At 46.8% G+C, this 72,089-nt stretch overlaps 1 protein-coding gene across 1 annotated transcript; it reads left to right on the top strand.

The window, feature by feature from the left end:
• The first annotated feature begins 27,457 nt into the window (after positions 1–27,457).
• LOC149358261 (uncharacterized) lies at positions 27,458–39,245 on the top strand. The gene is made up of 4 exons (XM_089568805.1): positions 27,458–27,620; positions 28,090–28,484; positions 30,933–31,256; positions 39,150–39,245. The coding sequence occupies exons 1-4, from the start codon at positions 27,458–27,460 to the stop codon at positions 39,243–39,245; spliced, it is 978 nt and encodes a 325-aa protein (XP_089424931.1).
• The last annotated feature ends 32,844 nt before the right edge of the window (positions 39,246–72,089 follow it).

The raw sequence follows: 72,089 nt of genomic DNA, 5'->3' as shown, positions 1-72,089 counted from the left end.
TTGCGAAACAACGATCGCGCTACTGTTGTGCGGGGAGAATTATCTTTCAGCGTACGCTTGTGTTCCGTGCGATCCGCAGTTAAATGCTGATTCTACTATGTGCTCATGAGCGCTAACGACACTGCGGTATTTTTCCAGTCATTACAAAGGTCAGTTTCTTTCTCAGGCTACATTCGTTATTGATACGTCGCAAGGAGTGTCACTACCGCATTATTCCCTACAATCGCCATTTCTTGGTCTTATTACTGTAATTTGTTCTTCCTACCGCAGGTCAATATTAAGGTGCGTGAGTACCAGGAGAAATAAATACCAATAAGTAAACGAAATTCAATGAAAGGCTGTCTTCTTTTCTGCCACCATTGCCTTTGTTGAAAGATTTTACGACCAATTTTGATTCCCGGCTCCACGACGAGCTAATTTTTGTGGGAAGGTGAACGAAAATGTATTTTCCTGCGGAATTTTCTTTTTGCGGCCTGACCATTTATATTCCTTGGTCCTGACACGATCACGCTTCAGTAGCTAGCTGGGTTCACCTGAAGGACGCATTGGATGCCAGAAGCCTATATTTGTTATGCGTGTTTTGCACTGCTTTGTAAAAATAACCGCTCAGCTTCTTGTTCTCATGAGTCAGACTTTTATTACGACAATTTGCACGACTTCAACTGCCTTTCTCGGGCCCAGATTTTCCTGACTTCTCTACTGCGTGCCCCAAAGCGGTTTGCAGTAAACTAATTAAGAATAAAACAATCCTCATTCATTCGCAGACGCACTCGGCCTCGTCAAACACAACGAAAAGAAGCCAGGCGGCGGAGTCATGGAGAGTGACAGCATGAACGAGACCCAGCGTAATAATGCATTTGGCATCGACGAAGCGCCAACCCAAGCCCCCTTTTTCGACATCGCCGAAACTTTCGGCGAAATCGGCATCGATGACGAATTGCGCGATGGAGAATTCGCTGCCATAGTGACAAAGCCTACGTATCTCGGCTCAATTATTGATTGGCTCTTAAAAGCTGGCCTCAACCCAAGGGCGGAACATGAAGGTACAACGATAACAACGACTCCATTTGCCCTGCCCTATTGGAAGAAGCGATTGCTGAATCGAGAAAGCCATAACATCGCTAAATACCGTTCTGCTTCAAAGGCGGGAAGACCGCCTCACGGATTTATCCTTCCAGTTGGCGACAACAGCGACGCCTACATGAACGCGGCCGATGGAAGCGAGCAAAATACTGAAACCACAAATAAAAGCAACGCGCATAACGTCACATCAACAGCGGTAAAGATGACTGGAGCGGAACAAACTTGGATGCACACGACAATCATCGAGCCGTCGACCAGAGACATCGAAGTGAGCACCAAGTCCCCGATCAGGGAATTGATCGACAGTCTTCTTAGGAGGAGATCTCACACCTCCACAGCGGCCACGACACTGTGGCCTCTCCAAGACAGACTTCAATACCTTCCAAAGACTGTTTACTTCGAGTGGTTCCCCACGCAGACCCGGCCGACAGTGACCGCCCGTCGTCGTAGGACTCGGCGTCGTGGAAAAGGAATCACCCTCAGCTTCCTGTTGCCCGAAGTGCCGACCCGGGATATTGGAAAAATGGTATTCTACAAGGTTTTCCGCGATTTTGGCTACGAGGAGACCACGCACCCGTAAAGAGCAACAGACAAGAAGGATACGAATATTTTTCTTCAGACCGTGTTTTGTTCCTGCAAGTTCCTTACGTCACAGTGCGTTATTTTTGAGCTCTGTGGAGGCGATATCAGTTCTCGCGAGCCCATGTGCAGAAGAAATACTGCGGGTGAACTTAAGGTAGTTAAGTGCGGTTAATTCGAAAACATTTTTCTACTAATCAAGTGCCGATTAATTATTTATTAGATTTAACTAACCTTATGATGTAGATTTTGAAGTTGTTGATGCCTATTACTATTAATCAATTTCCTAATTAGTCCTTACTTTCTGCTAATTGTTGTTAAGTCTGACTGCCATGTATCATCTCTTGATTGCACTTAACTGTCTCTATCTATTGGCTGATCCTATGATGTCAAGAGGTTTTTTTTTTTTCGCAACTTTTCGTGCACATGCCGCGTGCGCGGCTGAGCGGAACTTGTAATGTTTTTGCATTAGTTAGCAACTGCTAATTGCACGTTAACTCCCGTCATTAGGCTCCCATTAGACTCCTCGCACTGCCTTGATGTGTTATCGTATTTTTTTATTGGCATGGAGCTTGAACATTTAATAGCTGTGCATCAAAAACAGTGAGAAAGGTTTAGTTTGACGTGGCTTCATCTTTCGGATATGTGGATAGTTTGCAACACAATGGAAGCAGTTTAGAAGTCCACCCAAGCCACAAGTATTAAGAGTGCCTGATGGTATGGCAGTGAACTCTTATTCAGCCACTGAACCCAGAGAAAGCAGAAGGCAATCTCCGTTTTCACTATATGCTCGGGGACTGCATTCTGTGGATACGTAGGGGAAGCTACGAACCCGCGCCGCCAGTTTAAACGCCTAACTCTCTCCCTCGTGAGCATGTCATAAGAGCGCACTTGTGGAAGCCTCGCGCCTAATCCTCGTAGTTTCCACTGCATAGCCACAGAAAGCTGTCCCCGAATGTAATGACAACATGCGTCAAACTTGCGGCTCTTGCTTAAGTGGTAAGCATATGACCTTCTATGGCAGACGAACGAGTAGGTGAATTTTTCTTATTTGAAATATAAGAGTTGCTGTGGTACCTCAGTGGTTTGTTGCTCTGCTGCTGACCCGAAAGACGTGGGTTCGATCACGGCCTCGGCGGTCGAATTTCGATAGAGGCGAAATGCTAGAGAACCGTTTATTGTGCAATACCACTGCCCGTTAACGATCCCCAGGAAGATGCAATTTTCCGGATAACTCCACCATGGCGTTCCTCGTAGCCTTAATCACTTTGGCACGTTGGACCCGATTCACTAAACCATTTTAAATTTACCACCTAAGCAAGCAATAATGACACCTGGAAACTAACTCTCCATTCAAACCACTTTACCCGGGCTCCCTCTCGTACGCATATATGCCCGCTATATATGATAACGAGGGATTCAAGGGTAACTCTGGCAGAAGAGCGTCATGGCACAAGGTTTTTTTTAGTTTTTACTCAAGGTGGCATCAAGGACCCATTTCTCAAGCATTTCACCGTAAAGAAGCCGCGCACCAGGCAGGCGACAGCTTGTACCCATTCTATCACCGTTGGGTACCCGGCGGCACTGGGGATCGAACCCCGCACCTCCCGCATGTCAAGCGGATGCTCAAAAAAATTAGACCACCGCCGCTGTAATACTCCCGCTATATATAGCCCAATATTTATGTATTCTTTATACATTCCTCTCCACGAAGCGGTACCTACAGGTCCGTGCTGATTCGATGGCTTTCGCTGAAACATCCGACGTAACTACTTCAAGTATGGTAACCACGCGCTACACCAGAACACTCTCCATTAGGCTACAGTAACGCTGCCATTATACAATATGGCACTCTTCTGATACATGTAGCCGGATGCCAAAGATGTTATCATCATGATCAACCTGACTAAACCGATTGAAGGGCGAAGGCCTCTTCCATGTCTCCCCAATTAACCCCGTCCTTTGCTAGCTGCAGCCACCGTATCTCCGCAAACTTCTAAACCTTATCTGCCAACCTAACTTTCTGCCACTCCCTGCTACGCTTGCCGTCTCTTGGAATCCACTCCGTTACCCTTAAGGACGAGAGGTTATCTTGCCTTCGCATTACATATGTCTTGTCCAAGCCAATTTATTCCTCTTGATTTTGACTAGGGTATCATTGACCTGTGTTTGATGCCTCGCCCACTCTGCCCGCTTCCGGTCTCTTAACATTACACCTATCATTTTTCTTTCAATAGGCTCTGCGTTGTCCTCAACTTAAGCTGAACCCTCTTTGTCAGGCTCTACGTTTCTGCCCCGTTGGTGAGTACCGGTAAAATGCAGCAGTAAGATGTGAGATGTAGTAACTGATGAACTGTGGTTGCCTGCACTTTCATAAAGGTCGGATAAGGACGATCGTATCAAATACCGCCCCTTTTCGTCCCTCAAAAATTGTTTTTCATCGCTACGACTATTATACGTTACAGCATTGTGCTTCTTTATGCACCAGTGTTGCACGACTTTTGCCATTGTTGTCTGCGGCATCTAAAGTGCAAGCGCGTCTTTCCCATGCTGTGGCCTATAGCTTGCCGATAAGAAGATGAAAAATCGAGCGCTCTCTAATTCAGTCACTGAAGAAAGACGAAGGAGTAGACGGCAACATGTCCGTGCCATCATAAACAGGTGAAAAAGAAGAAGAACAACAACATGTCCGCAATGTTTCCTCTTCACCTTGTCCTCGCAACCTTCGGCGTCGTTCTTATGACGCCGGTCGGGGTAGCCCTGCCATACCTTCCCATCGTTCGGTAAGGACTCAATGTTCCCTCGACGCAGCCACTCTTGTAAAAATGTTTTATGGGGAACGCCACCCATTTTCAACGAGATGTACGGCCGCTCGACGGCCGTACCAGAGCTGTTTTTGTTGAATCTGTTTAATAGTGAGCCCACCAGATAGCTTCAAAGGATGTCATTATGTAAGTTACCGGTTACCGATGTTGCATGACAGTGTCAAGTGCCTTTGAGATCTGAGACGCAGATTTGTCCGACGCCAGTGGTCTCAGTTAAAAAGCTCAACTGGCAAGACTGCGTTTGACTGACCCACCGTTATCTGCCGAGTCGACAACATTTTCCACTGTTTGACAGCGCGAAAGGTTGTTCCCCTAGCTGGTTGTAGTCCAAATCCAAATTGTTCACCATTTGAATGCATTCAAACACCTGAAACGGCATAAAAAAAAATGTGGCGAAGCGTTGTAGCCGATGGTTCTTCCATTAAATTGTCTTGGCTATACTATGTGATGTTTACCTGTGGCGTCCGCAAAGGCCAAATCTTGTGCAGAAATAAGTTCCATATAAGTTCGGTGAAATAAAGCATGGAATCGCTGTTTCCAGCTTAAAATACCGAAACAAGCATTTCCGTTGTGCATAAATTTCCCGAGCGTGGCGTGATGACGTGACCCAGGGTTTGCACTGTGTTCCGATGAACGTGCCTTCGAACCACCGCCGACTGCCGTTCAGTTCAGCATCTGTGTAAAGTCGAACTGCTGCTCAACTGATCGGAAGTTCAAACTGCCCTTACGAAAGAGATTTCAAGCATAGGCGAAAAATATAGTGGTGCACACTGGCATAGAGATCTCACACGTAAATTTTTCAGGTGAAATAAATGCATGTATAAATGTCGTTTAAACAGGAGGATATGCCAAGCCGAAGGAAATTTTCTGCCACGCCTGTTTGCTTCTATACGCGTTTATCTTCGCGTCGCCGTAGAAATATTACGAGTGCAGCGCAAACAATTAAATACGAGGCACTGAAAGCTTATGCTTCGCTCTGGTGAAGCTTTTTCGAAAAAAGCTACCTTTTCCGCCCCCACACCGAAGCCGTACCAATAAAAAAAAATGAAAAATTAGAAACGTGGTTTTCGTGACTGACTTCCCGGCTCGTTGCCTTTTCCGATTGAGCTACGCTCTTGTTAATTGGTACTATTTACCAGAGCTTGTTGGGGGTTCAATTATGCGCGGTAAAGTGGTCAAAAGTTTTGTGAATGCAGATTTTACAAGGACGTTAATGTATCGGAGATAATGACGACCAAAATCCGAAAGTTTGCAATTGCTTTCACTCCAGTATTGGACAAAAGGGTAATAGCAGGTATGTTTCGATGCGACTCCACACAGATAAGTCACTTTTTTACACTGATGTGCGTCGTATCCCCTGCGTCTCGTTTGTTTCCTTGCAGACGGGCGGAAGCGTCGCAGCAAGTCGCATCGACTCTTTCTGATGCTGTTTCCTTGCCTGAGGGAGAAGACGTCGCAGAGCACGAAAACGAGCTCATTTCCAGCGATGGTATGCCAGCTGGTTCCCACTTGAAAAGCGGAGAGTCTCAAAACAGCATCTCGCAGTTTCTTAGCCCTGAAGTGGAAATGAAGGCTGCGCCTAGTGGTTCATGGTACGAAATATGAAAGTGCCCTCGATATAAGGAAGTTTCAGGACTGAGCCACGCCAGTGGCTTTGGGAATCGCTCTAGCGTGGCAACCGTGGCGCCGGAAATCCTATCAAATGAGGTGCAGTTCGAATACGCAGGCAGCGTCGGAAATTAGACATCTGATGTGCAAGCACCAGCTGGGGCTTCCACTTTTATGACAGGAAGATAGGCATAAAATTGAGTAACGTGGGCATAAAACCCGCACAAAACGGGACTGTGTGGTCGAAGAGCTGTTCTTCACTTTTTATAGTTGTCGCTGAAGATTTAAAAAGTCAACGAAAGCTCACTTGATAAAAATGAATGTCAAAAAGTCGTTTTGAGGCAAAGAAAATTCGCAGCTGTTGCCTAGCGGCTGGGATGCGGCGGCACAGCAGACCAACCTTTTGCTTGTTATTTTTCCATCAGAGCGGAGGAGAAACCGAAAATGAATAGCGGCAGCAATAGGTAATGATTAAAAATTAATAGTAAATGAATAGGTAGGAAATGACACCTGAACGCCTAGGATTTTACATGCCAGATTTCTCTTTCAGGCATACCTGCTACATATCCTCCAACTAAATTCCGCAATACCTTTCTTAGTTTCCTGATAGCTCAATAAATGCTGAAAGGTTGAATAACCTCACTGATCAGCATAGCTAGCAGGAGCTGTGTCATGTAAGACAAGCGTTGAAACTATTCACAGGTGAATCTCACCGACGCCATACAACGCAGTCAAGTTGTAGCACTAAAGTATTATCAAACAAAGAGTATTCTAGTGAGTCAAGCAGAATCTAAAAGATGCAGTGATTGTGCCATGGGTGTGCAGGCCTTCTCTCAGAGACGCCTTTATCCGGCCCGGGTTCGCCGTGCAACCAGAGCTCCGACTGCGTGGCTGTCCTGATCTGCACACTTTCCGGAACCTGCACATGCCCGGAATCCACTCCCGTGTTGCTGCGTGACCGGAACAGCTTTGCCTGTGTCATATGTGCGTGCACTGGTGAAACTACGATGGTTTATGGTTTGTGGGGGTTTAACTTCCCAAAGTGACTTGGGCTATGTGGTTCTACGTAGTGAAGGGCTCCGGAAATTTCGACCACCTGGGGTTCTTTAACGTGCACTGACATCGCACAGTACACGGGCCTCTAGAATTTCGCCTCCATCGAAATTCGACCGCCGCGGCCGGCATCGAACCCGCGTCTTTTGGTTCACGTTTGCGTCGCTTATAATAGTATAGCAGGGGTAAGCAGTGATAGCGCACCAACCTCACAGGTGATGAACTAGACAAACCAGCCGTAATTTTTTGTTGTTATATTTTAGTTTATTTTGAGAAACTGCTGTTTCTCTCTTTCTCAGTTCCAGTATTAGTTATTACTTGCAATGGGCCATATTAAATTGGCTAAGATGTTGTCGAAAATTCGATACAAATACTCTATTAGAGGTCTCGATATTCGATGAGCACGTGTTACCATATTTAGTCCACGGGTCGACATAAGTTCGAGCTGGGTTAATTTACGGTATGCAGAAATCGTTTGCACGAAGCTGAACAATGTCCTGTCTAAGGTAGTATTTTATTTGCTTTTAGAGCTAAAGTATAACGGATGCGTAACTTGCGTCTTTCTCTAGTGCCACGTGAACATTGAATGGTATAAATTTTTCTAATCAGCTGTTGCCAATTGTCCATTAGATGACATAGCGTAAAAGTGTCCAGAAATCTAAGCCTTCATAAAAAACGCTAAAACAAGGACACCCAGACCTCGCGCACTTCTTACCGTTTCTTTTTATTGGGTGGTACAAGTTTACAGTGTTGGACGATGCCGATAGTGTTCATGCTTCCTCTACAGCATTATCATATTGAGAACAATGGTATGGTTATCTTTACTTCGGAATAAATTATAGCTGCACGCTGAGTTCGCTTTTCGTACACAACGTTGGACTCACAGTTGTTCTCAAAGTGCACATCAACGTGCAGTTAACATGTTCCTTGCAGCTAACCTGCATTGTCATTTTTCATGTCCACAGTGACTCTATGTTACCTTGTCAGGGCGTCTTGTGCAGAGACCTTTGAGACATTATAAGCACTTGTTCAAACATCTAGCAAGTGCTATTTCCCGTTTATTGGTTCGTTTACAAGCCTAAAGCTACATTCTAGTTTTTGTTTTATCTTTCTATAAGTTATCAATATTGTTTTTCACAAAAGAATTACGCTTCTTATGCCATCTGCCTTACACAGCAAATATCCAAGTACACGTGTGTGTGGCAAGGCGCCCCACAGAGACATTATTTCTCTATAGCGAGCACTTCGTTGTAGTGAGAGAAATGAAACCACAGGTCCCATTAGTCCCGACGCACAGACACACTGACTTTGCTTCAAGCGAAGCTAAAGCAGCGTAAATGTCAGCCTTCCGAACAAACAGACGGGTGCTAATGTGATGTTACTGCGGTACAAGGTATTTGTTACATTTGGGGAATTATATTTATCTGAACTGGATTTTAAAGGCTTCCCAATAGTCGCCTCAATGTGAAAAGGTGTTCCTGTTCCAGCTCGAGCCTCAGTGAGTCGTGCTTGAGCCACGCCGAGTGTAGCTACGGCAACGAACACGCTCGGTGCCTGGACTCGATGTGCCTCTGCCAGCACCGCTTCGTCGCTGCCACAGACGGAGCCGTCTGTCTGCCGGGTGGGTAGTCCCGGAAGAACTTTCGCTTGCTAGACAGATAAATTGAACACGACAAACAGGAGACCATGAATCATTGCTGTGCATGTGAAGACCGTGCTTACTCGAAAAGTTGTGTGTTCTGGATACGATAACTTTAAAAGTTTTTGCTACTTGCACTAGAGTCAGCTTTTTACACCCCTGCACTTTTCAACAAGCGTGTGAATGTAGCATTTCATTGAAGGCATTGCTTGTCCCTTAGCTGCATATAGCACTAGGTATGAAACGGTTGTAATTACAATCATTCCCGTTAATGACAATATCAGAATTAGTTGCAAATGCTCACCATAGGGCATCAGCATCCAAGGCACCTATGACTTGCGCCTTCATCGCCATCAAAGTCGTATTTAAGTCCGCAATGCCAAAAAATTTTCCTCCTCTTCGACATGTGTCAAACTCTGCGGCAATGTCATTGGCTAGTCCAAACGAATGCTGGCTGGGACGAGCTGGTCGCCGTCATATAGCGCTCCAGTCTCCGGAATCTCGAGACACTAACCAAGCTATGCGTGGTTTTCATTGCTTCTTTGTTTTATCGTGGGTAACAAATTATATTTCGGTGACAATGTACGAGACTGTGATAGAGCGAAATGTTTTTCAGGACCTCATTGACAGCAGCGATCGGCATTTTAAAATTGCAAGGTTTTAGGTAGAAATGACATTCGTAATTTTTTTTTTTGCTCAAATAATTGCTTGCCTTTCCAGCTGCGTCTCCCGAATAAAATTTGGTGCAAGTACGTTGTGGATTTTCGAGTTTCCTACTTCCTTTCTAACATCTTCAACTAGATGGTACTTGTTAAATCTTCCGGCTGCTTTATTTGCTTACTTATATGTGTATTTATTTTGTACTCACGAAATATATACATGCAACTATGCCCATTGGCATGCAATTATTCCATTAACCTATACAATATCAAGAATCTTTTGACACTTATTAAATTAACAAGTATATCAACACGACAAGCCCGGCTCAATTAATATTGCCCCTTTCATTCATATGTTCAGTGTAAATTTAGAAATGCAAAAAAAAGATGAAAAGACTAGTATTTCTTTTTCTTATCATGAATCCGGACTTAAGTACCCGTATACTGCTTCATGGGAAGTGCCATTTCTTCCAGGAACTGACAGCATGTAATGTCAGGTGTAATGTTAAACCTGGAAAGCGCATAAAAACAACGGACAACAGAAAGAGACAGACAGAAAGAGACAGACTGTTGTCCGTTGTTTTTATGCGCTTTCCAGGTTTAACATGTCTAACCAACTCGCCCAAACGCAGCCATTATTGGTCAGGTGTAAGACGAACCATTACTGTACCACTGTTCTATCACTTAAGGTGCCTATGAAACTGCACTTAGCTTTTATCTGTGTGTTTTTGTTTTGTTTTCTGTCACTGCGCAGAGTCCGTGGTGGGGCGGCCTATGATGACGACCTTGTTTCCCGCATTGCTGCTCATTCTGGCATTCTTCATCCTCGCAGTTTACGGATACTACAGGTGCGATAGAGTATTTACCTGCGCACGATATTTCACAACAGTTCGAATGAAAATCTTCTATATGCACATGCTTTATTTAGTCTCAATTTACGGATTGACGACCGCCTATTTAGCGCGTTAGCTGTGCTCGGGCTGAAGTTTAAATGTCTAGACGTTTGTTTCAGTAATTCGGAAAGTTTGCAAATCACTTGGTGGAGAGGGATAAATACGACACGGGAGGTCGCCTGACTAAGCCTTCGGCACTATGCTCTCCACTTAAGCAGCGTCAAATGGCACACAAAGCAAATTAGAGTGTGCACAAAATAAAGAGAAAAAGAAAAAAGAATGGATTATACAGCCACGGTTTCCATGTGACAAGAACGACTGGTGCAAAGACGCAGATTCCCGATACAGTAAATAACTATCATGATAATAACCACTCCATACAAATAGGTTCATTCTGGCGCTTTTTGGCCTTAGATGCCCTTGCGCCAAAAAAAAAAGCTAGCATCATCATCATTATCAAATGGGTTCACTTGACAGCTGAACCTATACAATTGCTGATTGCTTGGAAAACAGATGCTGCTGAGACCGCTAAACTTGTAGCGTTCGTGCTCAATTTGAACAAAACTGCCCTTATAAAAATGGTCTACAGACAGTCTATAGACTTCTTATTGACTCTTTTGACTTCCTATAGATATTGCTTGTTGTTTATTCATAGTCTATAGATTGTCTATAGACAAAAGTCTACTAGAAGTGCATGGACATAAATCTATAGATTGTCTGTAGACTGTCCATGACATTTGTATTGCCTATAGACTGTTCTCTAGGATTTGTCTATAGACAGTCTATAGACTTTATAGACAGAAGTCTATAGACACTCTATAGACTGTCTAAAACTTTTTTTGTAAGGGCAAGCGTCGTCAGTTCTTGAGTGTAGGTCCAGGGGTAGGACATCGAGCGTAAGGCCTGAGTGTTTCATGTTCCACACGGTGCATTTCAAGATGCAAATGGGCAACGTCGGTGCTGATCGCAGAGGCAAATTCATTGTGGATTCGAGCAACCTAGAACATCGTAACATTCTAAATATCGAAGAATGCAGGCTCGTAGATGGAAAGAGCAAATTCTGAGAAAAGCACACTGCCAGCGCGCCACATGTATCACGTCCGTCGTGAAGCGGACGGAACTAAAGGGGAAGATATGATACAAGTAGCAATCATTTCATTACCTATGATACAGATCAGTTATTACGTCAGAATAAATGCCGCCGCGGTGGCCGGGATCGAAAGACGCGGGTTGTATCCCGGCCGCAGCGGTCGAATTTCGATGGAGGCGAAATTCTAGAGGCCGGTGTACTGCGCGATGTCAGTGCACGTTAAAGAACCCCAGGTGGTCGAAATTTCCGGAGCCCTCCATTACGGCGTCCCCCATTGCCTGAGTCGCTTTGGAACGTTAAACACCAATAATCCAACGTAAGAATAAACCGCAGATCAGTTCAAACTCACACCAGCATGTGTCCGTACTGCACTTTTCTGGAGCTACAATATACATTTGTTTCACAAAGGCAACTTTCAATGGGACTTATTCAGAATTTGTCCAAGGTCGTTACAGCCCTTGGAGGAAGAGGACATGTCCAAGAAGGTACAGAGACTCTGGCCAGTGCAACACCATAGTAAAGTACTTAAGCAACACTACATATATTAAAAATTCTGGCTTTGTACTAACATTAGGTGCGAAATAAATGAAAAAATACTGGAATGAAGAGAATAATCATGGAATGGTAACGATCTTGGCACTTAATTCCAAAGGAACGAGTTTTAATAGCCCTAAAGGCGGTTTAGCATTATTATTTTTTTTCCTTGGCTCATGAGCAACTTGATATCCGTCGCAGCAGGCTGTCTAATTTGACAGTATAAAGGTGTTTCACCTAAGGCTTTTCACAATATTTAAAGGTAGGCTTTATTAGTTAGAAGATTGCTTTTTTCGGCATAGCATTGTCAGGAGTGTAATACATTAGAATACAGCTAAAATGCGCTAACTATCAGGCTGGTTAACCAATATTGCATAGTTAAATTTTTAACTATTACTGTTAGGCCCCTTATTTACTGCGAAGCGTGTAGCCCACCGTAAGTAATACCCATATCAGTGTTTAGAATTTTGAAAATGCGGTTACGCTAGCCTCTGTGGCCGTAAACATTTTGGCTGTTAAGATCAGTTACGTGCACTGGTTAGTTTGCTTTGCCTGCAAGCTTCGCGAAAGCGCCTGTATATTGGCGCAATGTAGCCAAAATTTGTTGGGTCACAGCGCCGAGGGAAACGGTGTTTTCAAAATTACAAAAAGTGATATGGATATTAACTACTATTGGCTAAACGCCTGCCAATAATTAAGGAGCCCAAGAGTAATAGGTAAAAAATTAACTATATAGTATTAGTTAACCAACCTGTTAATCCGCACGTCTTAGCTGCATGTTGATGTACTATACCGCTGACAGTGGTATGCCGAAAAAAGCGCTCTTCTAACTCCAAAGTCCTATTTTTAAAAAGTGCATAAAGTCTTAGGTGAAACTCCCTGTATAGCAGAGCTGCATGAAAAGTTTTACCGCATACGTCGCCGGGATTCATGACAATCTTCAGCCAGCAGCCCGGCTTTTGTGCTAGCGCGCTCTTCTCCCGAAAAGTCCGAAAGCTACACGAAGAAAAAAAGATTCCCCTTTCTTTCTCCTCCTCTCCATTGCATGACTGCTTCATTTCATGACCGTATTCAGCGACTGACGTTTGAAACGTTAGATCTTCTTGCGTACAGCCCCCTATTTCCTTAGTGTGGTGCTCCTATGTCTCCAGCAGCCAATAAACGTTCGAACAGACTGAAATTTTGATCGCTAACTGCACAAAAGTAGCGTATTTGGGTGTCAGAGGAAGATAGTGCAGGTGTTTTTCTTTCGTGAGACTTCGTGTTGGGACAGTGGCTTTAATATTACACCACAAAAAAAATATATTTCCAGAGAGGAAAAATTGACCGCTTGCAGATTTGCTTGACTTGAGTAATATGACTCAATCCAAACAGCTATTTCATCATGAAACGCTCATACCCAAATATCTTTTTGCACTCACACCGGTGCCCATTAATATTCGTAGTGCTCGCTTCAGTCTTCGCGCGTGTGTGTCTTGGCTTTCTCACACCCTGTCTTTGAACCCCAAAAAGACATCGTTAGGTGAACACTTCAAAACTTATATTGCGACTTCAATACCAACAGTGACGTCGACGGCTGTTCTGCTTACTACACACAACGTACCATACATAAAGGTACTGATGTAAAACTGTTTTCTGTAGCATTATTCCCAGATTGCCAGCTACGTCTTGTCGTGGGACATTTTTTAATAAACATATTCTGCTCCGCGCAGGCTCACAACATCTGGTGACAGCAAACCAGATAGGTTCCAGGACCTTGTAACCACGCTGGTCAGCCACGGTTCCAGTGGCATGCAGTACATAAGCAAGTGGTTCGAGGAGTTGCGCTTCAAGCGTCTTTTCGTCGGGACTACCAGCTGGAACCAAAGTCAAAATCGCTTTCGCGACTTCGTTAGTGGCGCCATTCACGTGCCGAAGTTTTCTATCGCTCGTTGGCAGTGGCCTAAATATTACCGATTCGGGCAAGAAACTGATCACGCAGAAGGTGGTAAGATAGAGCTCGCACCGATAACCGCAGCTGCTAGTCGTAGTCTCGATAATGAGAGCTTCTCGACTCCGACAACGCACGAAGTCTCGAGCGCCATATCCGGCGCCATTGATACGTTGTCCTCCCGTACAAAATCCCTGCAGCTGTGTATAGCTACGACGAAAGACGACCACTTCCCTAGCCAAAACACATCTGCACCCATGTCTAATGACTGGATTCCGATTCCCAAACGAAGAACAAAGATAGCGACACTCTCAACGTACACGATGATGCCTTGTCGCGCAAAGCGAGGAAGAAATTTAATTATGTCTTCAACCTCGCCGCCAGCCGAGACGCCCATTGCTAGTGGTTTGTCTCGCTGTAGAAACGGTGCCCATAACGGTACGCGCGAAACGGCAAGGCGGGAACGTGCCCAGTATACCGATCTCCCTCAATTCCAAACAGAGCAAATGCCGTCATTTTACATAACAGAAAGCGACCTTCCTCCATGGCCCTTGAAGAAACTTAATGATGAAGTGGCCCAAAAGCCATGCCGCGGAGAACTCCGTCAAACAGCGTCTGAACACTGCTATCCTGTACCAGCTACAGCGAAGAAAGGAAAGGCGGATCTGCCGCTTAATTATAGTTCATCGATGGTGCTTCGCACCCCATCGTCGGAATCATCAACGTGGACCACCGAGTCGTACATAGAACTGACCGAAGACACAACCAATGAGAGTTGTGAAGACCTGCGACAACTAACGCCCAGTCTGCCGACTTGGACTCACGGGCACGCCACTGCGTTGCAACGCGTTGATCGCAGGTTGAGGGCATGCAAAACGTACACCGTGCACAACGTATCCGGGCCTCAAAACGGGAAGGCCTCTCAGCTGGATCCAATAAGAAATGCTGCTAGACATGGCCCTTGGTTGCCTCCCTATATTCTCAGCCGATGGCCACCAATTACAGAAGAGACCCGCTGGCGTCGGGGTCCTTTGACCTACGCCATGGCGCCTCCGGCTTCGGCTTCTGCAGGGGCACAAGCCTTGACTGGCTTAGCAGCGTCTGGAAGCCGCGTGCATTGTAGTGGCGAAGCTGCGAGAGGCCCTAGGCCAGCCTTTCGACAGGAATTGGCGGCAGCCAGTCCCATTGGTCACGTGGCTCCCCACGCTACCCGGATCACCAACCAGCCTCCGTTCGACCGCAGGACCGTCTCGTTGGATTCTGCCCTTTTAGCTGCAATGATACGTGCGGAACGCCGTTCCAAAGGCAGCTACTTCTAGTTGCAATTTTTGCACTGCGGTTGTTTAATGAACAGCGCCTAGGTCGAGCGAGTTTTTGACCCAGCTGCCTTTGCGATGACTCAGTGAACTGCACGTGCCACGAATAAATCAAGAACCGCCTTAAAAACTTCCCTAGGAGACTTTCATGATTCGCTCTTAGCTTTCAGTAGTAACTGCTTAGCGAATGAACCCATTGTGCATAACGCACGGTGATCAAGTACGTTGTACCGCCATGCACCATGCTTAAAAGAAAGTGGTATGTCCCGAGAATTTTGAAGAAGCAATAAAGTAGCCAGCAGGACTATGAAGGTTTGCTAGTGAATCTTTCCTGCAGTCTAATGTAGAGAAATCTTAGAAATAAATAGGTCAGTACTTCGTTTGCATTACTATCCGTCTACTCCTTGGTAAAAAAGTAACGTCATCAGCTTGTACGACACTTTTTTTGCGCGGCAATACAGTTGGTGTAATCAAATAATCCTGTAATTGCAATCATTGCTATTACTAAAAAGGCCCATTAAAACATGGTGGTCGTGAAGAGCGTGTTATCGGCTGTCTCTTAGGGCTAGGGAGCGACTTAACTGTACCGATGCTCACACTTGCAAGAACGACCCCCAGGTCCGCCTTCTCGAATTGGTATCCTTCGGAACGAGAGTTATAGATCTTGACTGTAGCCGGCAGTGAGAAGTCGGATGTGGAACAAGCTTTTTTTTTTGGAGATGCTTCTGATTAGCTGTTCCCGGCACCCAGTCGCAGAGCTAGACAATCGAACATCGTGCGAATGGCCGCTTTTCGACCAATGCGACCATTTGCGACTGTCGTTGTTCGGCCAGGACTACGACTCGCAAATTATCTTGATTTTTTCATGCTGCATTGTTATGACTATTAGATTAGAAAAAGGTACTTGCTTTATGTACGTTTCTTTTTATAACATTATTTGTGTACCTTGTAATGGAGGCGTGCAAATTGTTTTCTGTATTTTCAAATTATCCCATATCTGCGTTTTACTCCTCCCGGGTATACATGACCTTGTTACAATGAATTTTTCACTTGTTCACATATGTGCTATGAATTGATGTATTTTGTTATTATACTCTATATTTTTTAATCACTAGTATGGCATGCCCTACCTTTTGTGAATTGGGCCCTGGCCTTGTCAAGCTGACATGACAGCATTTAGCCCAGGTAACCCATCAGAAGTTTCTGAAAAAATAAGAACAGAAAAAAGCGCCTATCCGACCATCTGCCCCCGAAATCGGAATGCTGGCATCCTTATTATTACTCTTCCGTACTCATCCAGTACCTCTTCTGTATGCAGTGAACTTTTTCTGATACCAGAGTCAGTATAGCTTGCCAGCTGTCTTCGTGGTAGATGAAAGTGATGAGGCAACAAAAGTAGGCACCAGTGGGCTCAAAACTTTGTTTATTGCTCGTGACATTAACAATTTCAATTTCTCAATATCAAGCATATATCAGTCCAATACGGCGACGAGATGACAGATAAAAGGCACATAATGCGCAAGGAGGCATGTTCTCCGCGCTGTGTAGAGGTGATTCTTGCTTTTGCTGCTTAAGTGTTCGCTATAAGGCAATCTTCTTCCTCTGCCAACCAAAAGAAGCATGGAACTCTTGGAAGGTTTCGTAACTCTTTTCAAATAGTTTTCGGCCATTTACCAGCGAAGGCAGAAGCAGCCGAGGCCTGAGAGTGAACGTTATGCAAGCGCTTTGTAATCAGTGATATGACCAAGCCTTTCCTAGAACGTGGGAAAGATTCGCCAATCCCTGCTTCTACTGCATCGCGACGCTGCGCTTTCAAGCGTACTGCTCTACTTAGAAAAGTGGACGAACGAAATAAGGCTAAACGTACGTCTAGCGGCGGTTTGTGACCCTAGTTTTGATGCAGCCGGAGATGTAGGCGTTCTTAGCCTTTCTTTACCCAGCCGTAAGCCATGTATTACGCAGAACAATTGTTATGCATTGGTCAGCCATTCCTTTTGACCCGCTGGTGAATAGAAATAAAGGCAGAACAAATTCATTAGCACTTGTTTGCAAAAATACATTGTAGATGCTTAATCGGGTACATGTTTCTTGAAGATGTGACAAGAGCTGAGATACAGCGTATCTAGCGCAAACTTTTTGCGGTGTTGAAGGGAAGAGTAGGAGGCCTTCAGGCCGAATTCTTCCTTTCTCATAACAAACCTCTAGGCCTCTCTTTCGAGTGCAGTGAATGCTAAGCACAGCGTAGCCGTCCCTGACAGTAGAGTTCAGAAATACAAGTGTACTTCTAGTAGGAAGCTTGTATTTCAAGAATTATTTCTTGTAGTTGTAGGCCTTTAGTACCGACTGTCCACGGCACGTCTCGACGGCTTGGCGACATTATCGACAACGTATAAAATTAACTGACATAATTATCACTGCTCTGTGTCTAAAGTCACGTGAGCTCTCAGTGCGACCACTGCACATGACACTCAAATGAAGCGACAGGTAGGTGCTAGGCGGAACACGTGAGAGGGATCAAGCAAAGAGCGATGCCTCTGGGCGCCCGTTCCCCATGCGCAACAGCGGTTTTTCTTGAGGACGAGACGCCAATGCAGCCGTGCAAACCGCGTGTGGGGCGCTAAGGTAGGCGCGATACACGGGCGACCTTCCGCTGGCAGCAGGCCTCCTGGACAGCGGCCCTCCACTGTGAGAAGCGGGCGCCGAAGGCCACCGAGCGGACATTCGGCACTGATGCACGCGTAGTGTCGGACTCCGTTGCACTCGACGCCATAGTGCTAGTCAGGTCATGGCGATGCTGTGAAGAGAGGTCTTCGCTAGCTGGTCTGTGCGTCCTGTTTTCCAACGCCATGCGGGGCAGTCGCCGAACCGCCATGATTTTCATGTTGGGCCTCTTCGCTTGCTTGTGTGGTCGCGTTTTAACGTGTTGGACAGTAAACGCTTCGCACGTCCTGGCCATGTGGTTGGGGCTCTTCGATACGACGCGGTCACATGCCAACGTTGGCTGGCTGCAGGTAAGGAGAGGCTTTTATCTGTCGTTGTCGAATTCTTCGCCAGGGAACAGCTTCATACAAGACTCGGTGTGCCATTGGAAAGTACTCATCGAATCGTCGGAGGCTGTGTCGAAGTGTACATTGGGACAGCCAGCACAGCAATATTTGGTCATCGTCCGACTGCCCCTCCTGGACTGCTGCCAACGGGTCGTGCAGGTCGTACACAGCGCGCCGGGTCTTCTTGGGAGTTGTGGCGCCCAGGTTTTCGGACTTCAATTTCTTGGGAGCCGCAGATCGAAGCTCGCTCCCGGTGAACTTAGCAAGCTTAGGCAGGCTCGTTAGAGCCGTTGAAGAACTTTCAGGCTCCTCACTATTCACTTCCGTGTCCGTCTCAGGAAGACTGGGCGGATCACTCCCCAAGAAGCCCCGCCGGTTTCTGTTCGTGACCGGGGTAGCCGTCGACGACTCAGAAGAACTAAAATTGTTTCGTCCATCGGCGCCTCGAGACGGCGTAAGCATGCTGGTTGACAGAGTCGATATTCTTGTTCTTTGCTTGGGAGCAGAGCCTTCGCTCTCCGCCGCCGTTGAGGTTGGTGATGGTGAGTAAGTTGTCGTGCTTTGTGCACTTCCGAGCGGGGATGATATGGGTGAGGAAAGCCCATTGGAGGTGACGTAAGACTTCGAAAAATTTCTGCCGCTTGTTTGGCGCCTTATGCCCGTGTGCTTGGAGAAAAGGGGAGTACATTCGGCCAGTTGTCCTTGGTGGACCATTGTGCAAGAACCGTTCGAATCGGAGATCGGCCGCTGGCAACGGGGGCTAGCGCCCCCCAGACCCAAGGTCTCATTCATAGCGAAAGAGAACTGTGGGCTCCAGTCGGACACCCTCTCATGGGATAAATTAGCGGTGCTGTCCCGAGACCTGGCGCTGACGCGGCAGCTTGTGTCGCCCAACCAGAGAGGCAGACCCTCCGCCGCTCGCTCTTTGTCGTCAGACGACTTGTATTGCCTGCAGTGTTAGTAAAAAGAGAAGTTTTTCTGAAATTAAAGCACGCGTGCAGTTTTGTGTTAGAGGGCCAGAACACTGTCCCAGCTTAATAAGCAGGTATTGTAGCCCAGTGCCCTGGTGTTATAATTAAATTCAGTCTAGAAAAGCCACATCTTGACGTGGGGGTCCGCGCGGGCGCAGTAAAAGGCAGGAGCGCGTTTTTTGCTGCTATGATGTTCCCTCAGAATGGCTACATCTCCTCAAATAGCATAATGCAGTAAAGAATGCGAAACTGAACAGAAATTTTTCTGCGCAGCGGTGGCATCTTTTAGATATTTCATATGTTCTGTATGCCTATGTTAGGATCAAAATGCCAGACACAGCATGACTAGATCATAAAGAGAACAAGCATCATCATCTACTAAGAGCCAGTTCTTCCTGCTTCACTTATTTTTCAGCAGAAAAAAAAAATGCTGATTCTTATAACATTCCACATGCGTGCCTGCTCAGGTGTGCGGAACGTCTATTCAATTAAGTCGAATTGGAATGTTCGGTAATTGAAATTTATCCAAGTTATTTTAGCGCAACTACCTCTTTCGTCGTTTCTGTCGGGCTGTTGACTGCCATTGAAACACAAACGAGATGTCGAGTCAGTCATGGAACAATAAAGCATCCTGTTCCAGCACTGTAAACGGGGAAAAAACCAGTCACACAAGACGACGGACAAGAAGAGTGTACACACCACAACGACTGGTGGTGTGTACACTCTCTTCTCTTCTACACTCTCTTCTTCTCCGTCGTCTTGTGTGACTGGTTTTTTCCCCGTTTACAATGTACCAACTGGCCCGCATTTCAACCCTTCTGTTCCAGCACCTTGGGGGCATATAGTTCCATATAATTCATGTTCAAATAAACTTCAAACGTCAGCATTTCAAGTTCCTCTGCTTTTTCAAGGCACGGAGCTTCCAGGACGAAAAGTGTGTGGTGAATGCTATCCTGCATGGCCGCTACCATAGGTGGAGCCTTCGATCACGAAAGGGCGCAAGAGCTCGCAGATTCACAGCTCTTGATTAGACTTTCTGTTGCTTTAACGATACGGAGAACAAGGAGTTCAGTGGCCTGGAGGAGTGATTATTTCGTTCTGGTCTTCAACATATTACGGCCTTTTTCAACATATCACGGCCTTTTTGTTCAAGCACAAATACGAACTTAAAGGGTGCATTTCTCACAGAAAATCAGACTGTGAAGACAGCTCAGGGTCATGGCATTAATCAGCTTTGTTCCGAACATTCGCTTGCGCTGCGCGCTCCGTCTCGCTGCAGTTATCAAAAACAACTAAGAATAAGTTCGCATATGGCAACAATTTTATAACTTTAGGAACTTTCAAACACAGAAATGTTCAGAAAGCAACCGTGCGGTGAGATTACGGCATACCTTCAATAGCTGAGTACTCCGAGGCCAGCAACCGCCGGGATGAGCCGCAATGCCGGCAAGATGGCCGTGGAAACTAGGTTCAACATCACGGATTCTGCAGAGGCGAAAGTCAAAGGAGTGTAGTTGTCCCTGCATTTTACTCGGGCATATTTGGACCGCGTTTTCGCTTTTATAGTACACTGTGCACATGGGCTGTGATGAAACAGCCTGGAGGTGTTAGCAATGTTCTCATTGTTATAGAAACTACCAGTGACCGCTCTTCACAGATTGTGCGGCGCGCATTAGACGAGAAAAAAATTGTTCCTTAGCTGTTCAGGCTAAGCCCGCGGATGCATAGCCAATGCTTGTCTGTCACAGCTTGGTTGCCTTGTTTGCTGCCGTCAAACTTCAGGATAAGGCTGTATTGTTTGGAGCGATTTTTCATCTCTGCAACCGGGACCTGTAAAGTCGCCGATAGACTGAAAGTTAACCGGGTCACTCTTGCCGCTATTCTCCAAACTACTAGGATGATGGGGACACTTTAGCACACAACTCAAGGAGATTGATTAGGTTTCAGTGAACCAGGGATTCACTTGATTATTACCAGCATAATTTAAGCAAACACACTAGTGTCTAGGAAGCGGATGTTGTCTCCCGTTTCGTGTAGCTTTAAAATGGCTTTTTTGTTTGAAGAAGACCAATACGGCTTTCCAGTGATTAAGAATTGCAGCCCGCTTACACGAAATAGCATTGAACTAACTGGAGAAAGGTGAACACATAGAGAAAAATGCTGATCATGCAGACCATTTCGAAAAGCTAACGATGGCGACTGAGGGCTCATACGGAATGCAGGAGACATAAGAACGAGAAAAAATCACCAGCTTACGCGTGAAGGAAACGAAGCGCGAAGCCCGACACAGGGAACTCGAAATTGGGCAAAGCCTTGATTGGTGCGCAATCACAGGTTGTTATTTTTTTAAATGTTTTAAAGTACGAGGTAGGTATGGACGGAGATTATTAAACGTGGCGACTTGGTAACGTCACGTATGATCTAACAAGACACGTAATTGACGAGAGCAACACGCAATTATCGTCTATAGCGTAGTGTAACTTCTACTGCGTTGGCACTGATGTGGAAGCGGCTGATGGGGTCAGCAAATCGAGCCTCAAATTAAAAAAGCTGCACGTGCTCAAGAATGCTTTGTGGCTAGTTCAGGCGCCGATTTCTGGACACAATCATTTGCACGACGGACAAAGGCCAAGCGGCCGGCTAATCACAGGCCGTTGTAACGGTCTAACAGCACAGAGAATTAAGACGCTGTTTTTTTTTAAGGTCATTTATAACTTCCGCGTTCATCCTGCGTGTGTTGTTCACTTCGTCATCCGTCTATCTTTTAATGCACTGATAATATATGCTCAAGTTACAACTTCTCTTTTATTGTCAGCATATTGTGGCGCAGTGCACCGCATAACCTCTAAGTCAAAATTCCATAGTGTGGCTGAGAATCAATGCACAGTCCATTAGTAATTGCATGCTAGGATAGTCACACAGACGCTTACCGTAGATTTTTAAGGATAAACGCCGAGATTGTGCATACTATTAACCTCTCTTTCATTACAGGGCTTCAAGTTTTACGTAACAGCGGTCATTTACTGTTAAGCTGTGTGATTGAGGCGGATGTGACGTAATAAACTGGATACAACGCATCGCGAACGAACTAGGTCGGGCTGGATACAGTTCAAGCCATTTTCTTTGAACAAAACACGCGATACCGATGTGGCAGGCCAGACATGCGTGGAATTGTTTAGGTGCGATTGTCAGCCCAAATTTTCATGAATTGCAGCCGGAGCTATGCCCGACGAGATTTTATGTCACGTTAAGAAGTCTTCCATGCCTCCCAAGTGGTAAGGTGCTCCAGGCCGGGCAGAGGAAACGCATATGGTCGAGAGTGGCTTTGGGGTGGTGTCAGAAGGTACAGGAGGGGTTTGTGTGGAATTGGTGATAGCGGAGTCGTCCTAGTTTTAGTTAGTCGTCATACGGAGTCGTCGCATAGTTTTCAAGCGACATCGAAAGAGAACCGAAAGCCTTGAATTTAAGCCTGGTCAGCGAAAATTAAAAACAAAAACCTTATGAGGAAGTAGTACACTTAGGCGGTGATGTTTTTCTTCTACAAGTGCACGCTTTCCCAGTAATGATGCGCCGCAATTTTCGAAGTTCGTTGTTCTAAACTTTCAGCGATAAACGCCTTTGAGGGCCGCTTCATACGCCTTTCCTTTGGACAAGGACCAAACATTCGAGGGAACCATTAGAATATTACAGAGCGGACAGCGACGCTGGCGAAGTGATGTTGGTATCTCTTATCTAGGCCATTGCTGATGGTTACATTTTCCTGCGCAAGCGTAGAAGTTTCGGCAGCGGACTCTAGGAGCAGTTTAATTTTGTCCATCATCTCGCTGTTTGCGAGACGCTCAGGAATTCTGGTCTGTTGGCATACATAACACCGCCCTCATGGGGTTAGGCGGGTTCCTGAGCGCTCTACTATATAACGAGAACACAAAAATATCTGGTGCGAAAAACATCCGTCGGGAAAGGAATGTAAGTCTCTGCTTTACGAGCCGTTGTATTTAAAAAAATTGCGAACTTTTGCATGCGGCGCTTAGAACTCATTATAAGTATGCAAAGTTTGATTTCAAGGCTGAGCGCCTGTAGAGAGAAAAAGAACAGAGGCGCTGCGGTGACAAACGGAATGACTAACTCCAGACGTCTACGTATGGTCAAACTGGCCAAAGCAAGAGTTGCTACGAGCTGTGCTAAATTCAAGTAAGAAGCACAGCCTTCGCCAAGAGTTTAGAACCCAAAAGGTTTGCTTCCAAGGCATCCAGCCCAGCTCTTTTAAGTACCCGAAGTACCAAGCTTCGGAGGAGCGATGACAAGAGTTCCTCTCCCATTCAAGAAGTATGGTGCGACGTAAACGCATAACGAGCTACGCAGCATGGCACAGACCGCACCTTCCCTTGGCGTGTTACTTTCGACAAAAGGTGTACGCGCCTTGGTTGTACAGCATGGCAGAGACGAACGCGTTCTTTATTCTGAGGACAGAGCACGCAGAGAGGAAGGAAAGGGGACATGGAACTTACGGTGTGGTACCCCATCAAGAAAACACATTTGAAGAGTAAAGACCATATACCATAAGCTATTTTCCGTTGCCCATTTTGCGTCCATTTGGCGCTCTGCCATTGGTCACTCACATATAACCGCGTATATGTGAGTCCGTGGGAAGCGAAGTGGCCATTGGTTGGTTGGCGACCAGGCCTCTCACCATTGGCTGCTATTGGCTGTGATATGCAGCCAATCCTCCAAAGAAATTCAATCCCGGCCGCGGCGGTTGAATTTCTTTGGAGGAGAAATTCGAGGCCCGTGTACTGTGCGATGTCAGTCCACGTTAAAGAACCCCAGGTGGTCGAAATTTCCGGAGCCCTCCACTACGGCGTCTCTCATAGCCTTAGTCGCTTTGGGACGTTAAACCCCAGAAACCAAACCAAACCAAACCAATGGTGAGACCCGATCACCAACCACCCAATGGCTGCTTCGCTTCCCAAATACACTTGAAAGTCGCTTGTATATCTGAGTAACCAATCACAGGGGACAAAATAGACGCAATATGAACAACGAAAAATGGACAGCTTATAGAATACGGCCCCAGGCCAGGTTCGTAAACGGATGATTTAAAATGTTTCCACTTTCGCCGTGTTTGTCAGAGATTCTCCCTGGATAACCTGCAGCTCGTATTCCACAGCGCTTTTAGCACAACATGCAAAAGCATTCTGGGAGTTACCTGCTTACAGTACTTCCCACCAGTCGTCAGACTAAACATCCATCTACCTCTCACATGAAAAGAAAAGATTTCTGAAAGTCATCCCTAAAGTAAACAGACGCTAGTCACTATGACGTGGTATATCAACCAATTACCAATTCAGAGTTTTAGCATTCCCCCATTGAAAGCCCACGCTGCAAAGAGAGCTTCTAGCGCTTCCAGTCAACACATTGGCTCCATGAAATGTTATGGAAAGCAACAGCCACCACGTTCATGACCTCGACCCTCCTGTGCAGCTCCAGTTTCGTATGGTCTGTCCCTCTCTGAAGCAACACTTTTATGGCTCTCCTGGTTGGGAGTGACGCTTACAAATGCCTATTATTAGTTAAGTGGGCTGGCTGATTGTTGACCGTGCGGCCAGTGCAAGTGCGGGCAAGTAATTTAAAACCAAGCTTACCACTGTCTCCGCTTCGACACTAATATCCCTCTGTAAATCACTGCGCCGACGGGATTTCCAACTCGTTCAGAAGGCCATGATTGTACCTCTGTGGCCACAGCTTATAATTCAATACTAGACGGCAAAATTCTTTATTCGAAAGCCACAGACCAGCGCCTTGATACCGGACTATGGGCGCATTTTATTCTACTGTTTTTGCTATCATAGCTTCGTTCTTCTGTTTCGCGTAGTAGGTGTCGTCAGTGTCGTCACGCGTCTAGCACTACTTTCTTCATCGTCGGATGACGATGACGAAAGTAGTTCTAGACGCGCTATTTTGCTAGAGTGCTAGAGGGAGAGTGCTAACGCACTCGCCCACCATCACGTGACCACTCAGTGGACGCAGCACATACCGCGCATCTCGTGTTAACTTCGCCGTCACTAATTGGAGACATCTGTCAGAACAACATACCGAATTTTCGAGCCCCCTTCGCCGGTTTTTATCACATTTATCTCAAATGTACTTGCTTGCGATTGGCGGCAGTCGTTGTTTACGTCGCATTACGGCACTTCACTCTACAGATCTAACAACTTCAGTCGACAACATCCCGAAACACCTATATTGATCTGGAGTTCAGCAGACGATGCAGCGTGCAAGCGATAACACCTATGTGCACACATTTCCCTCACCACAAAGTAGACACCAGGATGTAAAGAAATAGAAATACCGCACAACTAATGAACGCTGTGGCTGAACGGAATTATATGCATCCTCATCATTTAGTGGTTAACTGACAGTAGACCCCCACCATTACAGCTACCAGCATCAAACGCATTTTTGACTGCGTCATCATTTCTTCAATCATTTCAAAAAGCAGCTCGAGCCGATCGGTTGCCGTAGGGGCTTTTTATCGCCCCTGACAGACTGATCACCATGCTCACGTCCCACTGGCACGGCGGCCTTAACCTTTGTTTTACGTGCCTTCTCTTTAAGTCCTTTTCTCTCTATCTTCAAGTATAGAGAGCATTTCTCGTTATCCATCGTGCCTTTCTTTTCCTTTTGATTCTCTTTCCTACCAGGAATGTGGGTTGGCTTGGGCCAAACTAGCGCCGGATGGGGAGTTATGCGTTTCATTTTTCCGTTCCGTTTCTCCTGAGTCTATTCGCCTTTCAGCAATCCGCCCAGCAGCACCGTAATCATCATCATCGACCAAGATATATACTCTGCGGGACAAAGGCTCCTCCGATTGTTCTCCAGTTTATTCTGGATACTCCATTAAAATAAATCATTTAAGTTGATTACAGCTTTAAAGAAGGTGGCGCTTCCAACTGCTTACTTTCCCCGAAGACTATTTTTCAGGGGTCGCACAGCACCGTTCCGTCTGCCTTATCGCCTGGCGCGTCAATATTGGACGCATTCGACATCATCCACCTCCTCGAGGAATACCCTACATTGACTGCCATGATGTTTTGCCATCTGTGGCCATCAATATCAGTTTTACTGATCCTGACTGCAAGTCTTGGATTAGCACTTCTTGCCGTTCAGACCTTCCAAACTCCGTCCCTGATACGCTGGCATGTGAATTCTCATGGCATGAATTCTCTATCTGTTTGCTAGTTATCGTTTTTAGCCTCTTTAGAGTGGCTTTGTAAGCGATATTTCATTGCTTGCTATGCAAGTCATCACTTTATACTTTTTCTTCCTTTCATCTTTAAATTAACCTTTTTCGAACATCATATAACAAGTGAAGAAAAAAAATCAATCATAAGCGCACACTGTTTTTGATATCACAGAGCTTCTGTAGAACCCCTGACTGTACTAATAATCAGATGTCCCAGGTAAGACAGAACAGTGTCAACAGGAGTCAACCCTCTGCTTCGAATGGAGTGCAGTGATGCATATTAATGACTAATAATAACAGCTCCAACTATGACTACACAGTTACTATAGGAATTACGACTCTTTATTTCCTTTAGGAAACAATAAATGGATCATGTCGGAATAATGATGCGGACGACACTACTATGCATCAATCACCATGTGGTACTCGCCTACCACTGCGAAATAATATATAATCAAATTTTTCTGTCATGCTGTTTCGGTTTCAATTGCCCAACTATGGCTGTGATGTAAAAGACAGGCTATAGGTCACGTGAGGCATGGAAAAACTGCGATATAATCGCTGCTTCATCGTTCTAAATCACTACGGAGCTGAAACCAGCCTTCCTCAAGAGCCTGAATGACAACTTACGTAGAAGCACCGATTATCTCGAAGTTTTTCATTCCTCACGTGACCTATAACCTCTATTTGACGTCACAGCCATCGTTCAGTTGTTGAAACCGAAACCGAAACAGCCCACGAAAGAACTTCGATTATAAATTAATTGGCAGTCGTAGGAGGATACCACGTGATAATCGGTGTATAGTAATGCCTTATGCCTTATTACAAAGAAGAAAACACGCACCAAAAGGATAGGTGTCTACACTCCTCTAGCCAGTGCTTGGCGGTCGTCGCGTGCAGGGCGACAGAGAAGATGAAGAGCCTTGGCCTGCGGCCTTCGCCACGAGAGCATTATCTTTCAGCGGGTCTCAGCGGGCGCACACTACGATGGCTCGACCACCGCAGATGCCTTTCTTCCCGCCGTCGCCGCACGCGGGTCTCTACAGGGGAGGCCCCCAGTTTCCGACCCCGGGACGACGGCACTCACCCCTGGCGACGGCCCCTTTCGCTCTGGCCGGTCCCAGCAGAAATGAGTTCCCCGGCGGAGGTGGTTAGTTTAGTTCCATTTATCCTGAGGAACGTCTCTTTACATGTGGTAGTGTGAACAGCTGGAAAGAAACCGGGGAAGAGAAGAGACAGGAGACAGGTTTTAGTATGTACAAGCTCTTCGCCCATTCGATTCAATTCACGTCTAGAATAATCTATTCCTTGATAGTTCTTGTTTTTAGCTCTTCTAACGCCACTTCCAATTCGACGTCGTGAAAAGTGATGACAAGCACGGTTTTCTCCAGTAGATATCCCTAGGCTCATAGAAAACTTACTGGAGCCAATCTCAAAGCTGTTTGATTTATTTTAAACGCGAATGCATATTTTCAATACTGGCGGAAGACTTCCATGCATCTATCAAAAGACCCAGGTCCGAGCAAGTCCCGACAGTCCAATTAGCGAGCATCTATGTCCCAGCGCTGTTATTTACAAACATGACGGAAGCGTGACTGGATTTTTGTCGATAAATGCAGGTCCGACCGTCTTCCTGCCCAACCTGCCATCTTTTCTACCGCTCGGCTCACGGCCATTCCCTACGGGCGCCATCATTCGCGTTCCTGGAATGCCGCCAATGGTGGCTGGTGAGCCGATCCCGCTGGCCCCTGGCGAACCCCTGCCTCCTATAGCTCCCCCGACGCTGACTGGGCAGCCGGCGCCTTATCCTGACCAGGAGTCGTACCCTCCAACGTCTTCGCAGCCTCGCTCACCGCCGCGGCAAACAGAGACGCGTTCGCCAGCGCCGCTGATCATCATCCCCACTGCGTCAGGCTCTGGGGGCTCGTCGGCCCCTACCATCTTGCCAATACCCATACCGATGCCCATGCCGATGCCGGTACCGTCTTCAGGGTCTGGTTCAGGCACGTCTCAGGTAAGAAATTGCGGCTGTGTAGTCAATATTCTAGAATGTGGACGCTGGGATACTTGAAACTCGCTTGTCACTCACTGAAAGATGGCTTGTAATAGAGGAAAGTAGGCGGAAATCATCGCAGCCGTCTCTACTTCGCACAAACCCAAAGCTAATCCCTTTGTTCCCGCTTGTACAGCAGGACGTCTGTTGACTGCTTCTTTAATCATCCGTATCTTCCATGTTTTGTTTTCATGAAGATTTCATTATATCATAGTATATGCCTTAGAGGAAATTTATGACATTAGTCCGATTCCTCTCGTTACGCCGATCTTGATTGTTTGCTAAAGCCGGCAAGTAACTTAATGGAACAAATTTCGGCGAATCCTTCCTCTCCCTCTGTCATTTGCGCTGCGTTATCACATGTAAGAGCTTTATAGAGCCTGCTGCAGCCCTCTCCACGAGAAGATTCTTCATGCGAAAAACTGCCATGAATTCAACTTCATTGAGCAGAGCATGTTGGCAACGAAACTTTATTTATTTATTTATTCATTTAAGCATACTGCCACCCCTAGTGGGGCTCTTGTGGAGTTGGGTTTTTAAAAAGCAGCAAACAAACACAACACACATTAATGTGGCAGAGTACAATAAAAGGAAGCGATGAAAGTTTGGGCATTAACACAAATGCAAGGCCTTGTTAAGCTACTCAGCTAACACTGAGATTTGCAAAAGCGTTGTTTTTCCTTCGCGCTCACTTTCATCCCTTCCCTTGCGTTTACTTTGTAGGGCCCACCACAAGAGAGACAGATGCCGCCCCTTCTACTGCGTTAGTTATGTCTATAACTTTTCCCGAATGTCACCCCTTGGATGTCCGCACCACGCACGACCATCCCCTGCACGCAGCCGCGAAAGGAAAATCAGCTGGCCAGAATTCGAAGCTGGAACCTTCTCATCCGTAGTTAGACGCCTATTCGTTGTTCCACTGGCAGAGAGGGTCACCGCTAGGCTGCACCGCCGTGCTACGTAATGCGAACTCTGAGACCTTAGTATCGCTTACGCCCGCTGGTAATCCTTCATTCGTAGCACAGCTCCAGGCATGACCATCCTCGCTCTCACAAAGCCATAGTGTGCGCATCTGCGTAGGTATTATAAGCAGTGATGAGGAAAGGCGTGCTAGCAAGCTTCTAGTGGATGGACACTTAGACCTTACCACAAAGGAATCTATTAAAGCAGAGATTTACAAAAAGAAGTGGAACTTACTCTCGCGCTTGCTGAATTTCGTCATTTGCGCAACAAACGTACACTTAGTAATTTTTTACTCTCCTAACCTTATATTTTATCCTCATATCCTCAATAAACTACCAAAGGGTACAATAGTTTCATCACAATCTAAGATAACTTTTTCTACTTCTTCAATGTAAGCAATATTGCCAATTGCTTGTGCACCAAAATTACCTGTTCAGTCTAAGCATTACCAAAGAATAGATTTAGTATTTCAATCGAACTGTAATGCTAGCTTTTGATAATTTTGTATGCGTGCCAGACTTTAATTAGAGCCGCCAAGAACAAAAACGCTTGGTGTGGAGCAGTTTCCGACACGCAGCCATCAGTATGATTTTTACACGTTCTACACACAGTGCACTCACAAGCATTTTTACACGCTACTCTGCGGGCGAAGATGCTTCTTTCAACAGCATAAAGCGTGAACATTACATGTTACCAGATAAGGTCCGCATTTCTGCGTTCAAATTCAGCGAGAAAGAACTGCGACTGGTATTTGCACGTAAACACTACTTCGCAGTTAGTTTTCGTGAGTTGTTTACGAACTGACATAGGGATGTATACTCGAGGTCAAATGCTTATCAGTGTTCATGTACCGTCTTTGCCAAAAGCAAACAAGCATCCGCGCCGGTGGCCGGAGCAGGCTTGTGGACGATCGACGGCGCTGCTGTCTTCAGCGCTGGCCGCTGCTCCCCGGCTGCGAGTGTAAGCTGGCGGACCTCAGCCTGCGCACTGGCTCAGTATGAAAGCACTGAAAGGGCGCGAAATAGCTCGCCGCACATTCTACCTCCTTATGATCCAATGGAGGAGGGCGACAGCGCGCGCTTACGTCACCCAGTTCACTCGGGAATCGTAGCGATGCCACTAGGCTGAGAGCCCGTTGCCGTCGTGGCCCCTCGGTTACTTTTGGCAAAGTATCTGGCAAAGTTACTTTTGTCCCCTCGGTTACTTTTGACTACTGCGGTGCCGCAGTACATAACCTACACTGGTTTCTCAAGTGTAACTTCTCTCCTCTGTCCCAGACGTTAACGAGAATAGCGAAGTTCTGGAGTCGACATGATGGCGGGGGCTTCTTTAGACTTTAGTCTCCGGCAGCTCCTGCTTCATTGCGTGATCCCGGTCGCCAGTAATTAAAACACCGTGCTCATAAGCCAAGAACGGTTAATAGCGCCGCACTTTTCTGTTACTCAGGGCCCCATCGTCATCGCACCGCAACCACCTTATTACCCTCCTCCACCCCCTCCACCTCCTCCACCACCTCCGCCGCCATCGCAGCCGTCATCAAGCATCCAGGAAGTGATGGCCATGATGGCGATGATGCAGCAATTCAGCGCAATGAACGACGTGTACGATGATGAGGACAGCGAGGAAGACTCGAAGGCTGTGGCCAAAGAAAAGAAAAAGAAGAAAAAAGAGAAGAAGAAGAGAAAGAAGGAGCGCGAGAAGGAGCGGGCTAGGAGGCAAAGAGCCCGTCAGGAGGCCGAGCAGCAACGCCTGCAACTGCAAGGACAACAGGTAAGACCTCACCGTAGTCTGGTTGAATGAATCAATTGTTTGCTTAATGTTTACTTGCTGACACGCATCGTTCCCACTCAGGACTAAAGGCGCTTTCATACCTGCGACTCGCAGACGACATTGGACTGGTTTTGATCGATTTTTTTACGCTCCCTTTTCTCTTTCCTAGTGCTCCGAAACCGCAAAGTCTGGGTCACATGCAAGCGACTGAGCGAATTGAGTGGTTTAACAGCGGGTCACGGCGAAATTTTTCGGACTTGTTAATTGGAGCCCCTGTCGTTCTGGTGGCTTGCACCGCCGCGATGGCTCGAAACCGGTTTTTGCTGCGCTGCGGCAGGAGTCGCGCGACACCTGTGACTAGCAAGTACGAATTTCTATGAAAGAACAAGCTAACCTAAATTTGTAGTGGCATCTGCTGCAATTATTTTGTGATTTTGAGGGTCACTTCAGGGACATATTACAAGTGAATGAAGCAGGAAAGAAACAACAGTGAAGACTGATGAACTAAATGGGGCATGCCCTAAAACAAAAAATATTGGTTGCCCAAACAAAGTAGCTCAGAAAAATGAAATGTAAACTGTACTTAGAACCGCGCACTCTATGAAAAAAAACACAAAAAACACCATAGAACTCAGCACGTATGACTAGTCTCTGCTAGCACCAGAGATGACCCAAGGCGGTACCATGTAGCCCCACACAGCCTACAAAAGGCGGCCTTGTCTAAGCAGCTAGTTCGTTTATTAGCACGCTCAGAGCGCAACCACTGACGTATGCTTGTTGCTGCAGATGAGGTAGTTTACAAAAACACTGTTTTTTAGTTGTATGTCTGGCCGCCAACTGCGATTTTAACTTGGAATTTTTCCATGATGACTGGCACTGCCCGATCTATCATGAGAAATTTGTGAAGAATTCCAACTAACTCTTCGCAGTACTTATCTCAGTTCTTATCATAGTTTGTCTGAATGTTGGGGAGACGCTGCGGCAACGTTCAGTTCAATGGGAGCGAGTAAATGGATGAAATGGCAATGCAGATCGTGCCTTGCACCGTCTGATTCCCAGCGAGATACGAGGAATGCTTTTGCACAACCTGCTGCGATCGGTAAAAGGCTTAGAATATTCGACTGTTTCAGTGAAGAGGTCGAGTCGAATTACAAAGTTCATGCCAAGCTGGACGAGTTGCTGGCCATCAAACCACAGTGGAAAGTTTTAAAAATACGACTCCATATGATTAATCTCCAGTGAACTTCTCGGTCCAGAAATATGGCTCCCTATGGGTAGAGGAAAGTACTCGGGCTGCAGCAGTCTCAGCAATGTTTTCCCAGAACCCTTGAAGCTCAGGCGTCCGCGCAGGCGTCGGTAATCCAGAAGGCGAATCTGGAAATAAACACTGCAGAGCATTGCAGCCAATCTTCCCACTTAGAAGTAGATGGCCGCGCCCTGACTTCGATCGAGGGCCTGGCGAGAAAATAAATATAGCTCCATATTAGCCCGCTCAGCTCACTGCACTGCACGGAATACTGGTCAGTAGGAAGAAGCCAGCAACTGTCTTGATCAGATTTTTCTCCTTCTGTACTTACGTGACGCACGGCTGGCTTCTCGTGGGAGATTAGGTTAAAACAGTGCGCGTATAAAGGAAGTACTTGCCTTTTGGGGAAATATCACGCAACAGAAGAGAAAACTGCACTGGATGCGGCGTTCGAATGCCAAGGGAAACGATTTCAAACGTGGGGGACGAAAAGGCAATAATTCTTGCATGCAAGAAAGAGGGCCATGGACTCTTCCATATAATACAACTCTCTGATTTGACCAGAGGAGTGGCTTGCCCTCCCACGTTTAACTCCCTTTCCTTTATAGCCATTGGTTCGCACCGGTTCAAGTATTTTAATTCTTTCTGTAATCAAGTAACCACTCCTAACACACCCTGTTTTTCTACACTACACCTTATAACCAAAGCATCAGAAAACACTTTGACGAATTTCGGTCCCTTGTGACACTGGTGGCTTATTTTGCTGATATATTCATGATAACCGCTATTAACGCACTATAATACCTAACATCTCATTTTCATTCAATGGTTACAAAGAAAGCTTTTATACTTGTCAAAATGGCAAATGTGGTGGTTAAAAATTGCTGGAACGTTTCTTTTCTTGCGCAGAGTCACTGTCCACAAGCGTTTACGGCTCACCGTTTGCCACTGCCTAATAATTTATTGGCCTCTGAGTCGAAGCACAAAGTTCTTTTTAGATGCGTAACGACAGTTTCTGTTATCTCCTGGCCCTCACTCTTTTAACGGCGACAGGGACATCGATTTATTAATGGACTAGAAACAGAACCTTCACAACTACTTAGGGCATGCTTGTTTATTCCAGTTTGTTGGTGTCGAAGTGTCCCACCCTCGTAGAATATTTTGGTTACCTCCTAGCATCAACTTGCCTCGATCATGTTGTTAAGCGTCCCGAACACAATGACATTGTTTCGTTTCTTATCGAACAAAAGGCACGAAAAACTGTTTGCACGTAACCGATTTGTTTCGAATGTGCCACACATCACAATTAATGGCAGATTACGTGCCGCTGTCGAACACCTAGAGGCATAGGTTGGATTCATTGGTGAGTGACTTCAGCTGGAAGGATTTTCTGAGCAGTATTATTGCAAACGAGGCTTATGATGCCTTTGTTAGGACTTTTGCTGAAATTTCAGAATCTTCAAAGGAAACATTAGTAGTACAGCAGCGGATGCCGGAATGTGCTTGGATTAACAGCAACATTCTTGCTGCAATAGCAGAAAGGGAATGGGCTTGGACTCGGTATCGTCGGTCACGTTTGAGCGACTTTTTGCACCTAGACTTTAGGGATCTACAGGTGCCCTAAAAGTAAAACCGACCAGGCGAACGATGAACAAATTGCTTCCCAGTGCACTCTAGCAGCAGCAAAAGTGCACGAAGACTGCGAGGGGCCGCCATACTCAACCAGCAGTTTTGATGATGCCCTTATCGCCAGCACGGGTCAGCCTAAGCCACGCTGCTTCCATCAGAGTTGGTCGGGAGCGCTTTTGGTTCTCAATGCCGGGATTTATCGCAGGCAGGCCGTGATTCGGTGGTTGAACAATTACCGCCCAGTGAAGCGCGAACCGCGGCTTGCACGCAAGCACGCACTCTGAAAATGGTCGTAATCTTGACTAAGCAGAAAGCGCGGACCGCCAGAAACCTAACTCTTTCGGCACGCTGCGTGCCAGCGATAAATCCTTGCGAGAGGCATGAAAAGCGCTCGTAACCAACACTGATGGAACCAACAAGGCTTCGCCCGCGCCTGCGATAAGGCGAGCATCGAAACTGCGTAATGCGTCCACCGGACCCTCGCTATCTGCTGCTAGAGCACGCTGGGAAGCAATTTGTCCACCGCTCGGTTGCTCCGTTTTACTTTTGGGGCACCTGTAGGTAATAAAGCTCTTGGTATGATTCTGTCTGCCAGGCTGAAAAGAATAAACACACCAGATTTTTGGATGCATATTCTTTGGAGTGTTGCGCTGGACAGTTGTATACACGACTCAATTCACATGTGGCGCTGAATAATATATAATTGAATTTCTTTTGCTCACGTCGTTTCTGTTTTGGTTTCAAAAGCTGGGCGGCTGGTGTCACGTATGACACAAGTTCAGGTTACTTGATGGATTCAAAAACTGCGATATAATCGCTCCTTGTTGAATTCTGTCTTCCGACTCTTGAGCAGGCATGCCTAAGAGTTGGTGTAAGTTAACACGAAGAAAGCAGTGACCGTACTCCCCTTTTTGTATTCCTCACGTGACCTGAACGCGTCTTATGCATCAAAGCCAACATTTGCGTGATGGAACCGAAATTAAAACAGCATGCGAGAAGCGAAAATTATTTTAAATTCTTTACCTCTTGTTGGCGCAATCCACTTGGCTGTCTGTTTTATAAGATACTGCGCATTACACTAAAGAAAGTAAACACGACAAAAAGTTTGTCAACACACCTTTAAGCATTTTGAGCACAAATTAAAATTATCTCATTCGTCCCTTGCTTAACCTGCTCGTTATAAGATAAGTTGAGGCTGTATACCAAATATATTTTTTCTAATTAATAACAACATTTCCGCTCCGTCTGTGACCCTAGCTAACGAATTCATTGCACCTTTCTCGTGTGCTCTCCATACCACTGTTGCTGAGCAGATGCCTGTCAATGCGCATGCAATACACGATTCAGTGTTTTTTACCCCAATGCGCTGAAGACGACACGACACGAAAAAAATACATAAACTGCTTCGTCAAAAATCACCAACAATATCATATTGATACAGCTTAGAAGTGGACGAAGAAGAAGTGCTCCGCCATCTCGCTGGTGACGAGGAAGAAGTGCTTCGCCTGCTTGCTGGTGGCCGCTCGGCAGACTGGAACAGTTCTTGTGTATCTAACGGTGTGCCGTGTAATATTCGTGACAATATTAGCAGGGAGTCCGTGAAGAATTGGAAGCAGCGCTTGTGGTCCCATTGTTTAAAGTGAGACACAGAACAAATACAAGTTCGCCTGTATTCATGAGGTACCGTGTTCGAATCGCAAAGACGCCCCCCTCACCACCTAAAACGCAGCGGAATCCAAAGGCTACGCTACACAGCTATTCACTTCAAAATGATGGAAAACCGCCCTTTACGATAAAGACGTTAGGAGTTTTCTTCGACTGGTGGGAGGATTTTAGAATCTAATTTTCCGGCCGATAACTGCGTCTTTTGCAGCCAAAAGTCAGCGCAGCTAGAGAGACCCAGAGTTTTTACTGAGAACCGTTATAGTTTTAAACTGTGGTTAACGTTCGTTTATAACCGCTGTGACGCCAACTATCGTGGATAACCTTCCAAATCACACTCACCTTTGGAAAATATTCATTCAGTCATGCCCAGTTTTTTTTTTTTTTTTAACGCACAATACCTTGTCTCGCAGTCAGTTCGGCTTTATCCTCGTCCGCGCCGCACTGCTAGCGCTTGATGGAGTAGGAGATTATGCAGGTTGTGTCAGCTAAGACTGCATAATTTTTAAAAATAGGTTTTTTTCAGCTAGAAGGGCGCCTTTTTGGGCATAGCATTGTGAGTGGCGTAGTACATAAGAATACAGCTAAGACGGGATAACTAGCAAGCTGGTTAACTAATATTGAACAGTTAACTTTTTAGCTATTACTGTTAGGCTCCCTAATTATTCTGAGGAATGTAGGCAGCAGAAGTTATTATTCATATCAGTTTTTAGAATTTCGAAAACGCGGTTACCCTTGGCGCGGTGGCCGAACAAATTTTGGCTATTTCAACAAGTTACGTGCACTGGAGAGGTTGCTTTGCCTGCAAGCGTCTGGAAAGAACATGTATTTTGGCGCGATGTAGCCAAAATTTATTGGGCCACAGCGCCGAGGGTAGCCGCGGTTTCGAAATTCCAAGAACTGATATGGATATATTACTCACGCAGGGCTACACGCCTTTCATAATTAAAGAGCCTAACTTTAATCGTTAAAAGTTAACTATCCAATTTTCGTTAACCAGGCTGTTAGCACGCATAGCTAAATTCTGATCTACTGCACCAGTGACGATTCTATGTTCAAAAAAGTGATCTTTAAACTCAAAAAGCCTGTCTTAAAAATTGTCTGAAGCCATAGGTGAAACAGCCTGTATAAATATTGCGTTTGGATTCAACGAATAAGCACATGCATTGTTCGTAGACGTCCGTAAGGCACTAGACACTTCTAATCACGTTGTATTGCTTGAAAACCTTTGTCACTATGGATTCCGTGGACTGTTCCTGCCGTTGTTGGAAAACTCTATTTGCGACTGCACACAAATGCTGACACTCTGCGAAATTCAGAGTGATGTGAATTTTTTTTAAACGTGTAGTGCCTCAGGGTTCAAGTTTGGAGCCACTTTTGGTAAATTTGTATGTCAATCATCTCTAACAACCAGCCATTTCTATAGCAGAATGTTTCTTTACGCTAACGATACGCTTTATATTTCTCGACACTTCAACTACGACAAGGCTGTTACTAAACTTCAAAGTGACTCCCAGCAAATAATGGATTGGTACCGCCACAAATTAGAAACTAGGCTGGTTCATTTCTGCAACCCGCATTAGTTATTAACGGCTTATAGGCTGTTTTTCTTTCCCATTAATTTGCATTATATCATGTTGTTCTTCTATTGAGAATTTATCTCTTCATTAAAACATTCAGGAGTTTTTGCTCGATAACGTTATGTCCTGGAACATTCACTTCACTTATCTTTCAGCAAATCTTAGGAAAATGTTTTGTGTATTGCACTCTATAAATCATTATGTCGTTTCCGATTTCGCAAAGCAGATTATTTTCACACTAGCTCCCGCTAGGCTGTCGTGATGTTATATATTGCTTTTATGTTTATTCCTCAGTATGACGCGGTCAATTTTATCGTATACTTATGGTTTGCTAAAACCTGAAATCTGTGGTATGCCTACTGATTGGGGTACAAACCTTGTCTGCTTCCTCGAAAATGCCCCATTGTGGTTAATTGTTCACGTCCTCCAATCTATTCGGCGAAAATTTCTAATAAAAACTTGTCTGCTTCCATAGTCAACTTCGTTTTGCATTTTATGGAAAATTATTGCAAACTAAAGCAGATGGAGTTAAAATATTAATTAACTCTTGGAGCAAAACAACTTGGATCCTTACATTTTAATTCAGATTATGTTATCGTTGTGTTGATATCTAAATTAGTAAGTCAAATATCTGTTATCTGGATTTAAAACCTCTGCACTCTGGACGAACTTAACAGCGGCTTTTGTCCACGTTACCGTTTTGTTTTGTCTCGTGCCTGCTCCTGCTACAGAGAACATGCGCGTTTTTTTTATGTTGCACTTAACGAAGCAAGAAAATGACTCAATTATTTTTTATTTCATATAACTTTTTCTTTTCGTTTTGTTTATCCGATGTCTTACGATAATGCTTTGGGGCACCCGACTACCAGGCGGCGTATTCGCCAACTGCAGCCTGTACAGCCACAAGGCTTGAAACCACGGTGAATTGATCACGGTGACTGAAGATTGTCACAACGGCTTACCTAAAAGGGATAATTATTCCCTAAATAATGCTTAAAAGTCTATACCAACCTATTGTTACTAACCATGTAATATTTAGTTTAATATCAAAAGTGATATTCCAGCGCTGTGAATAATGTGTGTAAAAGTATGCTGAAAATGTTTTGAAAATTTTTTAACGGCGTTATGTGCCACTAAGCATCACGATTTGCGACCTAAAAGGGAAAAAGATTAAGAAATGAAATTAAAAAAGCAATAAAATTGCAGTACAGAGAGCGGAGTCGAACGGCCGACCTTCCATATGCAACACGTGCCTCTAATCCACTGCGCCATAGCGGCGATGTGAAGCCGTCGTTCTGAATGAATATTTATAACCAGCCTTAATGGTGGCTGCTACCTGCCGGTGGGCGGCGCTGTCATCGCTGGCTGTACCGGCTGCATTTGGCGAACACGCTACCAGGCGCAGTCGCTCAAACTTTTGCCTGGCCTTGCCAGGCGTGTTCGTGTATTGTGGTGTAGCTGTTCATGAATTGAAACCAACTTAAGTCGAACGGAGGCCTGGAGCCTGTTTATCTATTTGTTGCATTCAAAACTACAAAAAAGCAAACATGCTGAATCTTGCTCATTGAGTGTCCTGGCCGTGGACACTGGTTCTAGAAGTGAAAACCAAAAAAGTTCGTTGTCAGAAGACTCACATAAACGGACCTTTGATTGCATGCGTTTTTGTTCCTGGATCGAAGAATGAAAAGAACCTGCAGTTTCTCACATTGTTAACTCTAGCATGATGAATATAACGTTCGCTGACTGTAAATAATAGTGAACACTATCTTCACGCAGGCAAAGAAGCAGCAGCAGCCGAAGTCCAAGCGGGACAACCCGGCCAAAACTATCGCCAATGCAGCCTTCGATGACGACTTAGACGATATGCGTTGACGGCGGTTGGCAAAGGCGTTAATAGTTGCTTCGATAGTTGCACGAGTTTCGCTTCATGCCTAGCGTATGTAAATGAACCCTACCGCCGATTTACACAAGACGACGAGGATTTTATGGTTGCTTTCCGCCACAGACAGCGTTCCAGACAGAGTTTTCTCTTTGTATGGAAATAATAAGAATCCAATAATACCTTACCGCTACAGAGGATCACTAAGACAGCGGTTAAAATGAGGATCGCCGTAGTGGGGCGAGGAAGCCGTCCACTGCGGAATTTCTCATCTTTACCGCTCGCTCTGTGTTCCATTGTGTAAATGCTTCCGGGAGAGCCGTGCTTCAGGCCGTACAGCCACGCAAAGGATAAGGGCGGCCGTAAGATAGTAGAATATCAACAACGAAATTTCTTAAGTTTAGTTTTTTCTTTATGTTGCGATAAGCCTTAAATTAATATTTATGGCATAAACGAAGGCGCAGCGTGGTCAGCCGGCACGATAGGAAGAAAACTAACTTGGCAAACAAGCGACGCATCGCGTTGTGCTGTGCAGCTTTGTGTACACACACCGCGCTTCGTTCTTCTGATGAGCATGAATTAACGAGTTTACCGCCGCAGGGGGCACGTGGGGCGGCAGTTTGATAATAAAACAAAAAGGTATAAATAACTCCCAGAGTTCTCACCCCCTCCACGTGGTGTGACAGCGGTAGTTTAACCACAGCCAGTGCCATATGCATGACCTTATCCGTGACGCTATGTTCGCTTCTCCTTCTCGCTCTCCTTCTTCTCCTTCTCGCTCTTTGTGGAAGTTTAGTACCACAGAACTTATCTGAGCGTGTGCGCAGAACTGCACCACACAATATGGCGTCTTATCAATAATAATTAAACGTATTTTAATAGCACTGGCCTCCTGCTTATTGATGCCTATTTTCGACTTCTTTCCGTCACACCAGGAGGAATAGCCCAACGACATCCACTGTTTTCAACATTCATTGTCATCCTGTGTTATGCTTGACGACCGCGTTGAATGTGATTCTTGTTAAGCGCGATTTAAAATAAGCTTATTTACTAAGCGTGTTGCGTGGGCATGAGTAATATGAGAAGCCCCTTGTTATGTCCCCTTATTGCTTTTGTGTGTGTGCGCCCTCGCATCCTCCTCCTAACGACCACTCGCATCCTCCTCCTAACGACCACTCGCATCCTCCTCCTAACGACCACTTGCCCCTCGTCGCACGCTGTCGCCAGATGCCCCCCCCCCCCCCCCATGGTGCGCCCCCGCATCCTCCTCCTGTTTTGGGAAGCCACTCCCTCCCGTGGACGCTTCTCCGCTCCCTCCTTTCTTCGGGCGGCCAGTTCGGCTCCTGCCTCGGTCGACGCTGGTCGCACCCTCATCGGCTTTAAATAAACGAAGTCTTAAAGTACCGTGTGCGTCTTTCGCTGCATTCAACACAGCGACCGGACACGACAGTGGCGACGAGAAAGTGGATTCGACCCGCGCTACGCAACGCTATTGACAAGCCATGGCTACGCGAGGGTTTCCCAATCAGATACCAGAGTTCAACGGCTCATCGTGGTCATCGTGGGTTGGACGCCTTCAGTTCTACTTTGAAGCTAACAACATCACAGACCCAGCCTTGAAGAGGGCCAACCTGCTGACGCTGTGCGGGGAGCAGACCTACGATACTGTCTGCGCCCTTATTCAGCCAAGCACACCAGCGGCAGTGTCTTACGACGACATCGTAAAAGCGCTGCAAAAGCACTACGACCCAAGGCCATCCGAGGTCTACAGCCGGGCTCGCTTCCAACGCTGGGAGGAGAAACTGTGAGCGCCTACGTAGCCGCGCTCAAGAAGCTCGCTGCCGACTGCAATTTTGGAACGCTGTCGACAACAGCTACCGGGCAGGAGGGAGACGCAGCTTCTTCTGCTAACACCACCATGCTTCCCTTGGACGTGATGTTACGCGACAGATTTGTGTGCGGACTGAGTGACGAGTCACTGCAGCAGCGCCTGTTCGCTGAGAAGGACCTCACATTCAGCAAAGCTTACGACATCGCCGTTCGAGCGGAGAGCGCCGGTCACCAGCAGAGAGGGATTCGCCGGAACACCGAGCCGGTACACCAGACAAGCAACCAGGTGCGCAAGCCTTCTGTTGTTGTAAAATCGGTCAAAAAGGCACAACGCTGCTGGCGGTGTGGCGACCAACACAACCCCCAGGGATGTCGATTCCAGTCAGCCACGTGTAATTTTTGCCACAAGCGAGGGCATATCGAAAGAGCATGCATTACGAAACGGAGACTTGCCAAGATAAAGTCACCTTCCCAGCCTAATCACAGCGTCAACGCCTCAGAGAATACGCCGCTATCTGATCTCCATGGAACAACATCAGCAACACCATCTGTGTTGTACGACCTGAACACCATGAATCTCGGCACGCGACCGAAGATTTTTACAGAAGTAAGCGTACATCACCAGCTGATTAAGTTCGAGGTGGACTCCGGCGCAGCCTGTACTCTGATCAGTGAGGACACGTTCCGAACTTCATGGCCATCTGACGCACCCGCCCTGCAACAAGACGACACGCACCTGCGAACGTGGTCAGGACAGAATCTGCCACTATTGGGCTCTGCCAACGTGCAGGTTAACTACAACGGCCAGACCCATACGCTACCTCTGCTTGTTGTGAAGGGCACAGGATCAAGCCTTCTAGGGAGAAACTGGTTTTCTCCACTAGGCGTGATGATATGCGGCATACACCAGACGCCGAGCCAGAACATGGTTGAGCAACTGCAAGAGAAATACGAAAGAGTATTCTCGGAAGAGATTCCAGGAAACGAAGGGCCCCCGGTCACACTGGAGTTGTTGGACAACGCGCAACCCAAATTTCTGAAGGCCAGGCCGGTGCCGTTTGCTCTCCGAGATTCAGTTGAAAAAGAGTTGGACAAACTGGAGCAGCAAGGTGTCATCGAGCCGACGCAGCATTCAGAATGGGCCACACCACTTGTCGTAGTTCGCAAGAAGAACGGAACCATACGCCTCTGCGGAGACTACCGGAGCACCGTCAATCTTGCGACTAAAGCGTCCTCTTACCCGCTACCGACACCTGAAGAAGTATTCAGTGTACTACGTGGCGCAAGAGTCTTCAGCACATTGGATCTCACCCAGGCGTATCAGCAGCTGAAGGTGAGCGAGTCAACTGCTGAATTATTGGCAATTAACACACTGAAAGGCTTGTACAAAGTCAAGCGACTGCCTTTTGGCGTAGCTGCAGCCCCGGCCATATTTCAAAAATTCATGGAGACAGTGCTTCAGGGCATCCCAGGAGTTTGTGTCTACCTTGACGATGTCATCATCAGTGGCACTTCCACTGAAGAGCATGCAGTGCGCCTAGAGCTCGTTCTCGAAAGGCTAGCAAACGCTAATTTGTGCATAAGCAAATCGAAGTGCTGTTTTGCGGTGCCAGAGGTGCAATTTCTGGGACACCGAATTGATGCGGAAGGCATTCACCCTACCGAGGACAAAGTGCGAGCGATCACAGAAGCACGAGCTCCAACAAACAAGCAGGAGCTACAGGCTTTTCTCGGACTCTTGACGTTCTACGACCGGTTCTTGGAACAAAGAGCTACCGTGGCCAACGACTTATACCAACTCCTTCGGAAAGATGTGACATGGACATGGTCGCCACGCCATCAGCAGTCATTCGATGCCCTGAAAGACCTGATTCGAAGATGTACAGTCCTCCGCCACTACGACGAAAGGAAGCCTCTGCTTTTGGCTTGCGACGCATCACCGTACGGAGTCGGCGCGGTTCTATCGCAAACTGACGAGCAAGGAAGGGAAGCTCCCATCGCCTTCGCCTCACGTACGTTGTCGCAAGCAGAACGCAACTACGCGCAACTTGACAAAGAAGGGCTAGCCATCGTCTACGCGGCGACACATCTTCACCAGTACATTGCCGGCCGGAAGGTGACCTTTATAACCGATCACCGACCGCTATTGGGCATTCTGGGACCACAAAGGCCTATGCCACCAACTTTGTCTCCGCGAATGACACGTTGGTGCATCAAACTCTCAGCGTACGACTACGCTCTGGTCTACCGCAATGGGAGTAAACATCAAAACGCCGATGCGCTAAGCCGTCTGCCACTAGACGCAACTGTTGACGAACCATTTCCACCAGGAGACGTTCTGATGTTCGAAGCACTGCCAGAACCTCCGCTTACAGCAGGCACAGTTGCAGCATCTACGCAGAAGTGCGCAGCTCTCCGGCTAGTTTACACAGCTGTTCAACAAGGCAACGTGCATAAACTCAAAGGGGACAACTTCGACGCTTACCGCAGGCGAGCTACAGAGTTGAGCACCCATCGCGGCTGCATCATATTTGGGTCCCGAGTTGTGATGCCGAGAGAACTACGCGCACAAGCTATGTCTCTCATCCACGCCGGACATCGGGGCATCGTTGCAATGAAAAAGTGTGCCAGAAGCTACATGTGGTGGCCTGGCATTGACAACGACATCGAAACAGTGGTGCGAGAATGCAAGCCTTGCCAGAGCAGCCGGAGCGCCCCGCCGAAAGCTCCTGTCCCAGAATGGGAAAAGCCAGACACACCATGGCACACACTGCACATTGATTTTGCAGGACCAATTGAGGGCTGCACTTTCCTTGTGGTCGTAGATGCCTACACAAAGTGGCTTGAGATAAGGCAAATGGGACAGACGACTTCGGCAGCAGTCATTGACAACCTCCGATCACTATTTGCAACGTTCGGCCTGCCGCGCAAGGTAGTGTCGGACAACGGAACACCGTTTGTGTCTGCGGAGATCCTCAAGTTTTATCGCGAAAACGGGATCTCATCAGTTACATCGGCCCCCTACCACCCAGCGACAAACGGACAAGCCGAGCGCTACGTAGCCGAGCTAAAACGCGCCCTTGAAAGAGATCAGACAGGCTCGCTGCAGCGCCGCCTTGCGCGCTTTCTCTTCAAGCAGCACACGACGGTTCAGAGCACAACAGGCGAGACCCCCTCGAAAATGATGTTCGAGCGTGAAATGCGAACCCAGCTCACAGCCATCCTCCCCGAGCCAAAGGCAGAGACGTTCCGGGAAGAAAAAGCAATTCCGCGCTGCGGCACGCTTAATGAGGGGCAGCGCGTCCTCGCCCGACAGTTTCTGAAAAAGCCACGCTGGGAGGAAGCTACAATTGTCAGACGCATAGGCCTGCGCTCTTGGCTCGTCAACATACATGGCACAGTAGCACGCCGACATCTCAACCAGCTGCGTAGATTTACGACGCCGTCTGAGAGCTGTCCGCCAGCGGAGAGAACACGTGCACCATCTTCCCACATAGCCTGGCACCTCTTCCCGGAAGAAGATACTTCGCCCAGGACAGACCTAGGAGACACAGCGAACAACAGCCAGCCTACAAGTGTTTCTCCCCCGAGCGCACAAAGCCAGCGCGCCTCCACGCGTGAGCGCCGACCCCCTGCACGATACCAGGCAACTTTCTAAGGGGGAAGGAAGTGTTGTGTCCCCTTATTGCTTTTGTGTGTGTGCGCCCTCGCATCCTCCTCCTAACGACCACTCGCATCCTCCTCCTAACGACCACTCGCATCCTCCTCCTAACGACCACTTGCCCCTCGTCGCACGCTGTCGCCAGATGCCCCCCCCCCCCCATGGTGCGCCCCCGCATCCTCCTCCTGTTTTGGGAAGCCACTCCCTCCCGTGGACGCTTCTCCGCTCCCTCCTTTCTTCGGGCGGCCAGTTCGGCTCCTGCCTCGGTCGACGCTGGTCGCACCCTCATCGGCTTTAAATAAACGAAGTCTTAAAGTACCGTGTGCGTCTTTCGCTGCATTCAACACAGCGACCGGACACGACACCCCTTTACACAAACATAGGGTCACGTAGGTCGTAAACCTTGTACCGCTTTCGAAAGTGTGCATGATAATTTCAGTTATCCGTCAGGGCTACTGACAAATTAATTTAACAGCAATTGTGTATAGCTCTTTAAGGGCAGGTACAAATAAAGGTTATCTCGTTGGCAAGACTAGATGTAGGTATGAAATGCATCGAGGCGAAGGAGCAGCGCCTTCTGGGACGCCTTATAGACGATGATAGCTGCACTTGGACTCTTCGAGCCTCCGTCAACACCCACTTCGCTTTTCATAGCGATAGACAGCGCATTCGGCTTCCTTCACAGATTTTGGTGCGTGGCCGCGTAACAAGCGCCGGCTTCCAAATAAGAGAGAAGGGGGGGGGGGGGGGGGGTAAGTCATCACGCATTACAGACCTAGATCGCAGTCGACTGCATGGCCGCTGCCACGCACAGAAGCTGCGTCGACGAGGTGGTTGACCAAGCAGCATCGCGCTATGCGACTGAGACGAAGACCACAGCGTTCTGTGGGGCATGTTGATGGCGCCACCCCCTCTTCTTCGCTGGTCACGTGGGTCGCTACAGCTGCTTTGAGCGCCCCTGCGTTCAGCTGCTTCTATTCGTGTTCCGTTCGGTGTTCATCGTTTCCTGCTTCATTCATAAAGTCCCTCTCGCTGTTACAAGCTCCTTAAAGTTCGCTCGCTCTTAACGATTAGGCCGCTCCGCTGCTGAGCTTCAGGATGCGGGATTACTTCTCCGCCGCGGCAGCCATGTTTCTTTCGAGCTTGAATGAGAAGGACACCCTCTTTGTTGTGCAATGACAAAGCACGGTAAAAGTCTTAAGTGGTCGAAATAGCCGGAACTTCGCATTTACCACACTTTTCTCCTCCTCATCCTCCTCCTCCTCTCCCCATCCCTTCCCTAAAGGCGCTTTTCATTTGTGCACTGCGATTTCAGACAGTTAATACGGCTTCCTTTTATTCCAAAACGATTGTTTCTTATCGACCTTCGCAAATATTCATGGCCCGTGCCTCTTCTTCTCCTCTGGCCGCCGCGGTGGCTCAGTGGTTACGGCGCTCGGCTGCTGACCCGAAAGACGTGGGTTCGATCCCGGCCACGGTGGTCTAATCTTGATGGAGGCGAAATTCTAGAGGCCCGTGTACTGTGCGATGTCAGTGTACGTTAAAGAACCCCAGGTGATCTAAATCTCGGAAGCCCTTCACTGCGCCGTCCCTCATAGTCTGAGTCGCTTTGGGACGTTAAACGCCCATAAACCAAACTTTTCACGGTACCGAGAACGCGGATTTCGATGGCCTGGAGGAGTGCCTTTTCTGTTCGGTTCTCAACATACCGCAGGATGCAGCCTTTCTGTTCAAAACACAAATAGCCTTTCCATGCCTTTCCAAGCATGCACTGCGGTCGTAGAAACCCCGTTTTTAGCGCCACAGGCATTGACCAGAAATACGCGTGCCCCACTCGCGATCATAAACGTTGAAAATTACGTTCGTGCGTACTACAAGTTTTAAAAAGCCGCGAGATGTTTGTGCTGTTAGTCATTTGAGAGCTTTTTAACAGCATAACTGCGTATCTGCGTACGGGACGATGGTTGCATTAAGCTTGGGCACGAATGAACAAAACCCGAAGTCATCTGTGCCTTTGGTAATCTAGGAATTTCCCAAAAGTGAACTCTGAAAATTCCCATCGCGTGTGCCCACTTGTGAGCACCAGATACACAAAACCGAAAAGAGCTTTTCTGTGCTTCACACAAAAGCATTTAACAGCGATCATCAAGCACAGGGCGCGTCTCTAAACCTTAAGACAAAAAATCTCATTAGCAGAATGATTGCGCCAGGTGACAAAAATAAGCCATAACACACTGCTCGGTGCTGAGAAAGGATTTAAAAAGCGCTTATGACTTGTAAACATGAGAATTGAACGACTTGGGGTACAAATTCGAATGGCTTATTTATGTGAAAACAACAAAGCGGTAAACAGGAGGCAGCATTTACCCGAAATCCTCAGCCTTTTTATGTGGATGTCGGGGTGACGCACTTTATTACATAATATTTGACTTTGTCAGGAGCAAGCGAAAAGAAGTGTAAATATATTATTTAACTGGGATTCTGCCGACACCCCGAACAACAGCGGTACCTCAGGCAGGCAGTTAATGCTCGCTTCGGCACAATGTGTGAAAACAAGTAAAAGCGCTTGGCTTTCTTTCAGACACCTTGGGGGTCTGCTTGCTAAGCTCTTACAATGCGCTGTACACTCTTCCTGTAACAAAGAATGCTTCGTTAAATTTTTATCCGACACAAAACTCACGCTTTCCCTCTGAGGATAATGCTGTTTGTCGGGCCACCGGCTACGGCAAATTTTATTTTTCTGACAATTTTCTCGAGTTTCATTGCAGTGTAAATACGAGAAGCCAAAGCGCATATCAATTTTTATAAGGGCGTCTGGTCCCGAAGTGTTTGGAATCCAAACTTACTTTCCATTTTTTTTTAATTACTCGTGGGGCCAGAGGTAACACAGAAATGAGTGGTTACAAAGTGAAACAAAGTTAATAAAAATTCAGTAAAACATCACACAAACGAGTTTCTTCTAATCATACAATGTTAGCTGCAGAATTGCGAAAAAAAACTGGTCATTATCGATTAACACAATTTCAGCCGGATGGTCGTTCCGTTCCCGACACGTAAGAGGATTAAGGTACTGAAAAAAAATAATTTTTTTGATACAAAGATCAATACCGACATCGCGAATGCAATCAGCGCGATGAGAACGATATAACAACTCAATAATTTGTTCCCCGTTGAGTACGGTATGGTGGGAAAGTTAATGAAATAATATTACTAATGTTAAGAGTGGAATTTTTCCGCGAGGCAATAAAAACGAAACCATTAAGCTACTTTAATCGCTCATATACTGATGGTTTAGTTGTAATTAGAAATAATGAAGGTAATGGAATTATCTACAAGTATTCATAGAAAGTTTGTCCTAAACACGACGCGTAGTCGAGTTTAGAACGTGTTAGCATCTTAGAGAGCAGATTTTTAAGGGATGATTGAGCGCTGGAAAAATTACCGCCGATATAACCTAGCATGCGATCAGCATACTGATAATGTAATCATTATGTCTCAGTCAGGTTCAGTTAGTAAGTATATGAACATTGAGATATCTTTAGGAGTTAACGGGCACTGAAGCAATGTTATTAAATAGTCAGACCGAAATCTCTACGGGACACCCCTATGACTTTTCATTTATTAGTACTGAGATGCATTTGTAATGTATTACATCAGTTCCTTAAAGGAGTTAGGTCTTTCAGCAGATTAGTAGAATCGTTACAGTTTTTTCATGAAATATGACGCAGTCATCGGCGCGACAATAAATACTACAATTTACTTTATAAATAAGGTCACCGCTGTAGATAAGGAATAAGAGTGGCCCAATAACAAGACTTTGAGGCACACGAGAGTACATATGCGTAATGTAACGAACTGTGAGGAGTTGGTTGGCAAACATTCAATCTATTTCATCATACTTTAGTCATTACTTAACTGTTTTAGGTTGTGAAGTAGGAACTTATGGGAGACCTCTCATAACGCTTTAGAGTAGTCTGAAAGAATACATTCCGCACATGACGAACAGTCTAAAAATGCGGTGTAGAGTTTATGCATGAGGGATACAACCTGCGTCTCACACGAGTAAGATTTCTGGAAAGCCTCGCTGGGCCAAAGTGAAAAATGTATTGCATTCTAGGCAGTTAACTTACTTCAAAAGAACGACATGTTCTGATACGTCACCTGAGTGAAAATTGCCTGAGTGGAGGTCAAGGAAACGGGAAATTTTAAACCCTATTTGGACAGAAATGATATGCCACATGGCTGATAAATTTAGCAGAAATTGTCGAAACAGGGAGGAGAGTACTGAATAAAATGTTGCATTAAATTGCGGGAACCTCGAAGAATGCCCCACAAAAAGAAGACGAAGGCAAGTATACGCCCAAACAAGCAAAGCGAGAGATACAGGAAGATGGCTGTCATAAAAAAAAAGACTGCAATAACGCAGTCAGTGCCAGGCATCCCGACAGGAAGCACGGTGTCAACAGTCAAGTGTTGCGGCCGGCTCTTAGCTTGAGATTACCCCCCAAAAATATTTCAAAAGATCCTGAAGCACTCGGTCTCATGAGAACGCGTAGGTGCCGGGAATGACAACGGGATTCCGGTTTTAGCGCAGAGAAAGCGGAGGAGGAAGTAATCTCGCCAGAGCACGACACCTTTTACGCGCCAGCTTTGTGGGGCAATATGCGTAGGGTTCTATTTCAGAAGATTGGAATGGCAGCAGCCGGCGCTAGCCTGACTGTCTAACTCGCTTTCTTTCTGCATGGAGCGTTCGCCGAAGCAGTTCCTTCGAATACGAAAGCTAAAATTAGTTGAGTTAAAGGAATCGAGTGAAGTATTACTGCAGCAGCTTCCATGATGACATGCAAAGCGCGCTTGAACTATGCAGGAAAGTGTTCGCCCACGTGCTGGCGGCTACCCAAAAATATTTCCCGCGAATCTGATTCTAGCAGTGCTCATATGGCTGCCATTTCAGGAAAACGAGAAGTTCTTTCATGTGGTAATATTTTGCAACCTGTATTTCGGAGGCCAGTGTAAACATTGGATCACGATTTCCGAAATGGCGCGCGTTTCTTCCGTGTCTTTCGAGCGCGTAGTGAGATGGTGCGAACAGCGGCGGCCTACCGTTGTGTGGCGCCGAGCCCAATGTTCGCATTGTGGCCAAACTCTGCGGACTTTTCTACCAAGCTCGCTGATCGGAAAGTTTGCTCCGACAATGCCCGGAATGCTTCTTCACGTGAGGTGTAATGCGGAGAAGAACCGACAGCTACTGCTTCGTTGGGCCTTTGGCAGCGTGAAGGGTTCTGTGGGAAGAGCAGAAAAAAAAATTGGAAAGTGCGATGAGGCAGTGCGATGTAGATTGCCGCCATACACGTTGCCACTCTGCTGCCTTGTCTATTTGACCGTGCCTGCCTTTCTTTCGTGCTCCATCGTCTAAGACTCTATTTTCTTCTGACAGCGAGTTGGTGCTATAATGCTGCAAACTTGGTTGGCGGGCGCGCTACTGTTTTCTAAATTAGTGTTACGTGAGTATGCGGGCATGGATGTGTGCAGTCTCACAAATATAGATTCACGACGGAGCTTTCTTTTTTATATCAACAATGCTTCATTCGTCAGTATTTTACAGACTCATATGCTAAACAATGGCTTCCGAGAAAACAAGCGTTTATGGGGAGAATGGGGCTGCAAATGCGTGATTCGTGAAGTGCGACCAGCGAACTGACCTAGTGGTGACAAGGCCATTTCATATGTACGGCTGTGCGATTGTGCTTGACAGTATGTGTGGAGATCATGTGAACTCTCGAGAAACAGCCCAAATTTGTTCTGTTCTGCTAATCTGAAGGAGGATCGAGTTATGGTTAACATTAAAGACTTTTCTTTCCATTCATGAATTCGGTGGGAGGAAGCTTGCCGGTAGTGGTGGAGAATTCAGCTAGTGGTAGTTTTGTTATAACAGGATTCCACTGCTATTTGTTAACTGTAGTACACAAATGCGCTGAGTATTACAGTCACAACACGAGACACAACGAGACGAAGCGCAGTTGTGTCTCGTTTTGTGACTAATACTCAGAGAATTGGTGTACTACAGCTATAGAATACCTACTAGCCCCAGTTGCCGCTTTGTTTGCTATTTGTTGATACTACAGTTGATCGATGTGCGCCAAACATTATACAATCCACGTCTGCGAGAGAAACACAAGGACAGGCGCGACACTTACTGCTTTTTTTTTCTTAAACCAGCGCATATACCTTTTGCGACACCTGCGCAAGCCAACAAAAAAACTCACGTCATATGAGATTACTGGCAACGATGCGAGCACAAAAACCTAAACATGGCTGAGTAGAGAGATTTGTAAGTATCGCTGACGCATCCTTCAGCATATTTCTTAATATGAAATGCTTCGAGAGCGCACATCGATCATCGTAGTATTATCATGCACCACCTAGGCCCAACAGAAGTGTAATTTCTATTTATTCTTTGCAAATCTAATGTGCGAATAATCAGGCCCTTCCCAGTAACCATTAAAAAAACTCTGCAGTCATCGGCGAAAGAAACACGCATTATTTTCAGGTTTCCCTCAAGGCAACAAAACAAGATTACATGGTTGCCTAGCTGCTTTCTTTCCCACTTTTCAAGCGCCCTTGAGCATCTTTAGTAGGTCAGTTGAATAAATGCTGCAGTTTCAAATCTCATTGTAAGCTGGCTGCTCCTCCGCCTTGGTGAAATTGAATGTATTTGTGTGTATTTTCTCTCCCAGTTTAATGTCAGCGCAACAATTTACCTTCACAAGTATCTCGTCTTGAAATGGGTTTTGACAGATGCGCTCTCAAGCAGTGTTTCAATGCCTATTCCGTAAAGTGATGTCTCCACCTCCGCAGATTTTTCGCCTCAAACATACCGCGGGCACTCGCGATGGTCGTTGCTTTGTAAATCTGCCATAGGTTTCCGTTCTGGTATAAACGCAATGGGTGTTCTATGGCGCATTTCGCGTCCCTGTCACTGAGGGCGCCACTTATTGGAAATTCACAGCAAAGAACTACCTTCGTCGTCTTTGTGAGGCAGCGCCAGCATCTCTGCCGCTCCACGAAATAGTATGTGAACGATGCGCACACGTCCATGGGGCCAATTTCTTCCCCCATAAACCGTATTTGCCAAAGGTAACCCAGCAATGGGGTTTGTTTCTGAGCAGTGTAACGCAGAACTTATGACACCCCGTAAGCTCTAAATTCTGTTAATTGGAGGGACATAAGAGAGGCCTTTGCCCTGAAGTGGGTGTAGTCATGATCCTTGTCCTCAACATTTGAGGCTCTTTGGTCCTTAGAGGTAATATAAGGGCTCCACTCTAAGACTCAGAATCAAACATCGGTTCCTAGTTACTTTTGGCAAATGCGGTGCGTATACCGCTTCCTGCAAACAGCTAGGACAGCGCTAGCGTGTGGCTTGGACTGTAATTAGCATACCACGGTATCTTTGCCGCTGGGACAGTAACCATGCTGCAAGGTGTTTGCGAGGGCAGGTAATAGGGAGTGATCTGCAGCTGCTCTAGCTCGTATCGGACTCAGCTGCCGCATTCTGGGACACTAATGTAAGTCTAATTCTCCTCTTACGGGGGCAGTTTCAACTTCCGTTCAGTTGAATGGTAGTTCTGCTTTCCAACTGGCGTTGAACTGAATGGCAGTAGGCGGCAGTTACTTGCATCATTCGTGAAACTCGGTTTAACTTCAAGATCACGTGATCCCACCACGCGCGGACAATTAAATGTGCTTACATTTATGTATTTCCAGTTCAAAACTCTAATTCCACCCATTACATGCTTAAATGAAATTTCTACGCAAGTTCAGTGCTTTGCGCATGCCGCAGCATAACATCGCACAAAGCCAGGACAATCCAGTTGAGCCTTGTTTGGCTACTTCCCTGGCAGCAGTTTTTCTGATGCCGCTTCAGGTGTCGGTGTGTTTACGCTGATGCTATTAATGAAAGCTGTAGGTTGGGACTTTAAACTTTCGAGCGACTTGGAAGAATCAGACTGCGGGAAGTTCAACGAAACCGGTCAATGCTCTACCGATGCGGCGAGTCCGTCTACCGCCATCTCGTCAGTTGACCCGATCAACTGTGACCGCCGAGCTCAGTTGAACTTTGAAGTGCTTTTCAGATCTGAACGGTAGCTGGCGCTGCTGACTAACACTGGTAACTGCCGTTCAGAGGAACTCACAGGCAACTGAACTGCCGCACAAAATTTCTATGCAACAGAGGTCTAAGCCACGCGCTCGACCATTCGTGTTACGTTTGGTGGTGGTGGTGCTGTGCGGCAGGGGAACATATCCGGCAATGTGCAAAGGGCAGTTTCGACGTCGCAGTGCGAGATCTCGGCATCATTCTAAGTATTAGATGAACCTTCCTTTTCACGGCCTTGCTTTCTAAACATAAAGGGTTGTATGTACTGGCAGACCATGGTTCAAAGCGTGTATGCGATAAGCTATCATGTGGACATGCATGGAATGAAGCTAAAAGGGCGCCTGAACTAGCCGAGTACTGGCGCATATAATGCAGCCTACTCACATGTTCCAAATTCGTTGTCCTAAACTACGGCAGCAGTGCCAGAGAAGTTGTTCAGTAGACTTCGCTTATCGGTTCTTTGGGGCGTTTGACTGGCGTCATTCTGCCTCATTTAGAAAAAGTCTTCCGTCTGAGCTGAGCGCACACTGACTGATGCACCGAGGCACATTCAAGGCTCAAAACAGACGATTCCAACTGGAACTAATCAATACCATACATGAAGACTTCGCGCTACGTCATGGGAATTGACGACAAAATATATCCTCACCTCAAAATAGAGTAATGAAACAACATGTAATAATGAACAGTCGCCGTATCTGCACTCGCGTGTTTCTGCGCACATGTGTCCCATTACATGCTTTTGTATTAATATGTCTAAGCCTGAGCATGTTTTACTTTGTATCCGCATTTGTATCTCCATCTACGATACACTGGTGGTCCTCCAGTGGTTGCAGTTGCCTTGGCGACGATCGGAATCTGCTTCTCACTCCTAGTAGGCTATCTTATTTTCCTGCGTTTAGGACATTGCCTCTGCTTTTCCCACTTTGCCACTACTTCACCAACAAGATAATCTTCATGTGGAGCAAGGCTCTTTAATACGCGAGTAACGTCAACTGTACGACACCCCAAATGACTAGCAACGCACTTCCTGGCGACTTAGAGGCAAACGCCTTCATTACCGTCGTCCACGGTTTCGACTGTACACTGACCACACTAACCGGATCTTAAGAAAGCTTATTCAGAAAGACACAAAGACATTAAGAACAAAGTTCTGTACAAGATCGATTGATTGGAAAACATTATTGAGCCTTGAAAAGGTTGTTCCGCTTCCCCGGAGACCACGGTTGGAGGCCCCAGACAAGACATCCAGAAAACTTGGCTGCCCACTGAGCTCTGTTAATCCCATGCTGCTGGTTTTCGAGCGTCTAGTGGAGAGCGCAGCTTCCCACTGCTCCAGACTTGCGAGAATGGTCACAAAAATATCCAATCGTCTGAGAGGAATGAGGGAGGACGACAATTAGAGATTTATACAGGCCCTGGTGAAGAATCGCGTGGTTTACAGCACACTATATCACACGCCTCTGAAAGCTGGAAAAGAGCAATCGGAGGCCATCCAGAGGAAGGCGTAGAAGCGCGCTCCCCCGAACCACATCCAACAAGAAGTTTCCTGCCCTGGTAATATGCAACCCCTAGAAGAAGCACGCGGAGACCCACCTGGTCGTCCAGCAAATGCGGCTTATGCAGACACCCACAGCAACACTGCTACGGAGGAAGTTAGAGCAGGAAGACTGCCGCAGGGACATGCAAAATATGGAAATGCTGCCTAACGAAATCAGGAGTACGTACAAAGTTGCATCACTACCCAGACATATATGCCCCTCCGGCTACACGAGGGTAGTAGAAAAGCAAGGAAGGAAGCCATAGCTAGGAGGCGCGAAAAGGACAAAAACATTTTCTGCGCGTAGACGCATCAACCTACCATAAAAGACATATTGCAGTCGCGAGCGTTTCCGACTGTCGCATACGAGAAAAATGCAGCTCGTCGATTACCAGCGACAATCTCCTAGAGGCAGAACAGACGGCAATAGCTCTGGCCATAACCCTCCCGACTCGGGACAGCGGAATAGCACAAACGATCACACACTCCCAGGAGGCACAAATGCGGCTCAGTAGCGGTTGGATATTGACAACTACAGCCCTCATCCTCGGGGATGGAAGAAGTAACTAAGCAAGATACTTCATTTGCTGGACGCCGGGGCCCAGCGCCATTAGAGGTAACTGTGGTAGCAGCCTATCACTTTTTTTCGACTTAGTCGCTCTCGAATTCCGCGCAGAGCCGTGCATCTTCCATTTCAAAACTGACTTGCTGTTACCCACAACGTAACCTCTGAGCAAGCTACATTAATGCTAATCTATCTCTACAATGGTACACACGGACAGTTACTCGCTGTCTTAAATTAAAGTTACGGAGAAACTTAAATTAGCCTTTGCCGATCCACTGCAGCGTTCTAATGAAAAAAGCGCTGCTTTAACTTAAATGGAGAACAAGTAAAAAACTTCAGTGACATCACAACTGTTTTAAGCACAGATCCCTGCGGCCAGTCCTTACCACCATTCAGTTCCATACTGCGACCACAGAATATCTGAAGGTCTTGACGTCAGGTGTTTGAATTCCAGTGGCAGGAAAAAAAACTTCCATTTCTAAATCTCATTTCTGTCATCATTAAACGCGTCTTTTGCTGCGGAACAGGCAACGACGTAGCCAGTAAAAACGATATAATCCGTTTTAATGAGAACAGAAAGTGGATTGAGTTGTCCACATTGTTCCTTCAAATTCATGCCTGAGATATGACTCGTTGCCGATGCGAACTCTCGTGAACAGTTTAAACCAGCGTAGCTCCACTTTCATTAACCTGCTGCTCGTACTAAACCCTTGGAAAGTGCGACATTTACTCTTTAATCACCCAATTTTTTTCCCCAGTGCAGGGTAGCCAACGGGTAACCTTTTAGTTAACATCCCTGCCTTTCTCCCCTCTCTGTATCTCTCTCAAAGGACCTGAAATACGCCTGAGCCTGCCGAAACTCGACTTGATAGTTATCATGAAGTTACCTATCGTGATGCCATCCCGTACTCATCATTCGAGAAAACGCTTGCAGAGCCACCTACACGCCTCGCGTCCATCAGATCTGGGGTGTTGAGAAAGCTCTTTAATTGACTCATTCTCAGTGCGGCGTTTAGCTCTGGGAACGGCTCATGTTCATATATCCAAGTCAACAAGCCTGAACATCACCTTCAGCTGGCTGCTCGATGAAATTACCCTCAACACTTCCTACGGTCAGTAAAGACTGTGCACTAAAGAAGAAATGAAGAAAAAATGCTAGCTATTCCACTAAAGTGGAGGATTTTACCATAAATATTTCGAAGGGAATACCTACTTTTAAGTGTGGCTGTGGGTACAGTGTTTTCTTAACGTTTTCTCCCCCTTATGCGTCGCATCAGGTGATTGGTGCATTTAATTTGTTCTTGAAGAGCTACATAACTTTATAGTACAGAGACACTGACATTGTTTCTTTTCTTTCTTTTGCTTTTCAGTGGGCATGTTATCCATGCCGTGAGGGATAGGATGAACGAAGGAGTGAAAGAAGAAAGCCGTTGCGTAGCGGAGGACTCGGGAATAATGTCCACCACCTACGGGTGTTCAACATCAACTGGCATCGCACAGTACACGGTCGCCCTTTGCGTTTCGCCTCTATCGAAACGCAGCCGCCACAGCCAAGTTTGAATCCGCGTCGTGCGGCTCAGTGGCCGACGTTGACACACATTTCTTTGATAATGTCAGCGCCAGATGACAGGAGTAACGCCGAACTAAGGCACGACTAGCTCAAGTATGATTCCTTTCAATAGCACTTTTCTTTTTAGGGTTAGTAAAACACATTCTGAGAAGAAATTTTCGCACAAGCGGTGTAAGCTAAGATCACCGCAAGGCTACTGAAATAAAGTCAGGTGTGGGATTTATGGTATGCGAAATTTGAGCACTTACAAAGCGTTCATGGACATTCCAGAAATTAGTAAGACATTAACGCTCTTAGCGACTGAATAAAGGAATGAGTACGGCACTGTTTCGCTCTTGTCAATTTTCTGGACGACTCATGAAAAAAACAAGCATCGTCAAAATAATAGCCGAGGAAAAACAAACAGCAAGCGCAAGGATAAGATCACAAGCACCATGAAGGCAAATTTTTCAGTTTCATGCCTTGCGAAATAAAAAAAGACATACTGCTGCTCCCTAAAAGTGCGCAAAGCTAAAAAGTAAACAATTATCTGGCATCCTAGCTTTTCACCCCATGCATCGTGCTGTTATATGTCACGACACATAAGAGTTCTACGCCAAACCCTCATCAGTAAACTGGTTGCTGCTCATATTCCTCAAAATAAAACTGGTTGCTGGTTTTCTGTAAAAAAAAAAAAAAAAGAGAGGGGGGGGGGTAGGCATCCGCAATTTTTTTTATCGTAACTTTTTTTTCGTCACTTTGCACATCTCCCGTCTCGGCGGATTCCCTTTTGTAACCTCGAGTCTAATGTTTGTCGCGCTTGAAGTGCGCTCGCAGCAAAGCTTCCGGAAAAGTCCTAGTATCAGAAAATGTAATATGAAAAATGGCGTCATACTCTTTCGCAGCCAGCTTCCCTAACTCTTAGCAGCTACACCCGCTCTCCCGCAGGCTTTAGAAAAAAAAATGTTTCAGGATTACAAGGCGCCGTGACAAGCAGTGCGAGTATGTGAGATGACATTTACGTCTATGTGAAGAGCCGAGGCGCTTGTCTGCCTTATCCGGTTTGCCTTGCGTGCTGTCGTCCTTTGCAGGCTTTTCCTCTCCGTGACATGTTTTAAACTTTTTCTATTCACTAGGTTTATTCTTCTCTGAACAAATCTCTTCAAAGATGTTCACTTTCTTGGTGCTTAGGGTGCGTGGCTTTTGAAAACAAACTTTTCGACAACAGGAAAAAAAATAACCCTCATGAAATCGTCGCATCCTTGTCGTTTGCGCGATTTTCACACCGAATAAACGAACGCAACGCTGTTGCTAAGCATTTTCAGTGGTTCCAGTACGCTAGAAGATAAGCAATTTGGTCTCCAATATAAGCGGACGACGCTAAGACGGGGCTGAACGAAGCGCAAATCGCTTTGATTTGCGCAGATGTTCGTTGCCTTGTGACCGGAGGTTTTCAGCCCGGCTTCACTCACAGCAACAGAGTAAGGCTATGGCGCTCAGCTTATACTGTGTTTAACAAAGCATCCAGAAGGACGTCTTTGTTTCGACATTGCTTGTTCCAACGCTGTTCAGAAGCCGCTGATGCCTTCATCCTCTTCCTTTTCCTACTTTGAGGATCACAACATGCTGATTTTTTTTAAGGAAATGGCATTTTAACACCGCCAGGAAATGACAGCCAATAAAAGAAATAAAATGGACCTAGTTGTTTCTTGAGAGATTGGCACAGCTTCATACCTACGGCGTCAATGTGTAGCGGCAAAATAATATGAATCTAATTACCGGTTCGCCAGAATCCAAATCAAATTTATGGCTCTCCCTACTCCCCAACCACGCCACAAATCTCACCATGCAGGTTTATCTCGGAGCGTACCTCTGCGACACTGTGCACGTACGATTGTACTTCGCTTTCCCTTCCATTTAAGCACCCTAGCACGGAGTGGGCATGTGGACCTACAGAATGCAATTACATGTCCTTGTGTGGGACCAAACGCTGGGATGTTCATCTACTGCTTTAATTGTTCTGAAATACGTGCTAGCTAACCGCTTCCGGTGTTTCGAAGGGCGACGTCCTGTAGAGACGCTCATTAATGGACAAGGTGCCAGCGGCGACTCCTGGCGGCGAGGCCTATTGTGAACGCATCTATGCTTGAGTGATTTAATTACGAAGTCCTCAAACGGGTTCCTTGACGCGGATTGCTTTGTGACCTGAACTGCCGCTAACTGTCAAACAGAGTTCAACTTATATGTGCACGAGACAATTTTCAGACACTTCCGGGAAGTAGGAAACTATTAAAACAAACTAAGAAACCTCATGGAAAGCGAATGAAACATTAACAATGGCGTCGAACGTGAGCCGCGCTCTTTCCTTGCTTAGCCGTCTCCTGAATCCTCTAAAAAATCTTTCCGGAAACTACCATGGCGCATGCGCGGAAAATTGACATGGCGCATGCGCAAGTGGTCCTGCACCTGGCGCCATCTAGTGGCTTCAGCGTTCTCTGCCCTGCGCAGTGGTGATTCGCGATATGCGGTTAACGGTGGCGGTAAGGTAGCGCTATGCTAAAACCATCTAATAAGCTTCCATATTTGCGCGTTGTCCCGATGCGAAGCATAACAATGAGAGTCTTCCTGCTTTCGCCCTCTCCGTGTAAAGCTCCCACAGCTAGGTCCGACTTCATCACACGGCTCCGTACATGTGGTGAAATGCTCCGTTAGAAAATTCTCATGATTCAGTACGTCTTCCAGACTACTCACTTGGAAACCATGTGACAGTACACAGACTAGACGAGCAACGCTTGCGGAAAAGTCGAAAATGCATGGGAACTCCGTATGACGTCGCAGCCATGTCACTGGTCTTCGTGTGGAAACCGCGCTAAAAACGTGTAGAACATGCGAACGTCCGTTTATTTTCCACATCATGCAGTCAGTGTATTGCCGTATTTCCATATAAGTGGCTGACACAGAAAATTTCAGAAGGAACGGCATATTCTCTGAAGCGTACTTTCTCCGGCCCAAACGTTGTGCCCATCGTGCCCACTTGACCGGGCAGACACAGGTTACGTAACCTCGCAAGGTGCATTCTTGAAAGCGCTTAGAGCATGGCACTTTCAGTTGTCATTGCACATACGGCAAACCTTGCAGTGTTGGATAAATGACACAGTTCTTCCGATAAATCCGTGCTGCAGCACAAAGAAATGTTTCTTATTTGTAAGTGCCAATAATTCAAATGATTTTTTTTTCTAAACAGCCATGTTTACCTTAAAGGGAGACTGAAGCACTTTTTTTGAAAATCTGGCTGGCAGCGGCGTCCTATAGTTTTTCATGCTGTATGCTCGAATATCGCATCCAAATAAGGCAAAAACAAGCGCGAATTGCCTTTTTTAGCAGAAATATGCGGCCTGTGCCGCGTGGCACGCCGCGCGGCGCGCCGCCGCCCGTGATTGGTCAAGAGAGGTCGTGACGTCACTTTGATGACTGGAGAAGCTGCCGATGCGGATCCGGCGCTGCGCTGAGTGCAGATCGCAGCTTTCCTTGACGTTGTAAAAGCGAATATGGCGACTATTTATTTACTGACCTCCAAAGAAAAGGATACTACAGTTTGTTCATTCCACGTATCACCTGAAAGCAACAAAGACACGAGCAAAAAATTCTACGCCTAGCACAAGCATACGCTAGCGTGAAAGACACGTACGCAGATCATGTGTAAAAGGTGCCAGCACAACCTCGGCTGGTATTCTCGGAAAGGAAGGGGTGCGAACAGTACTCAAGTCAATTACCACCACCGGACGCCTCCTGGCTCGCCCGAAAGAGCATCATCCTAAAGAAAAGGCCCAAAGCGCTGTGTACAAAACATCATATTCTCACTACCCGGCGTAGGTTGGGGCATGAAAGTATTTCAAGGAAACGATGAAGCAGCACAAAGCTGATGTCAAGATTAGCGAAGCGCAGTGGCCAAGCACTGCGAGGCATGTGACCACAGGATATTGAAGGAATCATTGTGCGCTGGAATCCAAGCTAAATGCGCACACAAGGCTGCTGCTTCACTCGTGGCGCGTTCAGCATGTGCCAGAAAATATTAATCGCTGCCTCGGAAACGTTCGCCCTTCCTAGATTTGCAGTTTAGGTTCAGTGAAGTACGTAGTGGCCAACTATATGTGTGTTTAAAAGCCAAGCTAGCTGCAACTCGTTCGCTGCCACAACTTGAAGAAGAAACCGACTAAGGTTGCGAGACATGATGTTTTTTTGCAAAAACTTGGTTGGCATTCATTTCTCTGTTAAATTTGCATCCGAAATCAGAACGTCGAACGCTTTCATTTTAATCGCTTAGATACGATTAAACGAGATGCCGCATATGAAGAGCTTCAATGCTTGCTTGCTTTGTTTTATTGTGTTTTGCTTTGCTTGCTTGCTTGGTCACGTCGAACCGAGTATAAAATCACTAACCGAGCCTTGCTGAGCACGCCTCAGGTGGTCTGGCCACACCTATAAGCTGAGAAGAGCAACACATGCTTGCGCCTCTATTAGGTTTTTGCAGGGGCATGTTTCTAGTGAGCATGTTTCCGCTTTTAGAAGAGGCGCTTCTTCGAAATGGTGACACGCCTCTCATGCGCGAGGAAATGAAAGTACTGCGTCATGGTTCAGCTGCGACCGAAATCTCCAGAGATCACATTAGGGACAAGCTCTGCATGTAGCCGGTCTCATGAAAGTGCTTTGAGCAGAGTACGCTTGCTTTGGTCGGCTTGAATTCTTCGTCAAAGCAGCGAGCGCTTGCGCTGCGAGCGTATGATCTTGCGGAAAACAGTGGAAGACGACACAGTCGCGGGCGTAGTTGTTCGTGGACACGAAAGCAGAGTAGTACCTCGTGTTGAATCTGATTCTCAAGGTCGGCTGACATGCTTTGTACGTCACAACGCACGCAGTACTAGGAACAACGCATGCAGCACGAGAAACAACGCGCGCTGAAAGCTCTCTCTATTGCGCCGAAGTATCCCCGGCTCCTCAACGTGACGTCACGTTGGCCGACATGGACGAGGTTTCCCTCTCCGCTGTTCTCCTCTCCTGCGGTCGCGCGCGGCGCGGGAGATTTAAACATCGCGTTTTTAATTGGTGATTGCGTCACTGTTTTGGCCAAAATCGAAAAAATAATTTCACAGACGTGATCAGCAATGACACTACTTCAAAACCCTAAAAAATTAGCTGATTCGAAAACCGCCTCAGTCTCCCTTTAAAGATAATTGACAAGAAAGCAAAAGAAAAGACAATGAAGTGCCGCTGTTGGGAATCGAACCGACGACCTCCACACGTCGCATGTAGTGCTTTGCCAACTGAGCAAAAGCGGCAGCTGTTCGACCTCGTACTTTCGAGTTTATTCTATATGCAGCCTGACATTTAGAACGTTAAACAGCGCCTCATTTGACCACAGCGACGGATGTGGAACGCCTTGTAATACCGCAAGTGCCGTGTTAGTCGCAACGAGTTTGATGCACATTTCATCGCTTGAAAGAAGTATACGCTTTTTGTCAAAGGGGTTGAATTCCCCGTATTCCTTCAGGACCAACTTTAGCCTGACAGGCAGCGAAGGATTGACGAGCTGCAGCAGCGTGCCCACTAATGATTTGCTGGGTAGTTTCATCACTCTCGTCCCCAACATTTCTCGATGTGCTACAGATCGACTTTGCGGAACTCGTTCCGATTAGCATCCTAGTCAGCGGGTGCCTGATTTGGAAATCGTTGAACTGCTTCAATGCTTCTCGCAAAACTCCTTCCGTAATGACGCGGACGGTGTTTGATCAACCCGCGAGGAGTTTGTTAGCCTGCATCACCCAACACGCAAGCCAGCAAACTGGACTTCACCACTCAAGCTTCACCGCTCAAGCCAGCCCATTAACACCTATCATTCCCAGCCCTAGTTTATACCAGAGTGAGGCCTCCCTCTTAGTAAGCTCAGACCTGCAACATCAGCCTCGTCTGGTGGGGTTGGCCAGGGCTGCACCGGAGGCCAGCGGACCCCTGAACTATAATGAAACTTAAAAAGGACGCCGACCAAAAGGGAAAACAACAAAAACAAAAAATGACGTTTCGGCCGTTATTATTTGTTTTTGTTGTTTTTCCTTTTGGTCGGCGTCCGCTTCAAGTTTTATTATGATTGTCCCCAAACAGAGGAGATTTCGTCCAACCCTCGACTTCATCCCAGAACTAAGGAACGCCACCCACCTGCTTCAGATCCTCATCCCCTAACCCTAACTTCTCCTTTGCAGATAAATAAACTTATTCATTCATTTGTTTTGCGATGCGTGGTGCTGTGGCGGGAGTGCGGTGGTTGCAAGCGCAGATAATATTTGCGAACAGCATTGCCCTCAAAGCGGCACTCTCGGAGTAGATAGGTCTAGATGAACGAGACAGAGTGCAACTACTGCGCATAGTTTACGGAAGCGAGCAGATGGCAACCACCAAAGACCTATCTAAGAGGAGGCTGAGGTTTCGGCGCTTTTATCCGAATAAGCAGGAGGAAAAAAACACGTTGTTCATCAGATGTGCCAAGGATTAGGATAAATGTTTTACATAATGTTTCTCGCCTTATTAAATGAGCTGATCCGGTACGAGTGTCTCTGCTGCTATGATTGTTTTTTATTTATTTCCTGTTTTGGCTTTATTTCTGTTGAACTGGTATCGATATGTTGTTATACATTGTCTTTGCCCCCGCTTTATGTAATATTATGGCCCCTTAAGGCAACAATAAATGAAATGAAGTGAAAATTATTCTGGTCACAGAGTTTAATAAAACTGCACAGGCAGAAAACAGTCACTTAAAAATGTTTCCAAGATATTTGCAAGGTCTGAAATTTTCATTTCGTGATTTACGAAATTTTTCATGTTTTCCGCATTCCGTAATCTGAATAAACAGTAGTCCTCCAAAAATCGCGTAATCCAAAAACTGGCTGGCGGTTGAGCATTGCTTAGCCGGAAATATTGTGCGAAAGCGCAGTTTTTGGCAGGCACCACCGCCATGTACCTAAAAGCGCGATTGAGGTGTCCTCGGGCCCAGGGTGCGAGTTGGGCACGTCTTCAACTTTTTCATCGTCAGTGCCAATTTAAACATTGCGCGCCGACGGTCGAAGCTCCAGTGCCGCTTTTCTGCAGCAACGTTGTCAACGCCAACGCGTATCGCTCTAGTGCCGTGTTTCTGAACAACGTTGTTCACACAAACACTTGCAGCGCTTACCCCTCTGTCAAAACTGCCACATAGTTTATGGCGCGAATATTATTGGTTGGATTATTAGTGGATGAAAAAGACGATGTGCAATGTTTGTGCAAAAACGACGTTGAACTCTTTGTCTGAAAGATTGCGCCTCTCACTCTGCGCGCGTTTGACCGTGCGATGAGCACGCAGTGTGAAAGGTAAACTACAGTAATCTAGCGATCTCAATTCTCTCAGCGCATACAAGGAATGACGTCACCGCGCGTGTTGGCAAACAAGACGAGACTCGAGGGTGCACATTTGTTTGAGCCTTATTGGTCTGTAGTTTCGTGTCGCCAGAACAACGCTAAAGACGTAACAATCGTAACGCAATTCGCTGCAACTCGCCTAGTGAAAAAATACGCATATAGGTTTGCTTTTGTTTAGAGGGTTTAATGTCCCAAAGCGACTGGAGTACAGGAGAGCTCCGGATAACTTCGACCACTTCAGGTACTTTACCGTGCACTGAAATCGCGCAGTACACTGGCCTCTAGCATTCGCCGCCATCGAAATGCGACCGCCGCGATCGAGTTCAACCCCGGGTTCGGGTTGGCAGTCAAGCACCATACCCACTGAGCCAAAACTACTGCTATCCATAGCTCTATGTAGTATCTGCATACAATAACGTGATATTTTATGTAATTTTAAGCAATATTTTACGCCTCCTATGCCCTTCTAAGGGTTATCGGGGATAATCGATCGACTATTAAACGCCGGTTACTGGGCGCATTACGACCGCAGCCTCGACGCAGCTATGTGCTCGTTAACGGGAGTTGCCGCATGGATCTTGTGCGCAAGCATGCATAAAACAAGAATGCAAATGGCGAACAGTTTCGCTAACGATTATTCGCCCTGGAACGCGCGTCGGTCGTAATTCGGGCCACCTGAGGTCCTATAACGAGCACTCACTCGAATTGCGGAAAGTGGAGGCCTTTTCTTTCATTGCGTTTTCATTGAAATGTGGCCGCGGGGCAGACACTCAAGCGGTGCCTTTTACGGCCCCATAAGAATGCGTTGGCTCGGTGAGCCTTCTTCGGGCGTCGCAACATTGCCTGTTCCCCGTGCAAACAGGCCAGCAAGTGTTTCCTATCGCTTTGAAATGCAAGAGGGTCAAGTAATGTTTAATGGCGCACTCGTCGTAAAACTGGAATCCTTTGCATCTCCAGGGTATAGAAAACGTACCAAGGGAGACTTACTCATAATAAAAGCATCATCTTTCATGACACAAAAGGCAAAGTAAATAGCAACGGAACATACTGATGTTTTCTGAGCCAAAGGCGCTGCAATACACAACAAATATGTTTAAAATCTAGGTTACCGCACGCAATACAATGATTATGACAGACCTAAAAACGGACTCAGAGAAAACGTAACAAATATTCGAAAAACGTTTCTCATCATGCAGTAAGCTTTGTTGAAATAATACAAGCATCGTTTTATTCTTTTTCCAAGAACATCACTTTTTGCTTCACAACAATGCTCGGACTCTGACCTACGACACCTCTTCAAGTACCTGGAAGGCAAGACTTTTTCGCGTGCTGCATCTCTCAAGCATGAGTTATACTCCTTTTGTCTTCAAAACGCAATCGGCCGGAAGAACTTCAGCGCCCAATAAGACCGCTTACCTATTCGTCGTTCCCAACAGCCTTAGAGAAGGAATTTTTGCTGGCTTCACACGAACAATCGACAGCTGGGCACCTCAGATTTACCCTCACCCTAAGCAGCATTTAAGGCAAATATGATGTCGCAAATATGGGCTACGTCGCACGGCACGGAAAAATTTGTCGAGACTGTCAGCAACGGAAGACACCACCGGCCAAGCCAGCAGCACTTCTGAAGTCAGTACCACCAACAACAATACCCTTACAGCAGATTGGCATGGACGCACTTGGCCCTTCCCCGACGCTGACGTCCGGAAAGAAGTGGATAATTGTGGCGACCGACTGCCCCGTTCGATACGCCGAAGCAGAGTCCCTCCCGAACGTCACGGCAACAGAAGTCTCGCAGTTTATCGTGGAGTGCATTCTCCAGCGACACGGTGCTTCCAGGTACTGATTACGGGCAGAGGAACAGCGTCTACGGCCAAGCTGCCACAGGCCATCCTGCGCTAGTCATACAAGCCAGCGGTGGACAATTCTGCACGATCCGCAGACAAACAGCTTCACGGAACGCCTTAAGAAGACCATTGCTAATATGCTTGCTACGTATGTCATCGCAGAGCACAAGGCCTGGGACGTCATTCTGCTATATGTGGTTTTCGCCTACAATACCGCAATGCCGGAGACCACCCAAATGACACCGTTTAGGCTCGTCCTGTTAGGCTCCTTAATTTTTTGGAGTCATGCAGCCCACTGTAATTATTATCCATGTCAGTTTCTATAATTTAAAAAACGCGGTTAACCTCGGCGCTGTGGTTCAACAAATTTTGGCTATTTCGAGGAGTTATTTGCACTGGCGAGGTTGCTTTGCCTGCAGGCTTCTCGAAAGCGCATGTATCTTGACGCGATGTAGCCAGAATTTGTTGTACCACGACGCCGAAGCTAACCGAGTTTTTGTAATTCTAAATACTGATATGGATATTGCTTACTGTGGGCTACACGCCTCTTTATAAATAAGGAGACTAACTGTAATAGTTAAAAAGTTAACTATTCAATATTAGTTAACCTGCCTGTTAGCTAGCACATCTTAGCTGTATTTTGGTCTAATGCACCCCTGACAGTGCTACGCCGAAAAAAGCGTTCTTTTAACTCAAAAAGCCTAGTTTCAAAAACTGTGTAAAATCTTAAGCGAAATACCCTGTGTATAGTAGCGATAGTTCTTGAGCACCAATTAGCAAAGCGAATGCTACATAGTGAACGATGTTGAAACCAGGCTGTCAAGCAGCACAGACCAACATTTAATAGCTTTTTTTTGGGTGTCAAACACGCCAAAGATATGAAACCTGATTTCGATGATCGCCTGTGATAATCTCACACTTTCGTCTTTCAAGTTCACTCAAGCAGACACCGCCTCCAAACCTAGACGTTTAATCCTAACAAAGCATCTACATCATAAAGAATAGTTTCTCCAGCTTGTGCTGGCCGACCTTAAAAGATATTGCGCCCGGTTCATCTCGGCACAAAGCGCATATTTTTCGAAAGTCCCGGTTCAGGTCACGATCGGTAAGCCTTGCCCAGCGCGCTACAACGCAGCACGCGTCAGGTGCGAAACACATTATGAATATTCAGAGGCGAAACTCAAAAGGCGACCTCCCCTTGTGCGAATGCACTGCCACGTTTGCATCTTTGGGATGGGCATATATTAGCCATGAACGCAAGTTCAACGATCGGCAAGCATTCTTTTTTTTAGCTGAACTAATGGTAAAGGTTTTGTGAGCTCATATCTTCCCACACTGGCATTTTAAAAGCGGTCACGAAACGCTTACTTCAAAGCATGACATTACAAAGTGTCTTTCCTCTTAGGTATTCCTAGCGTGCTAGAAGGCACGGCTCCAATAACTGGTGTGAGCGATGCAGCTCGTGTTCATTAAGCATGCCAGGCTACATGTATACAGCGTTCGCAATACTTAGTCAATAGTGTGGGAGCGCATTCATATTACAGATAATGGCTCTTGTAGGAGGCCCAGCCGCAAAGACATTCAATGATTGGTTCTCTCAGCCAGGAGGCCGTGGAGGAAGTACCCCGAGGCACAAGGCGTTGTTCACGTGATCGGTACCTCCTCACGCGCCCACGGGCCTCTTCTTTGCGACTCAGAGCAGAGATATCTCGAGGCGTGCAGCTCGTTCTGCATGACAGACGAGGGAACGTCGGACGAAGCACCGGCAAATCTCGGAAGAAGCAGTCGAGATTCGGCGTGCTCGACAGCGTGAGAAAAGGTGGCAGCTACGGCAGAATCCGCCTTTTCGTGGGGCATAAGGCGGCGAAATCTTGCTGCTACGCGGTCGAATCGAACATTGTCGTTAGTCGTTATCGAACATTGTCGCCAGATGTACAGCAAATTCAGGACAGAGAAGCATCCGTATCCTTGGCCATGCCAGGTCCATCGATGCAGCCACAACCTGCTAAACGTGGGCTAACCGATGAAGAGCTTGCCCGTAAACGAATAGCAGCGGGAACGCCGTGGGGGGCACAGCTTTGCACCGAATAACTAGTGTTAAGTAGTAGTTGATTTTTTGTAGCTTTTTTGGAAATCCGCTGGCGAGCATGTTTTCCTCTCCTCTTGCATTCGAGGCCTGCCAGCGGCGGATTACTGCTTGATTTGACAGAATGCAAGTGAACATGGTGAAGTGTGATCGAAGTAGTACAAATAATGTGCAAATAGCAGGGAATAGAGGGGTAAAGGTCCCTATAATATAGGCATTATTAAAGCGAAAGCCTTTAATGCCTCATGCTGTCGTTAGCAATCCGTGTCGGCAGCCGTGTCGACAGATATGTCCGCGCTTTGACGGGTGTCCACCGAGATATGTGACACAGTTACTGCGTAATTTCCTTTAAATACAATTTTCAGTTTCTTCATTACGGCCCCTCTTTCTTCTTTCACTCCCACTTCCTCCCTTCCTTTACGGTGAGGTTAAGGTATCCACCGAGATGACTGAGAATTACAGCGCTATTTCCTTTCCTCAAAAAGCGTTGCGTTCAAAGGGCAAGGCATCGCGCCGAACGGGTGGTGGTGGTCCGCGGACTGCATGGCAGCGCTACAACACGCTGTCGCGTTCCACTCCTAAAGGCGAACCTTAAGCGCCATTAATTAGCGGTCAATTAGTACTGAGTGATTAATCAGTAATTAGTCATTAATTAGTAATTTGTCATTACTTTGTCATCAATTATGTGTGACGTCATCCAATGGTGACGTCACCAGTGTCACATAGGCAAAGTGGTGCGGAAAACGCTTTCGCCTCTACGCACTTTAGACAGTCAAAGCGCCCCCTGAATTTTTTGGCCGTTCCGAGGCTCATTCGTAGCACAGGCAGTCTAACACAAAAAAGTTGACAGTGGCATAGCGTGGCATAGCTCTGCTATGCCACGCTGTACGTAGCGTGAGCAGTGACGTCACGTGGATCTGTGCCGGCGGCAGCGGCGAGCGCGCTCGGCGAGGCGACGGTGAACGCGCGCGGAGGCACGCCAGCTATGCGCAGTGACGTCACTCGCTGCTCGCGCATGCGCAGTATGGTCGAAAGAGGAAGCACGCGAAACGGCGAGACTGTTGCCAATGTAGCTCACGCTGCAAAAAACAGTGAACATAGAGAGAGAGAGAAAACTTTATTTCAACAGGAATTCGGGGCACGCCCCAGGGTCCCCGCACGACCCCACTGCACTGAAGTGTTTATGTTCCTGAGGTCCATAACACTGGAAGCACGGCCGGTGGCTATGGTCTGCACGGCCGGCTCCTCCGATCGCAGCAGGGTCTCCCAGTCCTCCCCAGGTCTTCAGGTTCTCTAGGTGACATGCTTGCACATTGCCATTAATGTTACGCTTTCACCCTTAATATCCCAGTAGGCATATTACTGCGGGTAAAAGTGAGAGGCCGTTGTGAGGGGCAAAGATGAGGGGCAAAGAAAAAAAGCATTGATTTTGTTTCTTTCTTTTCTTTGCTTGTGTCTGGCCTGGTCTTGTATGTTTTGCTTGTATTGCTTATTTCCTATGACGAGCAGTTAAACACGTGGATAGACTTCGGGACAACTTAGGAAGGCCCCCCAAAGAATTTCGTGCTTCCACATTTTTCTAAACTGACCTAATATACTTCGTAGTTTCTCCTGGAAACCCTGGCGGGGACGCACTGTATGCGTGGTTATAAATAGCTGTTCAGTGGTTGTCTTGTAATATGGGTTAAAAGTGCAATAAAAAAAAGATACCCTTTAGTACGTCGGATGAACTAAACTCGAGAAGTGTTGTCTCAGGTCACTCAAACGGCACAACGCAACTTTTTAACTTTTTTCTGACTAACGAATCTAGCCAGCAATTTTTCATCCATTTGGGTTATTTGTTGTGTTTAAATGACAAACTAAAACCGCATCAGAACAGCTCACGAGAATATTACTATTTTTCTTGCGGTAGCTTGACTCCCAAAAGCGCTTCCCGCGGTATTAAAAAAGGCCGGGAAATCCTCTATACTCGCTGCACGAACGCATGTTTTCGACGGCCCGCCCCGGAAGACTCCTGTGTATTCGCTTCCTATATGAGACGCCCATGGTCGAGCAGTTCTTCTTGCTAACAACGCCTGCTAAAGAATGCGCTATTGTTTTCTTTCAAGCTTTTTCGTAACTGCTAGTTTGTGACGCGTAGCGGGACCTTTCAAGATAAAAATTCAAACTTCGTAGTTTCTGCTGGCGCTCTTCAGTTGTTTACAAGCAACTCCTTTCTTTGTTTTCGAAGGCTTGAGTGAAGGGTTCACGTTGCGAAGCCGTGGGCCCCAAACTAATTACAACCCCATTAACCCATACTCATTAACAACACTGACATTCTGCAGCCTATGGGCGTCATTTAACTTTCGTCGAAATACGGCCGCGGAGGTGGGGATTTCATTGCGCTACATAACATTCAGTAACCGAATGCCACAGCCGAACACCACAGTGGACTCGTAAATAAATTATTACAAGTGATACTAATATTAGAGTGCAAACATTTCAATCATTCACTCACTCACTAAGTAACTCATCCACTCAAACTCACTGACTCAATCAGGCAATCACCTTCTCACCTACTTAGTAAATTAACCACTCACTCTCTCACTAATGCATTAACTCACTCTATCACTCGTTCATTCACCAACGAACTCAATCATTATCTTAATAACTTGCTCCCTCAATCACTATATCATGATTTCAGTCAATATCACCTCACCCTCCTTAATACTCCTGGCTCCCCTACTGGAGCGGGCACTGCCTCACAGCGCCCCACGACTCCTGACCTCACTTTCTCTCGGGGTTCACTTTCCTTTCACTGCAGGTGACAGCCTAAACTCTTCTCAGTGACCACTTTCTCGTCCATATTCACACCTCTCTTTCCCACATCCCTCGATGTCATCCGGTCATTCACATTGACTGGCACGCCCTCCGCACTAGTCTCGCCTCCGACTCCTTTCAATCCTACGACGACTGGACGTCGCGCATCACTGCAGCGCTCACGTCCAGTGGCCGTCGCGTTCGCACTCGTCACACAGTCCCAGACCCAGATCCTCATCTTCTCCGTTTATGGCGTCGCTGTAAACGTCTTCAACGCTCCTTTCGCTCCCAACCCCACAATGCCTAACTATCCTCCCGGATCACTGCTTTGCGGGCCGAGATCGGCACCCACTGCGCCTCACTCAAGCACTCTCGTTGGAGTGCTCTTTGTGACCGTCTTGACTCTGCTTTGCATTCGCGATCCACATGGTCTCTTCAAATCCCTTTTTGGCACTAAGCCTCCCTTGCTCCCATTCTAGTGAAAGCCCTCACTCAGGGGACTCCCTCTGATGTTTTTGATCAGCTCGCCTCTCTCTACCTCCCTCCCCGTCTGGCGCCCTCCTACCCGATGTACTCGGGTGGACCTAACCCCGATCTGGACCACTCCTTCACTCTCCGAGAGCTCGAATCGGCTCTGGCTGCTAATGCTACACGCTCGGCTCCCTGTGAGGATGCCATTACATATACCACACTTCGCAACCTTCCTGACTGCGCCAAAGAATTCCTCCTTCAAACCTACAATGAGGCCTGGTACAGCGGCTGCCTGCCGAGCTCCTGGACCTCCTCCCTAATTTCTATGATTCCAAAGCCGGGCAAACCTCCCTCTCTCTCTAACCTCCGCCCAATCTCCCTAAAATTGTGTTGGTAAGACCCTTGAGCGAATGGCCCTGACTCGCTTCTCTAATTTTTTTGAGGCGAGGGAGTTCTTCCCCCATTCTCTCATCGGCTTCCGACGCCGCGTCTGTGCACAAGACATGTTTCTGATTCTCCTGCACACCTTTTTGTCACCTACCCCCACTCAAATTCACGCACTTGTGACCGTCGATGTTCGCAAGGCCTTCGACAATGTTTGCCACGACCACATCCTTTCCCAACTCGACTCCCTAGACTGTGGCCCCTGCATGTACTTCGTGGCTCCTCGAGGTTCCTGCGGCTACGCCCTGTACCATCACCACCTCCCCGCTCCCGAAATCCATACCAGCGGTCCGTACCTACACCCTCCGGATTCATTGTCCCTCGAGGTCCTCACCATTGCGCATGCCCTCCAGTCATTTGCTCTCCTTCCCTCTCTTCAAGAGTACACACTATTCAGACTCACAAGCCGCTATACACCACATACAGAAACGCACCCTAACCCCTTCT

Source organism: Amblyomma mixtum, chromosome 2 (assembly GCF_055824585.1).
Source record: "Amblyomma mixtum isolate Tamu chromosome 2, ASM5582458v1, whole genome shotgun sequence".
Taxonomy (NCBI): Eukaryota; Metazoa; Arthropoda; class Arachnida; order Ixodida; family Ixodidae; genus Amblyomma; species Amblyomma mixtum.
Note: the sequence above shows the minus strand (reverse complement) of the source record. Positions and strands in the feature narration are given on the sequence as shown.

Excerpts from the sequence above, each read along its gene's own strand:
- LOC149358261 (XM_089568805.1), top strand. The coding sequence starts at position 27,458 with ATGGCTCGACCACCGCAGATGCCTTTCTTCCCGCCGTCGCCGCACGCG. Across the intron at positions 27,621-28,089 it reads TGAGTTCCCCGGCGGAGGTG|GTCCGACCGTCTTCCTGCCC; the intron begins GTTAGTTTAGTT and ends CGATAAATGCAG. Across the intron at positions 31,257-39,149 it reads TGCAACTGCAAGGACAACAG|GCAAAGAAGCAGCAGCAGCC; the intron begins GTAAGACCTCAC and ends ATCTTCACGCAG.